The sequence below is a fragment of the Xyrauchen texanus genome, chromosome 12 (genome assembly GCF_025860055.1).
Source record: "Xyrauchen texanus isolate HMW12.3.18 chromosome 12, RBS_HiC_50CHRs, whole genome shotgun sequence".
Classification (NCBI taxonomy): Eukaryota; Metazoa; Chordata; class Actinopteri; order Cypriniformes; family Catostomidae; genus Xyrauchen; species Xyrauchen texanus.
In genome coordinates, this window is record NC_068287.1 from 11,172,857 (window position 1) to 11,244,945 (window position 72,089).

Sequence of the window (72,089 nt, forward strand, 5' to 3'; positions counted from 1 at the left end):
TACCTGGTCCCTAAAAGGGGTCGTAGGAACCTTGGGCACATAGCCTGGTCAAGGTCTTAAGGTACTCCAGGTAACTGACAGACAATGCTTGCAGGTCTCCAACCCTCTTGATGGAAGCAAGCACACTCAGGAGGGCTGTCTTCTGAGAGAGGACACTTAGCTCGACTGACTCTAGCGGCTTGAAGGGGGCTCTCTGAAGGCCCGTAAGGACTACAGGGGAACTATGAGGGGAACAGGCATGGCCTGGGAGGATTCAACCTCCGGACGCCTCTTAGAAACCTGATAATCAAGTCATGCTTCCCTAGGGACTTACCGTCCACTGCATCATGGTGGGCTGCTATAGCGGCTACATCACCTTTAAGGTGGAGTGGGACAGCTTTTCCTGCAGGAATGAGAGCACTGACTCGACTGCGCACCTCTGTGGGTCTTCAGATCGGGATAAACACCAATTTGCGAACAGTTCCACTTTGGCTTGGTTGATCGTGTCTATGACAGCCGGTGGTAGACCACATAGATCTTCCACATCCCATACAGGGGCCAGATGTGGAGGTTCCAAAGAAGGTCTTTCCTCAGGGAAATTTGCCAGGGAGGTGCTGTCACGAGGAGCATGATATCCAAGAGTCAAGTCCGAGTGGGCCAGTAGGGGTCCACTAGAGTGACTTGTCCCTCATGCTCCCTGACCTTGCACAGCACCTGTGCAAGTAGGCTCACTGGGGGAAATGCATACTTGTGTAGCCCCTGGGGCCAGCTGTGTGCCAGCACATCAGAGGAGCCACTGACTTGAGGGAGTACCAGAGCAGGCAATGGGAGTTCTATTGGGAAGCAAACAGGTCTACATGTGCTTTGCCATTACTGTCCCAAAATCAGCTGAACCACCTGGGGGTGGAGCCTCCATTCTCCACTGAGCGAAGCCTGATTCGATAGCCTGGGATATGAGTGGCGATCAGTGACCTCAGTCAGTGCTAACTCCAAAGGAGGAGATGGCGGCGAGTTGTGATATGTAACGAGTGCGCACGCCACCTTAACGATTTATGTATGCTACCGTTGCGGTGCTGTATGGACGGATCAAGATTTGCTTGCCTCGGATCAGCGGGAGAAACCTCCGCAGGGAATACAGCTAGCAACTCTAGGCAGTTGATGTACCAACGTAACCGTGGGCCTGTCCAGGAACAGGTGGCTGCGTGCCCATTTCACAAGGTGCCCCAACCCTGTTTGGAGGCATCTGTGGTGACCATGATGCATCTGGAAACCTGCTGTAGGTGGACTCCTGTCTGCAGAAAACAGAGGTATGTCCAAGGGTTGAATAACTGATGGCAGAGGGGGTGAAGATCACACGATATGTGCCGTGGCACCACGCCCATCTCAGTTTTTATTTATTTTGGATTTTGTTTAGTCGCAACATAATTCCCATAGTTCCACTTATGTTATTCCATAGTTTTGATAACTTTACTATTATTCTAAAATGTGAAAAAAAATTACAATAATGAATAAGTGCTTCAAAACTATTGACCGGTGTACAGTATGTGTGGATACTTGAGACTGAATGTGACATATCATGGAAAGACTGTTGTTAGTGAGTTCAACATTGTTCAATCAGGAACCCCTCTCATTGGGAGTGACTTATGTAAAGCACGGGACATTGAAATAAAAGGTGGTCATTTGATTGAACCTGTCACACATTGCGATTTGCTTCAACCATCCAGCACTCCATCTATAGCTATAGATAAGCCTACTTCTGTATCAACCACACCTGGATTTGGATGTGCTAAAAACTTCAAACACAAGGTAAAGATCAGCCCAGGAGTTGAACTAAACTAATACGTAAACTAATTTACATTTTCTGTACGCTGTGGTGTCATCTGAACTTAAGATGCTATAGGAAAAGGGCATAATTTAAAAGAATGATGCTTCTGAGTAGGTTTCTCCCATTGTGATCACAAAGTGAAAGAATAACACAATTTGTATGTTTGTTCACCTACGGGAGCCCAACAAGGCTATAGTGCCAGACAGCTATCCCTCACTACCGATCGAAGACACACTATGCTCAAAACCATCTGCTTTCCAGTGGATGTTGACAATTATTCTAAAAGGCCTTGATGGTGTGCAGTGCTATTTGGATGACGTAATTGTCCATGGCTCATCCATAACCAGTCACAATGCAAACTTCAAAGCTGTTCTGCACAGGACCAATGAAGCTGGTCTGAAACGGAATGCGGACAAATGAAAATTCAACATGATGACACTGAGCTTACTTGGTTACAGACTCTCAACTGATGGACTGCATCCTGATGATACTCACACTACTGCAATTATGAGTGCACCTCCCCCTACTGATGCAGGTACACAATGGTCATTTCTGGGCCTTAGCGATTGGTACAGTAAGTTTGTACCTGCCAATGCTACTCTAGTAGAAACTATGTGACCCTTACTTCAAAAAGACTGTGAATTTCACTGGACTACTACAGCCCAAGAGAGTTTTGATCAGGTAAAAAAGGCATTAGTGAATAGCCCTGCACTTTCTCTCTTCAACCTCAACTACAACACAATAGTCTCCTGTGATGCCTCAGATTACAGGGTTGGCGCTGTCTTGATGCAGCTTTATGAGTAGTAAGTATTATATACGTTGTGACAAAAAATGATTTATGGCCCTGATTTATGGTTTAATTGCTGTACATTTGACCTTTCCCTCCGCCCCCTCCCCTCCCTCCGGCAGTTGTAGGCTACATGCTGTGATATGACGTGTCTGTTCTGATACCCCCATCAGTGTATTTAAAAAGGGTTAGGTTTGTTCATTGCAAGTATTTTGTGATTTCCACTTGTGCAATGGCTGCTCCCAGCACTCCTAAAAAAACAATGTTAAATGATGTAAAAAGACTTACTAAGATATATTGGGCTCCGAGGAGATGTCATGGTCCAGGCATGACCAGGTCTCTCCATGAGCCGTTAGAAGATCTGAAATATGAATTTCATCTAAACAACACACAGTTGTGTGTGTACGACTTTGACAGAACATCTTGTACTGTTAAGTTATTCAACAAGGGTGATGCAATGGATGAAGACCATTGTTTGTATTTCACGGAAAAGGACTGGGATGTATTTTACAATCGTGTTTGGAGGGATCTGAATAATGGCGCATCTCCAGAATCATTTCAAGAGACCGTGTGTTTGGTAACCACACTATCAAGAGGGTTGCTGACCATGTCTACATACTTACCAGCGAGGACAAACAGGGTCTCAGTGACAGAGGGTGTCCTTTCCCAGAGACAGAGCACAATGAATGTTTCCAAATGAAGTTTTTGTTTCAGTGGAAAGATATTCCTATACTGAATGATGTTTTTTCAAAGATAGACAAACTGTTTAAATGGTGTGATGCAAATGACCAATACAATGTAATTAAGGTCAGCCTGTTTGACCCCGAAAAAGCGTGGGAGTGACCGTATAACACCGCCCACCTTCTACAGACCTTAAAGGTTGGCGGTGACTGACCGCATTTCAAACCAACATTCAAACCAACATGTCTCAAGACTTTACTACATATCTTCCTGGGCCCGTCGCATCACCCAATGACCCAGATACTTCAGCAAGAGATGACCCTGTTGTAGGGTCTTCTGACATCAGCCATTGGCTTGACAAGTTTTGCATGGAGCTTGGCTACAGCAATCTAACGTTCATTTCATCCCACGGATCAGGATGCCCACTTCCGGATGCAGCGGCTCTTAAGGGAGAGGACGACACGGATGGCATTATTGGTGTGAAGGGGTTCAATTTCATAAAAGCAGTCATAGTGGTCATTCTGGATCATCTCCTCGATTTAAAGTTAAAAGAGTTGTGCTACGGTTGTGAAGTGGATCACCCCAGTCAGATCCAGCACACGTGCTTGCTTGAGCCTGACAAGTATTTCTTTTACACTCATTTTGAAGAAATTTCCAGTAAACTGTTTAAACCTGTGTTAAACCAAGTCATCGGCCAGGCTTTAAAACCATTTGGATTGACACCGCATCCTCAGAGAATCCATGGAGTTGTCGAAGGCGTGTTGTGTGAACTAAGAGAGGAGCCGAACATTCTACAGAGAGTGCGTGAAATCCGTGAGAAGCTGGTGAATGATACCTGTGAACAGGCTGTCTACGACGCTGTGGACGGTTGGAAAGGCTGTTCGGCTGGGTCCAAAGTTTGATGCTAACAATGGGGAACTGCTGCAGAGCTACTGGCCTGATTACATTTATTCTGAGACATCGACTTCAATGTGAAATAACCAATATGCTGTATAAGATCATTAATGACGAACGTTCTGGACAAAACAAGCTTGTAAATGAACCCTATATTAACAAACGGCTGATTTGTCTAAAAAAACACATGGATATAGTCAGAGGTCTATCAAACAATTGGACTGAAATGATACAAGTCTATGCCTACCAGAATGATTCTCCCTGTTTGTTGCTTAAAAACATTCTAAATTCATTGTTTGAATGCGATAATGTCTATAAAATATCTGATATAATATGCTTATGTACATTTGTGACGGATACTTGTGTGATGTTATTGTCAAGAAATGATCAGAGTGATAGTCATGTCTTTGAAAATGTTGGTACTCTGGTTAATTACCTGATTGACAAAAATACTGATACATGCGTTAATTTCCTAAAATATCTAGACATTGGTTGATGTTGGTGTTTCTATTTGACTATTTAAGCATGTATTGTATGATTACCCCTGATTTTTAAATAAAAGGATACTTTTATAGATTCACTGTTTCATTATTTAGGTGGTGTCTGATCTGATAACATGACCGAACAATTGCATAAGGTGTACTACACACCATCAAACCCCGGCTCTTTAGGGGGTGTGAGTAGATTAAAACGTGGTGTATTAGAGGAAAGTGGTGATTTGCTAAGTGATAAAGAAGTTTCAGACTGGTTAACCAGTCAAGATGCTTATACACTCCACAGACCACTGCGACATCATTTTAAAAGGAATAGGGTCGTTGTTTATGGTATTGATACAGTTTCAAATGGACCTGGTAGATATGTCAATATATTCTACGGAAAATGACAATACTAAATTTCTTCTCACATGTATAGACGTGTTTAGCAAATATGCATGGGTACGTTGTATAAAGAACAAGACTGGATTGGCAGTGACCAATGCATTTAATTCAATACTACAAGAGGGTAGAATCCCTCAGAAAATTCATACTGACAAGGGGAAGGAATTTTTTAACAAGCATTTCCAACAACTAACTAAAAAACACAACATTTACCATTTCAGCACGGGGAGTGAATTGAAAGCAAGCGTTATTGAACGTTTTAATAGAACGTTAAAAGGACCGGATGTGGCGTTATTTAACAGCTATAAACTCTAAACGCTACATCAATGTTTTACAAGACATTATTCAAGGATACAACAGTAGTTATCACAGAAGTATTAAAATGAGGCCTGTAGATGTCAACAAAGAAAATGAACCGGTCGTCTATGACAATTTGTATGGTAATGTGTGTAAGAAGATGCCTGTATTTAAATTCAAAATCGGCGACGTGGTTAGAATATCAAAGATGAGGGGTCCTTTTACCAAGGGTTATGAACAAAACTACATAGATGAGTTCTTCACTATAACCGAATGTATACCACGACAACCACCAGTCTACAAACTATCTGATTATGATGGCGACGTTATCGATGGATCATTTTATGAAGAGGAGTTACAAAAAATTATTGTGGATAAGGACAAAGCTTTTAAAGTAGAAAAGATATTAGACAAGAAGAAGCATGGTAAAAGATCCATGGTGCTCGTACGATGGGTGGGGTGGCCTCCGAAGTTTGACAGCTGGGTTAATGAAAAAGCTGTTGTAGATCTACAAACCTCTTAAAGCATATAAAAATAAAACATTTGTTACCTGACTTCATTTCTGCAGTAAACGGTCATGGATGAAGCAGGGTTTTATGTTACATTGCCACGCAATGCTTCATTAGATCTTTACCCTGAAAACCGAATTTCAAATTACAGAACAAGATTAGCCAAACTTAAAAGGTCGTTGGGAGGTGGGTGTGGCTGAAATTGAATACCCTAGATCATGGTACACTATTACTGATGATGATGCGAAAGTCCAATTCAGAGAGGTTATCGACGGAATCAGCCATCTTGTGAAGATAAAGCTGAAAAGTGGTTATTATGACGAAGTTTTGTTTGTAATTAAGGAGCTAAATGCTATGCTACCTTGGCATGCACGTCTTGGCTACGATCATGTGAAAAACAAAGTGTTCATGATGGCGGCACCAGGAAGTTCCTTAACATTCCACGGTAAACTAGCCATTATTTTGGGTGTAATACCGAAGAAACCATTGGTAGCTGTAAATGATTATACTGGAAATGAAAGCATCGAACCCGGTTTTACGCCAGTGTACGCGCCACACCAAGCAGACATAAATGGAGGGTTTTACACCATGTACATGTACACAGATATTATCGAATATCAATCTGTGGGTGATGCACATGCCCCGCTTTTGAGATGTGTACATATAACTGGATCGGATCGTGAAATAGTCAGTGTTGCATATGACAGAGTACACTACGTGTCAGTGAATAAACATTCTATTGGAGAGATTTGTATTGAGCTCAAAGACGACAGAAACAGGGAAGTGCCATTTTCTTACGGCAAAGTCGTCGTTAAACTACACTTCAGGCCTGTGAAACAACCGATCCTTTAAAAATGGCGTATTATAATCTGTACCAAATGGACCCCACTCATTATGTAAACTATTATAAAACTCAAGCAGGCGGTGGAATGCCGGGGTTTTCTGGGGGAGGGGTCATGTATGGGGCGGGGCTCGGAGGCCTTTTCAGGGGTTTGTTTCGAATGGCTCTTCCGTTGTTAAAAAGAGGTTTCAGCATAGCCAAACCACACCTTACAAACGCTGCTAAAAACATAGCCAGCGACGTTGTTACCAGAGCTATGACACATTCCTTTAATAATAATGATGATAAATCTCAAGACGGTTCGGGGTTAATGGTTATGTTACGTAAACGGAGGTCTAAACCACCTGGAATGAGGAGGGGGAGGAGTGGTCAGGCGGTAAAGAAAACCAGGAAACCCCCTAAGAAAACCGCAGTTAGGCAACGAAAACGAAAGAGAGCTGTGAAGCGTTTTTCATCTGTTAAAACTATATTCTAAACCATGGCACTACTACACACCATGTCCGAAGAGTGTATTAAATCCGAACTGGATCTGTTTACAGTACCGATGACTCAGACGGCTATTGAAAAAACACATACATTGAAATCCCTCCTCTATCTGCGATATCGGACAGCGCTCCATTGGAATTTTTCATAGCGGGGAATGGTGAAGATTATATAGATTTAAATAATACACTGCTTTACATGCGTGTTAAAATCACAAATCCGGACGGTTCAAATATCAGAGATGGGACTCCTGTTGGACTGGTCAATTATCCAGGAAACACTATTTTTTCACAGGTTGACGTATCGCTTGGTGATAGGCAGAGTGCGAATTACCCCACCATAATTGGGGGGTACTGCTCCTTCACTTCTTCTATGACCATCATCGTCCACTACCATATCAATCCCCACCGTGATCGCCAAGTGCAACATGTGTTGTGCAACACACATACAAGGTCTAAACATGCGACAAACTGATAATCAGTAGGCTACAGAATATCTCATTGTTATTATATATCCAAAAGAGAACTGTTTTGATCAACTCCCAAAAGTTAGAAGTTAAGTGCACTGAAATACCATTCTAATTACTAGTAAAAGTAATACCTTTACAAGAAGCATATTGCCTATTTCATGAAATATTGATTTGGTTTATTTTTAGATTTCATAAGACCTGGAGGTAAGACTCAACCCTCTCATATACTGTGTAAACAGAAACCAATTTTCCATTATAGTCTATGGTAGTCAGTGTCAAATCAACACAATTACTTGAAGATATGTGAAACCTGAGCCATCTTTAATGTGATTAAGGAGCATACTATGAAAAACCATACTACCACAGAAGAACTACATAGCGGTAACACACAAGAATCCGATAACCTGTTAATGTCAGAACAAGATGGGTATCATCAACACTACAGTATCCTACAAATGAGTCACATATACACACATGCACAAACACAGATACACTACTTCCAGACATTGTATTTACATTATATAGCACTATATTTCTAGACCTGTCCAAATCTGACATAAGTATGTTATGTATGAGTATGTGTAAAAGGTGTATATTGTATTGTATATGTATTATGCTTGAAGTGCACTGAAAACTGAAATAGTAAATGGCTATGTAGTCCAACAAACACTGTTGTAATATATGCAGCAAATCAGGCTTGTTTTAAAGGGGTCATGACATGAGAAACCAAATTTGCCTTGATCTTTTGGTATATAAGAGGTCTTTGTATCATTAAAATGTCCTGCAAGTTTAATATTTTAAGACGTCCTCCCCATTCTAAACGAATCATTTATTTAATCAAGCTCAAAATACAGCTCGTTCTGGATTCATGGTTAGAAGTGACGTGTCGGTTAGAAGTGACGTAACAGCGTTTGCATATGACCGCCTCCAGCACAACATAACTACGCTATAAGCGCAAGACAGCTACGCTCATTTCAGTATCGCCGTGCGCCTCACAAGTGTTCAGTCGATGGACAGCGAGCTCTGACAGAGACTACTTGTGCACAGGAAAATTACGATGCCACACAGATGTGCTGTTCCTGGCTGTGGTCAAACAAAACCTCTGAATAAGCTGCCGAAAGATCCAGACGCCAGGGAAAAATGGATGCAGTTTATTTTTGCGGATCGACCCAGTCACGGCAGTGTTAACTTAAGCGTTTGTTCTGTACATTTTAAGGATGACTGTTTTGAGAACAAATCTCAATATGATGCTTTCTTTGCCAGAAAACTGTTGCTCAAAGATAAGTCCGTGCCGACTATTCTGGGAACAACGACGACGCAAACTGTAAGTAATCTATTTTAAACTTTAAACTACTTTTTAAAGCGCAATTTCATTCATTATGAATAATCACAGTGTTTTTACTTAGTTTACTTGCATATTGTTCTGGCTGGGGGCGTCAATAATTGATACATAGGCACTGACGTTAGCCAATCATAACAGTGGGCGTTAACACTGAAGTCTTAAATGGACAGACTGTTTGAATCAGAGGATGAGAAACAGGGTGGGAAAAGGTCATAAATCACTAGATTTTAAAAGTTTTTCTTAAAAAAAAATATATTAATACTATAATTGCACCTAAGGGAACATAATAATACAATAAAAAAACCATGTCATGACCCCTTTAAAATACTGACCACAGAGGTCGGGGTTTTGCCTCTTTTGCCTTCCTCCCTGGCACCCAAAATTGCGATAATCAAACACGGTTTTAATGATAATTAAATTTGAAAGGATAATACTAACCGTCAGTACATTTTATAGTGGTTTATAGTGAAACCGGTAATCGTCCCATCCCTACAGGTAAGTAGCCGGTAATTCAATGTATGAAGACGTGACATGAGCTATGAAAGAACAAAACACGTTAATAAATGAAGGTTGTAAAATCAACAAGCTAGACGTCAGCTAGCAACTTACAATTATCCATGCACGTCAGCAGCAAACCGTTCTCTATCTCCATTACTTCTAGCCACCACGGTGGTTAAAAATGGTACGGTCCACAATAGGGGTGTCTGAAATCGCTTTACATTAAAATGTTCCTACAGTGAAAATAGGAGTTGACTTGTATTGTAACCATAAATATATTTTTTCACAATATCAGAAAAATTATCTGACCCCCCCAAAACTGATATTTCTGTCTTCATTGGGGGGTATAGTACCCCCAGTACCCCCTGTAATTCGAACTATGGTGATAGGTTAATTTCGCAGAGTACAAACACTTACCCCTATCGATGTATTATAGAATGCCTTGCTATGGTAAAGATACATTGGAAAGTGTTTTCTCAGCAGGTTTATTTTACAAAGATTCTGCTGGACATATGGATGCAGGCGATCCGGCAGGGGGTAACATTGGTCTGACAAAGAGGGCTGCCTTTAGCAACGAAAGTGCAGTAGTTAAGCTTTTATCACCAATACACAGTGATATTTTCTTTCAAGAAAAACTAATTCTTAATGTGGTGGACATTAAAATCCGTCTGACAAGAGGCAAAGATGAATTTTGTCTAATGAGGAGTGATGCTATAGCATACAAACTGCGTATTTTGACAGCTTCTCTGTTTGTTAAAAAAGTATCTGTATCACCAGGAGTGAGACTGGGACACGCTCAAGCACTACTCTCAACAACTGCCAAATACCCCATTGACAGGGTCTGCCTGAAAAATTTCTCCATACCAGCTGGAGGCCGTGTATCAAACCAGGAAAACCTGTTTTTAGGTACATTACCCAAATCCATCATATTGGGTATGGTCGATAATGATGCTTTTACAGGGGCATACAATAAAAACCCTTTTGCATTTAAGCATTACGATCTGGAGTTTCTAGCTGTTTATGTGGATGGTCAGCAACACCCGCCAAACCATTACAACCTGACTTTGGAGCAGGCACCGCCGTGCGAGAATTTTACCAGCTTGCACTTTCGTCTGGAAGACATCTAAAAACCAAGCGTTGGTAATCGACAGAGAAGATTTTCTGCAGGGTTATACACTTTATGGTTTCAACCTCACTCCAGACGAAGAATGTTGTCAACACATCTCGCTTGTTAAGTCTGGGAATATCAGACTAGAAGTACGTTTCAGACAACCGCTTCCAAGAACCATTAATCTGATTGTTTATGCTGTTTTTGACAACATCATTGAAGTTTCTAACCGAAGACAGGTACTTGTTGACTACTATTAATTGAAAACATGAATACCATACAACTTACAGCGGATATAGACAGAATCACACAAAACACGCATTTTCTTGGAGTACTACCGTGTGATCATTTACCGAAGGACCCCTTAAGAACATTACCTACGTCAGCCATAATCAACACAGACCCTGCACATCTCCCCGCTGAACACTGGTTAGCAATTTACATAAATAAGGATGGTTCAGCATTTTTCTTTGACAGTTTCGGTAATGATTTTATTCGTTTTCCTGTATCAATCACTGCCTTTCTAAAAACGAATTCAACACGCATTCAATATTCAGCTAAACAAGTTCAGCATTTTATGTCTGACACATGTGGTCATCATTGTATTTTCTTTCTATATCATATGATTCGAGGTCGTGCTTATGATGATGTTATGATGCTTTATAGTGATGATTTAATTAAAAATTATGAATATGTATCGCATTTTGTGAAAAAACTAAGGATAACTCATTGTAATAGTACTACATTTAAGTGTATGCAATGTGTGCAAATGGGTGAAACGTTTATGTTAAACACATGATTTGTAAATGTTTGCTTCAAATAAATAAAAAGAGCACAATGTCAAATGTACCAATGTCATAGCTTTATTGAATACCATATGATTAATTTGTACAAAAATGAATATACAGTTATATATCAAAATGACAGCCATACGTTTTGATCAAGAGACGGTGATTTAAACGGTGATACATCTGAATAAGAAGGCGTACTTAAATACATTCTTTGACCCATAGAGGTAGAGGGCGATGTAGACGGTTTGGTTTTAAATGAACTTATTACACGTCTAACCTTATGGTTTGGCACTGTTGAATAGGGGATGTTTAAAGTAGCAATTGCCTGCAAAAACTCAGTCCATCCATGAGGTCTACGGTCATCCCTAATATTATGCGGAGCCGTAATACTCTTTACAAGATCCATCAAGTGTGATCCCTGTATAGTAATGCCTTTAAATACAAACTCCCCGAATCGTTCCAAGATGCCATTTCTTTGGCTTTAGACATTTTATCCATGATGTGTCTTGCATTTTTCACACATCTCAATGGGACATTTTTCAATACATCTGCTATAATATCTTCAACAGGGTTAACAGATTGTTCTTTGTGAGACTCATTGGGGGATGTTAATGCAAGCGTTAATGTGTTACTATCTCGATCACCCTGTTTAACTACCGTTAAAAATCTTTGTAAAGCCGTGGTGTAAAGCTTAGCCTTCTCATGAGTATCCAAATTGTCTTTATTCAAAATATTTCTTATAGCAACATCCAGATCGTCTTCCACGGTTTGTTGAATAGACTCTCGGGTATTGGACATCTTCAGTTTATCTATTTGGTTTTGAGACACTAAAAACAGCTTCTCAGCATACTCCATCTTCAACCTTGTTTAGCCGTTATCAGACTTGTAATAAAGGGGACTGCTATGCTCAAAAGCGGAAGAAGAAATCCTCCTTTCTGGTTGAGCATGCGTTTTTTGTGGACACACCAATCTTTTTATTGGCTATGTATTTAATTTCAGTCTTTCTCCTCTTCAACCGTTTGTGTTGCTGGTTCGTTAGTGGGATTGTGCCATAGAGTACATTAAATGCAATCTCACACAATGTTAAAATGAGGTCGTCAGATGCTGCTTGCATAATAAGACGCCTTTGCATGGGGGTCGCTTTAAATAGCATTTTTAACAGGGGGAGGTTTCTAGATAGTCTAGCAGACATTTTACCAAAATCACGGTTTTCTTTTTTGAATGTAAACTACTGGCTGGTTTGAAAGCAACCCCGTTCTGAGACGAAAACATTCAGTGGTTTTTGCTTTATAGTCTATCATGAGGTATCCAAAAGGCTGGTTGGTAGCATCTTGATAGCATTCCATAAAATATTTTGTATTTCCGGGGTACATTTGTTTTCCCAACACATTTATCTGATTGTTATCACGAGGATTCTTAAACAATATTAAAAAATTTGTATTCAAACTGATGGTTCTGCTGGATTTACCTTGGAAAAATAAATTCTGCACAATATAAATGGCGCTGAGGTTTCTATGGTGAACGTATTGAGTGAATAACTTTTCCACTTCAGAGTTTCCACTTGCCTCCTTCATCATGTCGTCAATTATTAACAGATTTGTTTTATTGACAGGTAATAAAACATCATCATTCAGAGATTGCGGTATTCCTTCCACAAATTTAATGTTATACAATTTATACAGTTCATCATACATAGGTTGCCAGCAATCATAAATGTACACAATGTTTTCAATCTTTTTAGAAATCATATTTACAGCATTTTCCAACAACATTTTTACAAAATAAGACTTTCCAGAATTTGAAGGTCCACTTATTACACATGAAAAAGGATGTTGAAGTCTAAAATCAAAACCATCAACCTCCCGCACACTGCGGTGGTTTAAAGAATTATCAGTAGCCATATGGTAGAGTTGTATAATCAGGGAATAGTTGCCTCTTATTATACACCACTTGAAACTTTTTAACAACTGACTTGTTTTGCAAAGTGAAGTTCTTTTTATTCCTCACGATGTTGTCTGTGTAGGCTAGGATGTGTTTGGTGTCATGCGATTTTACATAACTGTCAACAAGACCGATCAAAGTGTCTAATCTAATCACCATAGAATTTTCAGCATTCAAAGTTATACCCTTTTGCTTTCATACACACTTTACCTTTTGCAGTGCGATATCCGTATGTTTTAGGCCCTCCTGAACAAAATTCTGTGATGTGATCATCATTGCCGATTTCGTCAGTCAGATCCCCCAAATACGAACCCAGAGGAGGTTCCCAATCACCGTCTCTAGAGATAAAGATAACGCTGTCTGTGTCGCTATACAACAATCTGTCACCCAATTTATCCATAAGGCTATACAATTCTAACCGTGCATGTGCTGTTGTAAAGGCCCCCAGAAATATATTCACATCCCGTGTGTTGTACATGGCTCCATCGTCATGTTTGTACTGCACCAGAGCAATTTCAGCAGACACGAATGACCCCCATGTAGGTTTAAGTCAGAATAATATTGAAACATTGGTTAGAAACGGAGGTGTTGTAAATGATTTCACAATTGTACCAAGACCGCGTTTCAATGGCATAGAGATACACAGGGCTCTAAATTTAAGGGATTTAATATCTACAGACCTTGCTGAATACAGTACATCTGTGCACAATGCATTGTCAGAGATGGTGTAATTTTCCAGACAGATGGGCGGTGAATCCAGTTTTATTAATATTTCACTGAGAGGCCCCAGTCTGAAATCTGATGTAAACTGTGTATTATCACCTAGCAATGGCTATAACGAACGCATTTTTGTTGAACAATTTGAAAAAATTATGCAGAGCAATGCGAAAGTGATGGCCGATCGACAGTTTGCAGTTACACGCATCCATAGCCAGAAGTAGGAACGGTGGTGCTCGTAGGAGGCTAGTTGATATAGCACATGATGACGTGATTAGAAGAAAAAGAATGCATTTATTCTGTCCTGTCAATACGCCAAACAACCTGTGTTTTTCATTATGTCTAGCATATTTTCTCGACCCTCAGATTTCCCATGACAACTTAGAAAGACGGGGTGAATCCATTCAGAGTGCTGGCGGTTTCACACCTCGGGATAAAATAGGTCTAGGAGACATTGCAAAATTTGAACGTGCATTAGACATAAAAATTGTTGTCTTTTACAGGTCAACTGATGGAAAGTTGGAAAAATATAAAACTTCAGATGAGCCACACACCAAAACAGCATATCTTTACATTCATGATTCTCATTATTACATGATAAAGAATCTGAAAGCCTTTATAGGGTCTGCATATGTGTGTGATTTCTGTTACACAGGTTATACTGAGCAGACAGAATCATGATTGTAAATATGTGTGCTCTGTTTGCAACGATAGTGAGTGCTACAAACAGCCTAAAAGCATAATACACTGTCAAGACTGTTTATGCTTATTGCAGATCTAGATACTGTTTTAATGCTCATAAAATAGTACCCCCTACGGACGATGATTGTGGTAGATCTCCTTGCGATACTACAAAATATTGTCGTAAATGCAGTAAACGCTACCATACAGCCAAAAACCCCAAACCTCATAACTGTCCAAATGATAAATGTTTACATTGCGGGGATGATGTAAGCCACGAAGGCCTACACCAGTGCTTCATACAGCCTACCATACCCAAGGAATATACAGATCGTTACATTTTCTATGATTTTGAAACACGATGTGATAATGGTAAACATATAGCAAATTATGTGTGTGCCATGACTTTTGATGGTGAGACATTTGAATTTGGAGGTGAGGGGTGTGTGAGACAACTCGCTTGGAGGTTTAGACAGCCGAGATACAAAAATTACACTTGGATTGCACACAATGCAAGCGGGTTTGACAACTTTTTAATTCTGGAGTATTTTTGCAATGCAGGACTCCAACTTAACATAGTAATGCAGGGATGTAGAACCATTTTCATGTATGATGAGACTTTTAGGCAACGCTTTTATCGATTCTTACTCATTCCTCCACATGGCTCTGTCTAAGATGCCATCTGCGTTAAATTTGGAAAATAAAGAAAAGGCTTCTTTCCTCACTATTTCAACAGACAGGAAAATCAGACTTATATAGGTCCATACCCTGCTAAAAACTACTACGGGTACAACACCATGACAGATAGTGCCAGGACAAAATTTGATCAGTGGTACGAAACAGTCGATGGTGAAGTCTTTGATTTCAAAAAGAGATTGGCATCTACTGCATGAATGACGTCGTTTTATTACGTGAAGCATGCATTAAATTTAGAGATGAATTCCTACGATGCACGCAGGTAGATCCTTTCAGCTACGTGACTCTTGCTAGTTGCTGTATGGGTACTTTCAAGACGCAATTTCTCTCTAGAAATACACTGGCTCTGACACATAATAATGCATACGTCAATCAGTATAAGACATTCTCTAACATCTCTATTGAATGGCTTGAGTATGTGAAAAAACACGTGACGTAGACATTCACCACGCGCTAAATCACGGTGAAGTGAAATTTGGAGAGTACTTTGTTGATGGATATTACGAAAAAGATGGTGTACTGAAAAGCTCTAGAATTTGCCGGGTGTTTTCACCACGTTCACGAAAGTGTCGTTACAGACCTGACTATGTAAACCCCCTGTCAAAAGTGCCTTTTGGAGTGCTCAGGATGCAGTTTAATGACAAGATTGATGTTTTGCAGAACGCATACTGTTTAGACGTTGAGGTGATGCATGAGTGTGTATGGAAGAATCTTAAGCAAACTGACCCTCATGTAATTGCGTTTATGACCACTTATTCGGCACCTGAGAGACTGAAACCGCGTGATGCACTCTTTGGGGGGCGTACAAATGCTTACAAGTTGTACCACAAAACATCAGAAAATGAAAAGATCAGATATGTTGATTTCACGAGTCTTTATCCTTACTGTCAGGCTCGAAAAAGCTACCCTGTTGGACATCCTGAAATAATTTTCAAGGATTTTGAACCCCTTGAAAATTATTATGGACTTATTAAGGCCACAATGCTACCCCCTGAAAATTGCTTCATCCTGTGCTTCCTTACAGGTGTGCAGGGAAACTTATGTTTCCTCTGTGCAGAACATGCGTTGAGAAACAAATCAATGTTACATCTTGTACGCATACAGATGAGGAGAGGTCTATCTCAGGCTGCTGGGTGAGCATTGAATTGTTGAAGGCGATTGAGAAGGGGTATCTTGTAATGGAGGTCTCAGAGGTGTGGCACTTTGCAGAGAAATCGGAAACACTGTTTTCCGATTATGTAAAGACCTTTCTGAAATTTAAACAGGAGGCCTCAGACTATCCCTCTCACGTAGTCACCGATTCAGACAAAAAAGCCTATATCGATGATTACTTTAAAAAAGAAGGGGTTAAACTCGATCCTGCAAAGATCTGTCACAACCCTGCTCAGAGATCTATCAACAAATTGTTGCTGAATAGTCTGTGGGGGCGTTTTTCAATGAGAGAAAATCTACCCACTTCTAAACTTTTGAAAGACCCAGAAGAATTTGCTCACATCATATTTGGCTGTCAGTATGACGTTAAATATTTCACATTCGTGTCTGATGAAATTGCTCTGGTGCAGTACAAACATGACGATGGAGCCATGTACAACACACGGGATGTGAATATATTTCTGGGGGCCTTTACAACAGCACATGCACGGTTAGAATTGTATAGCCTTATGGATAAATTGGGTGACAGATTGTTGTATAGCGACACAGACAGCGTTATCTTTATCTCTAGAGACGGTGATTGGGACCCTCCTCTGGGTTCGTATTTGGGGGATCTGACTGACGAAATCGGCAATGATGATCACATCACAGAATTTTGTTCAGGAGGGCCTAAAACATACGGATATCGCACTGCAAAAGGTAAAGTGTGTATGAAAGCAAAGGGTATAACTTTGAATGCTGAAAATTCTATGGTGATTAGATTAGACACTTTGATCGGTCTTGTTGACAGTTATGTAAAATCGCATGACACCAAACACATCCTAGCCTACACAGACAACATCGTGAGGAATAAAAAGAACTTCACTTTGCAAAACAAGTCAGTTGTTAAAAAGTTTCAAGTGGTGTATAATAAGAGGCAACTATTCCCTGATTATACAACTCTACCATATGGCTACTGATAATTTTTTAAACCACACGCAGTGTGCGGGAGGTTGATGGTTTTGATTTTAGACTTCAACATCCTTTTTCATGTGTAATAAGTGGACCTTCAAATTCTGGAAAGTCTTATTTTGTAAAAATGTTGTTGGAAAATGCTGTAAATATGATTTCTAAAAAGATTGAAAACATTGTGTACATTTATGATTGCTGGCAACCTATGTATGATGAACTGTATAAATTGTATAACATTAAATTTGTGGAAGGAATACCGCAATCTCTGAATGATGATGTTTTATTACCTGTCAATAAAAACAAATCTGTTAATAATTGACTGACATGATGAAGGAGGCAAGTGGAAACTCTGAAGTGGAAAAGTTATTCACTCAATACGTTCACCATAGAAACCTCAGCGCTATTTATATTGTGCAGAATTTATTTTTCCAAGGTAAATCCAGCAGAACCATCAGTTTGAATACAAATTATTTAATATTGTTTAAGAATCCTCGTGATAACAATCAGATAAATGTGTTGGGAAAACAAATGTACCCCGGAAATACAAAATATTTTATGGAATGCTATCAAGATGCTACCAACCAGCCTTTTGGATACCTCATGATAGACTATAAAGCAAAAACCCCTGAATGTTTTCGTCTCAGAACGGGGTTGCTTTCAAACCAGCCAGTAGTTTACATTCAAAAAAGAAAACCGTGATTTTGGTAAAATGTCTGCTAGACTATCTAGAAACCTCCCCCTGTTAAAAATGCTATTTAAAGCGACCCCCATGCAAAGGCGTCTTATTATGCAAGCAGCATCTGACGACCTCATTTTAACATTGTGTGAGATTGCATTTAATGTACTCTATGGCACAATCCCACTAACGAACCAGCAACACAAACGGTTGAAGAGGAGAAAGACTGAAATTAAATACATAGCCAATAAAAAGATTGGTGTGTCCACAAAAAACGCATGCTCAACCAGAAAGGAGGATTTCTTCTTCCGCTTTTGAGCATAGCAGTCCCCTTTATTACAAGTCTGATAACGGCTAAACAAGGTTGAAGATGGAGTATGCTGAGAAGCTGTTTTTAGTGTCTCAAAACCAAATAGATAAACTGAAGATGTCCAATACCCGAGAGTCTATTCAACAAACCGTGGAAGACGATCTGGATGTTGCTATAAGAAATATTTTGAATAAAGACAATTTGGATACTCATGAGAAGGCTAAGCTTTACACCACGGCTTTACAAAGATTTTTAACGGTAGTTAAACAGGGTGATCGAGATAGTAACACATTAACGCTTGCATTAACATCCCCCAATGAGTCTCACAAAGAACAATCTGTTAACCCTGTTGAAGATATTATAGCAGATGTATTGAAAAATGTCCCATTGAGATGTGTGAAAAATGCAAGACACATCATGGATAAAATGTCTAAAGCCAAAGAAATGGCATCTTGGAACGATTCGGGGAGTTTGTATTTAAAGGCATTACTATACAGGGATCACACTTGATGGATCTTGTAAAGAGTATTACGGCTCCGCATAATATTAGGGATGACCGTAGACCTCATGGATGGACTGAGTTTTTGCAGGCAATTGCTACTTTAAACATCCCCTATTCAACAGTGCCAAACCATAAGGTTAGACGTGTAATAAGTTCATTTAAAACCAAACCGTCTACATCGCCCTCTACCTCTATGGGTCAAAGAATGTATTTAAGTACGCCTTCTTATTCAGATGTATCACCGTTTAAATCACCGTCTCTTGATCAAAACGTATGGCTGTCATTTTGATATATAACTGTATATTCATTTTTGTACAAATTAATCATATGGTATTCAATAAAGCTATGACATTGGTACATTTGACATTGTGCTCTTTTTATTTATTTGAAGCAAACATTTACAAATCATGTGTTTAACATAAACGTTTCACCCATTTACATTCACGCAATTCCATCAACAAATCATGGGAAAAGTTCTGTTGATTTGATGGTAGATTTTCATCCGCTTCGATAACTGTCTCTTCCACACACTCCTGATTATTCGCATCGTCCTCCGTACAATCCGATACAGCATCAATAAACGAAATCACATCCCCCGCATCGTTTAGCAGCACCTCCTCCTCTGACACCACAGCCCCGCCGTGTGATGAGACAGCAATATCGGTGTTGTCTGGAAGTATGGGTTGGTTAAGAGCGTCCCACTCCCTCACGAACGCATCATTATCGAAGATTGCTGTGGGGTCTTCGTCAATTTGCAAACTGGTAGCCTACAAATCTATAGGCCTATAAAGAATGAGAATATGTGTATTAGCAAGGGGTTACCATTTTTAATGATGTTAGTGTGAATCGTACTCACCAACTGATTTGTTTAACACAGAAGGTATTTGACGTGACGTTGTTTGATCGCTTCTCCTTTCTCCTGATGAAGACCGATGTTTTTTTTCTCCAAAATAGTGTCTTGCACCGTTTCCAGCTGGGGGTACAACATGTAATCGAGGGCTTCGTGAAATCCTCGGAATTGGACTAACGGGTTTGTTGCATCTCCGTGAACTGAGTGACAGTGATGTCTTCGGTTTGGGTGTAGCAAACCCCGGTTGTGAGACAAGCGTTGACAAGTCAACGTTTGAAATATCTACAAACACCGAAAATACATTTTTGTTTTATCAATATTGCATAATCAAAATAGAACACAAATAATGTATACATACCTTGCAGTACACATCTGTTGACAGATTTGCTCTGACCCGTTGTTTCATTAATTAACGGTTCAGTCACTGAAAAAGAAATAGAAAATATTCACATCAGTACTAAGCAATTCTAATATATAAATATAAAAAATGATCTTTATGTAAACTTACGCAGTTGATCGATGCGATCCAGGTTTTCATAATCGCTGATAGGGGCTGAATTACGTACAAATAAAAATGATTTAAACGCCTGTTAAAAATCAAGGTACCAAAATGTAAAACATCAATATTTAAAAAATCACATACTTCTGAAAATAAACGCCATTTTAAAGTGAAATCACACGTGTTCTACAGATGCGTCCGTCTGGTTCAGCTGTAAATGATGACCACACACACTTAAAGTCTGTTTAAATAGGCTGAGTTCTCCCCCATAAGAAGACCTTCACTCACTCACTGCCAGAGGGAGGGGTTGGGGAGGGGAGGGGAGTGGAGGGTAATGGGGGACAGGAATTAAAAGTTCAAAGGTACTGCAATTAAGTCATAAAGCATAGGCCATATATAATTTTTTGTCACAAAGTTTCACAATCACACCACAGCTATCTGGCGCCATCTTCTGTTTAAATCTGGGTTCATGAAGCATCGCAACAAACTCAAAATGACGTATATAAAAGTTTAAAACACATTTTATTCATGTCTCTTTTATATAATTCTCAACAGAAAAATACACTTCCCTTAGACAACAACTGATCTCATTTTGTTTTCATACATTTAAACGACCGCACATCTTGATTTAACTCAGCGGCTGTTTTTATTATAATATTATTGAATGTAGGCCTATTAGCTTGTTTTTAGTAGGCGGTTGCGCGTGAAGAAAGGACCCATTAATTTACTACAATATTAATATGTTTAGTTAAAATCTCTTTTAGAACTGAATAATGCAACATTGGGACGTTTGATAGTTTAATCTGTGGCTGAATCATTTAAAAGGACTGCCGATAGACTATACCAAAACCCCAGTTGTGAAATAGCCTATCCAGAGATCAAAGCTTTAAATTGACACTTCGAAATCTTGGCCCCCATGAACACAGATCCAATTAACAACCCTAAGGTCTGGTCAAAATACAAATTTAATTAACCCCCAGTCATTTCGTCGCCTTTATGTCTGAATCATAAAATGAATTACCCCGCCGCATGAAAGCGAGACCCCCGCTGCTCAGCGCCTTAAAGGCTGGATCAAAAAACGCGTTATCACTTTGGATAATCTCGTGAAATAATTTTTATTGGAAAAATGCAATACAACACGTGTTCAAGTTACAATTTATAATGCATACTATTTCAACGCCAATATTGTGTTTGCCAATCTGAACATTTGGTTTAAAATACGTTTTAGTCTCTGGTAAAAATAAATAACCCTTAATCGTTTATTCATTATTTTAAAGTGTCCGTCTAAATGAGTTTGCTCTGCCAGTATCGTCTGTTTGCGTAAAATAAACTAATATCATTCAATATCCACTGTTTTAGAATCTCATGGTTAAAAAAAAAAAAAAAAATGTAACAAACTTTTGTATTAAAGATATTTCGTCAGAATTCTATATAAAATAAACCTGTTTACCAAAATACTGTATTTTCTAGTGAATGTTGTTAAAGTTTTTATAATTTTAGAGTGCTTTTGTTGTATTTGCCAACTTGATACGTTTTTGTTTTAAAACAAAATGTCAAAGTTTTCGTTAAATACATTTAAACCTTTAAATAATACTTTAAAACACACAAACACTTCCTAAGATTTGGAGGAGTTAAGCCCCACCCCCGCGGAGGGGGCTTGTCAACTGATCTTACCCATTGTCATTTTGGACGAGATCGTGAAAGGACTTTAAACGGAGTCGTGTAAGATTTCTGTCTTATATAGTTAAAATTATATATTATGTTTTTAGAATATGTATCCTGTTTGCTAGGTTAATGTTAAACATCGTCTTACTTACATCACTTATCGCTGAATGAGTTCATGAAAAGGATTTAAACGGTAGATTTTGTGCTGCATTTTACAATTTATGCTATTTAAAATGCTCTTTGTTTAAATACAATTTTTAAATACATTTTATGTTTTTGTTCAGCATCTTTAAAGTGACAATGCTAGAGATGTGTTAGACAACGTAATGTTTAAAAACACATTTTCTTCTCTTTGTCAAAAGTTTAAAAAACAAAACAGTTTTTTCACCAAGCATTAAACCCCAATAAAGACATCATTTAAACACATTTTAAACGTAATACTACTTTTTTTGTCATCTCAGTTTTCCATTAAAGATTAATAATCTTTCTACTCTTTTAAATACACATATGGGGGTATCAGAACAGACACGTCATATCACAGCATGTACAACTGCCGGAGGGAGGGGAGGGGGCGGAGGGAAAGGTCAAATGTACAGCAATTAAACCATAAATCAGGGCCATAAATCATTTTTTGTCACAACGTATATAATACTTACTACTTATGCAGATAATTATGTAATTAGTATACAGTTAACTTCGAAATAACATTATAGCAAATGTTCTGTACTACTTTTCTATTAATAAAGATCAAATATTTTAATTATTGTACTCTACATTGTATTACTATTTAATTAGATGTTTTCAAGTTAAAAATAATATTATTATTATTCATGTAGTATGACAAAAAAAAATTACAAAAGTTTATTTGTAACTTATTATGTTCTATGTAATATAAAAGTATTCAAAGTTTAATTGTCACAATATTCCCTCACCAGATTCAGTGCAGCAACCTTGAAAGGTGGTACCACTCTGTCTGTGTCAACATTCCAAAAAGAGACATTCGAAAATTTAAGAAAACGCTGTGGTTGTGTGTATTCTGTAGGTAAAAACTACACAATCGTTTGAAATTGTAACTGTAAAAAGATCATTTTTACTCTTTTATGTTTTTTATGTTTTATGTTGTGTGATCAGTTTTGTTCAATCTCCTCCTATGTCTTTGCATAAACACGATTTCTGTCAAAATGGCTTTTGTTCTGACAATTTTTGGGGTGAAATCTCTCAACTTTTTAACAACATAAGGTACATTTTTAATATGCAATTCCATATCAAGTCAAGTCTCCTTTATTTATACAGCACTTTTTACAATTCAGATTGTTTCAAAGCAGATTTATAATATTAACAGGAAAATTCTGCATTGTTTGTCAATTTTTCTCGTTGATATAAATCAATGATCATATAGTAAAATAAATAAGTTACAATTTGTACAAAAACACCAGTAGGGGTAAAAGGAGCTGTTGTGAAAGTTGTCCCCTGTCCTCCTCTACTGAATGACACTGGTTTGATGTCTCTGTCTCCCTGATGGACAAGGCTATTACAAAAAAAGAATGTTAACATTGACTTGCAATACCGATTTCGGCCAGTATGTGTAAAATGAGAGGTTGTGAAAGTTGTCCCCTGTCCTCCTCTACTGAATGACACTGGTTTGATGTCTCTGTCTCCCTGATGGACAAAGCTATTATAAAATTAATACCCTTTTCCATAAGAAATGGCAAAAAAAGGATGTGAAAGATGCTCACTGAAGCCTTCTATAGAACTGCACTGGTCTCATGTCAACGGGCCCTTTAAAATAAAAAAGCTATTACAAAAACACACCCTCTGCGTTATAGTTAGAAACGAAGAAAAAGTGCACTTTCCACACGGTCCCTTAACTCGCATCTCTGTCAAGAGCGAGCTTTCCCGGAGTAATTCACATTGCGGCGGCTTTTGTAGGGCAGTGCTTATTATATAGAACGAAAATACTGAAGATTAAACTTGTGCAACATTGTTAGCACATTGCTTTGCCTTTTTAGCAGCAATTTATTTTTTTTTGGGGGGGGGGGGGGATTAATTTTGGAGGTATTGGCATTTTCCGGTGAATGTGTGGGGAATATCGAAAACAAAACTAACTTTACTCCGCTTCTCAGATGTCAAATTGCGCATTGCGCCACGTCATTTACTTCAATAGCCTACACCCGCAGGATGCACGCCAACGCCTAGAGTAGCTGACTTGTGCATTAACAAATAAAATTAATTAAAAAAAAGTATTTCCTCAAAACGTTTCCTGCAATATAGGAGTATAAATATCACTCCAGAAGACCACTGAAATTCACACTTCAACTGAAGACAATAACAGAAGACTTCACCTCTTAAAAGACGCGACTCCAGGTGAGACGACTTAAAATGATCTTTTGACAAATCAGATGCAAAGGTCAGTTCACCACAGGGGACGGAGAGACATTTTTTAATTAAAAATGAGAAATATCAGTCAATTCTGTAAAGGAAATATTTTCATATTTCAATGTCTTAATACTGGATTTTTACTTTCGTTAGATAACCACAACCAAACTTATTTGTGAAACAACAACTACATTGAAGTAACTAATAAAATAAAAAATAAAAAAGTTGAACTCTTTCAAATTGAGAGATCCTTGAATAGTGAATAAATAGAAGTTCAATATTTGATTGTATGTATACCTATTCGTTTTGAATTTACTTTGGAAAACTTGAATTGTAATTTATAACAAAACTTTTAGCATAATGAAGTTGCTGAAAATGATCCACTTTGTCATTGTTATTTACCAGAGACATGGAATCTGAGACAATCGAGGTGGCAGCGCTAGGAAGACCTCTGTTTCCTGGAATGCTTTACGACTGCCGCAAGGATTCCTTCATTCCAGGTGATGTGCCTACTTTTTTTTTATATATATATATACTGTATATTGAAAAAATTATAAATATGATATAAATATAATTAATAATAATCATAAAAATAAATATATAAAAACAAATAATATGAAATGACCGCTTTTCATACCACGGGTCTTCATGAGTTTTGGAATTTGTTAATCTTAAATCTTAAAAACAAAAACTAAATATTTTTTAAGATTCAAGATTTTTTGTTAAGATATGTTTTTAAACCTTTAAACTCCCTATCACCTTAACATGAAGATGCCACTAGGCGAAAGCACATTATCAAAGACAGAGCAGGAGGGAATCACAACAGTACACAATGGGGAGGAGCAAAGCAGGTAGAAAACAAGGGTGATCAGAAGTCCAGGGGCAGATCTAGATATATTTTTATGGGGTGACAAGGGGGTGTCATACAGACTATGAGGGGTGGCAACACCAAAGCAAGCCCCCATGCATAGTTCTTATGGATTAATGTATCAAGCTTCATTGCAACAAGTAGTTCATTAATTGGTGTCACAATCAAATTTCAAATGTCCATCAACTGTCTATACAACTGCATTTCCACAGGAACCACATAGTAACCATTTTGCTACTGATTTGCCAACATGAAATATCCCATGTTATTCTGCTATTAAAATCCTGAAGGCCTATTACCTTTGTAACAGCAGGAATAATCCATCTGAAAGTGAAGATTAACACAAAGTTAGGTCTAAATAATAATAAACTGACAGAAAATTTTGCTGTGAGGGGCAGTGCTGCAAAACTCATGAATATTTATTATGTTAAGCACAGTATATGATTCTTTTAAATGACCTGTTTTGATCAACAGTCATTCTTAATGACCGATTCAAGCACCCAAATAAATATTTCACATAATATTGTAATTGTATTTCTACATCTGACTCTATCAATCTTGGGATTTTGTTAGTTATTAGATGAACACAGTTCTCTGATTAATAACATGACTGATTGATCTAGTGGAAACTTTTTACTTTTGGAGGTTTTAAATTCTAATTCACCCAAATATAAATTTTATCTTAATAAAACAAGATTGCATCTGTACATCAGTGGATGGGTGTTTAAAAATATATAGCAATAAAAGATGTGAGAATGGTGATGAGAGAAGCGGAAACACAGACACGTCCTTCTCGGTTTTGTGTCATGTTTAGATTTCAAGGAAGGGAAGATATTTTATTGCATTGCAAGATGATTTGACAATATTTTCAATGCGCTCAGAATATGGTTACCATGACAACGACTCACTCGCTTGGCGCTCTCTGTCATCATCCAGCTCTATGGAAGAGATGAACCAAAGGCTGGAAAAACAAAATAACGGTGGAGAAAAATTTATAAAAAAAAAATATGTCTCCGTTTCTTCCTGAGCCTGTCTTACATTTTTATTTATCTTTAAAAAAAAAAAGGAATGCGGTACCAACCTTGGCCACCAGGTGCCACTACAGGTAGGCCTAAACATGTAATCTTATGCTTTTAATGCTTTCTCTTAATTATTTCAGCTTAAACATTTCATTTTGATAAACTGGGCGGAAAATGTGTTAATGTGATTTATATTTAAAAATGTAGTTTCTTAAAAGTCTCTTTCAATCTCTGAAAGTATCTCCCGTTAAAACTCCATTGCAGTCGTCCGGTTGAATGTGCGTTTAGTCTACTGACTCATGCATTAACATTACCATGAACCCCTAACACCCGAGAATTAATCAAGTTACTAAACTACTAATAATTAAAACCATTAAATGTAAACTTAGACAATAATTTAATAAAATATATATTTTAATAAAAGTCTTCCCCCCGGCAGAACCTGGGGAGCGATACTATAAGTGATTCCTCACCCCTCACCAATTTGTTTGGGATTAGCATTTTACATCGGCGTAACTGTCTAGCTCATTTTTAGACTGACCAACAATATTTGGATATTTATTTGACATTCTTCACCTGGAACTCTTCACTTCTGCAGTAGACAGTGTGTTTCAAAAGCATAGACAACTTGTTATATTAAAATATATTAGGCCTATTATAATGAAATTTCACCATGAAAGTCTGCACATGACATATAGCAACAGAGAAAGCATTAAAAGCATAATATTACATGTTTACTTATAGTGGCACTTGGTAGCCAAGGTTGGTACCACGTTCCTTTTTTTTTGAAGAGAGAAAAGAAAATGTTTTGAAGAGAGAATTTTTATTTTGCATTTTTCCCCATTTCATATGTATCACTTGATACAAAAAAAAAAAAAAAAAAAAACTACATTTAATGGAAACCTAAAATTGAACTATAAAATATTTTAAAACTAAAACTAACAAACAAAACCTAAACTTAATTGGAGCAAAACATTTTAAATGAAATAAAAAATAAATAGAGTTTCCTCGATTACAAAACTTCAGGTGCATCACATGTCAGTATAGCTCCTTAAACCATAGGAGTTTATAAGTCGTCCTGAGGACAAACAATCCGAAGCATGACTGTTGTCGTGACTCCACATTAAAATATAATAATAATATTATAATGTTGACGGTGACTGCTTAAAAAGGTATCGCCTGAATCACAATTGAGTCGATGTATTTTATTAATATAATATTTTAAATATTATAATGTCGCCTGAATCGCGAGGATGTTTTCATTGCAGTTACCTCTCCCACAAACATAAACAACCCAATTACACTGGAGATAAAGTAATTTCAGCATCCAAGTCCTGTTTGATAGTCCATTCCCTCACTAACGATTTAAACAAACAGCACATTCATAAGAAGTTGGTAAATGGTCTGTATGCAATGAATAAAAAAAAAAAAAAATAGAAAATTGGACTTACGTACTTTTGTGCATTAAATGTGTCCTTGATGAATTCTATGACAGTGACTTACTTCTTTTAAGCGCATAAAACATTTATTCTCATCAGAATTTGGACGTATGCTCCTTTAAATTATAGAGAATGTAAGTTTTATGAATAATTTTCATCTGCTGACACACAAATCATGGCTAGTATTAAAAGTGTTTGTGTCGGCACGCATTTCACATCTACTTGATTTTGAAAAAATGTATTCATTTAATGAAACATGTAAAAAAAAAATATAAAGGCCTATATATTTATATTTCTGAATTCAAATTACACTTCAAACAAAACCAAAATATAATCAAAATATCGAAGTCGTCAAAAAAATCATACCAAATCCAAACATTTTACTATCCAAACATTTTACTGTCCAACTTCTTTCACCGCCCCCTTTTGCAGTGACTTAAAAATCTATATTAATTAGATCATAAATACAATTGTAAATATAATAATAGAAAAACAAGCCATGACCTTTAGATTGTCTTAAACTATCTCATAATAATTTCATATTTTTTTCTCTTTCTCAAAACGACTACGCCAGTGATTGTCATGGACATAATTTAATATTCCACTATATTTTAAGAGTTTGGACATTAACTTTATTACCACCTGCTTGTGGAATCTCCTAAATGCAAATGCAGGAACTGAATTTGGACTTTGCAGTGAGATAAGACGTGGTATTGAAACGTCTTAGAGCAACAACCAAATTCTTAGGAAAATAGCAAATTGATGCAAGCCTACACCCACAGTAGCGCAAACACTCCCACCCATGCCCACTTTGGCTTTGCGCTGGCATGAAAATAGAGCCCTATATATGCCCTCTTCAGACCGCACATCATCTGACCATTCATCGCATGTTTTTTCCTGTGGATGCGTGCTCCCTGCAGAGAAAAAAGGGGCATTCATGGCCATCGCAGCGCTACTTGGTATAGTTGATATATAGACAGGATGCAAGCTTGTTTCATTGCACCAACACAGGATGAAGTGTTGCTCAACCAAAAAACTAATCAATCAATCAATCAATCAATCAATCAATCAATCAATCAATCAGCCTGTCTCTCTGTCTCTCTGTATTATTGTGTATTATTATTTTAAATGTATTATTTAAAATTAAATAATACATTTCTCTGGAGTGCCAAACGCTCTACGTTCTGTAGATATTTTTATTTCTGGATTGTGCATTTAAATTCACAGAGAAGAACCACCCGACGTGAAGTGGATTATACCTTACTTATACTTTTTGCAAATAAAATAGCTACTGCTGCTCTAGTGCTTGTTCTGTGGCTTAAGATAAATTGTCCTCCCCACCACACGTCCCATTCAATTTCATTTTCATTATTTGCATGAGTCTCTAGAAGTAACACAATATTAATAAGGTTTATATTTAAAAGCTATGATGCCACTGCTAATTAGCTTTTTTCTCTACCTCCAATCATATTTATAGAGCCGATTCTCAAGCTTTCCAAGAAAAGATTGAAATATAGAATAGATAAAGAACGATCAAGAAGACAGCATAATGTAGGTGTCACCCCTCAATAAATCATATTGCTTTTGATGAGCAACTGGTGTTTTGCTCTTCTGTAACTTCAGAACGAATTTCTTTAGCTGGAACTTTTCCACTGAAAACTCGCTGTGCACTGTAATACCTTAACCGAAACAATTAACTTTCCCACATGTGGGAAAAAAACTCACTCACTTACACCAAAGGTTGTGTCCAAAAAGCATTTATCACATGCTACTTATATAAGTCCTCCATAACCATAATTTCTGAAATATCGGAAAACTTGTTGTCATCTCTTATTTCTTCATTACTTTCCTCAGAACATTTTGACGATCACATCAATTCCACATGAACTCCCTCTTAACTAGTGTTTCATTTAGTCCACCTCTTCACTATATTTATTCGTTTCTGTTTCAAGATTTTCATCAGTCTGCATTTGTGCTTTCATTTATTAATAATAAATGAAGCACTCTCTCTGCTCGTAGCTGTTGTGCTTGCTGGTCACTCTTCCCTCTCTGACGATCCTTTTCAGGTCTCCCTCTGCCATCACTATAATGAGAAACAAGTGACGAGCCTCACCGCTCTCTCTCTCTCCTGCAGAGTGACACATGACCACACCCCCCATGCCACAAAGATCCAAATGCATCCTTTTCATCTTCCACTTGAGGATGCATCTCTTTTGTGTTTGACTCAATGATAACTTCAATATTAGCAATCAAATTTTGCCCAACATTACCTAAACTGTTTCTATGTGTGGGCATACTTGATGTTTATGACCAATATCCCTACATTCAAAGCACCCATACTTTTATACTAGCATAGATCATATATGTTTTTCCTTAATGTAAAACACAAAAAGACACATCCATTTCGGATTCTTTAAAACAAATAAGTACCTGTCTCCTAAAAGACCTCACATGTTTTAAAGAGTATTCTTGTTGAATTGTTAAAAGCACACATGAAAACTTTCCAAAACTCAAGAGTGCTCACTCAGTTAATGGTTAGGAATGAACGGTGGCACATTTGAAATAGTAACTTTGGTAGGTGGATTAACAAGTGGTGAGATAGCAAGATAAACTCCACTTTCACACACAAATTCTGCTGCTAATTAAACCATTACACAGACTTTCATCATTAAAAAAAAAAACAAAAAAAAACACCACAACAGCTGTTCCTCAACAGTCACACACCTGGCACCATGACGGAGCAAGAGAGTTGATACCCCTCTCTCCGGGAGGAATGGCATTTCATCTCATCCGCAAATGACCAAGAACTCACTATATAAACTTTTACCAACCTTGCAATACTTACACTTCCCAGTTTCACAGATTAAAATGAAGAATAAAAAAATGAAAGAACAATAAGTGACCCAAATCAATTACATTCTCCCCATGAGCACCCTCACATGCACCAAAACACTCCCAGCATACACAGAGAGAGAGAGAGAGAGAGAGCGAGAGAGAGAGAGAGATTTAATTTGAAAAAGCTCTTTATTAAAATTACTACACCATTTCATTTCAAAGGTAAACAGATCTTTCATAGATTTGTAAAAATGAAAATCAAGCAGCACTCTTGTTTTTACCATGGTTTAGAATAACACAGTGGCATTCTGACCAAGTTTCTGTTCAGTCTTGTTTTCCTGCTTGTATAAATATACAGTTTTGCTTGGCCCAAGACACAATTCAACAGCTGGCACTCATAATGCCTTTTCTGAACATATCTGAAACTCTATAGAAGTATAAAATCTCCATAGAAACATTTTCATCAAAACAACTGAACAGACACTTTAAAATCATAAACATGGGTTCAAATCTAAAACGATGCATGAAAGCATTAAGATTCTCTTAAATCTCCATTGAATAATCGGGGTTTTAGAAAACCTCTCAGCTGATTAAGCCTGCGGGGCAACATTCTCCGATGCTGCTGTTTTGTTTCTAGATGTTTGATTTGGTTGCTTTGATTTGTTTTGTTCGTAGATGTTGGTCTTTATATTTGTTTGGTTGCATTATGTTTAGCCTTGTGCTATTTTGAGTATTTTTGTTTTATTTAACCTCTACTTTGGCTCTGGTTGATCGAGTACTACGTGAATCACCGCCATTCAAGTGCTATATTTATGGGCCTGTGAGGTTAATCTATTGTGTTGATCTACTCATAGAGAATTGGTTAACATATCAACTGATGTTTATGCCACCATTTTCCCTGTCTAACAACTGCTACCATTCTTGTGCTGTTGAAGTGCATTTTTCATGATTTCATTTATTATTATTTTTATTATTATTATTATTATTATTTGTGGTTAACTTTTGTTTCAGTTTACAGGTACCGTGACCCAGGGCAGGCAGCTAGCTATCCTCGTGTGGTGGGGGGACTTCTGTCACTGAGTGACGTGTGTTCACACTTGACTTCATTGGTATGCTGATGTGTGCGTGGTGAGATTCGTGCACTGGGTGGTAAGATTTAATGATAGGAGCCTTGTGCTCGTCAGCTAGCCTACCTGCCACTGGTAAGCCTTGGTTTCTTGTTTTGTAGTGTTGTGTTTATGTGTGCAATTTCTGCCCGGGTCATACAGTTTTAATTATTATATGTTTTAAAGTTATTGCTTGATAATTGTAGCAAATAAAGATTTTGTATTTTTGGTATCCACGTCTTGGGTCCTTTTGTGAAACAAACTGTGTGCCCTTTATGGGTTATCTAATTAAATATTCATATTTCCCTGTTTAACAGGGTGGCGTAATCAGCTATACTACTTTTGCCCTGCTTCCCCTAACGCCACGTCACACTTACACATACAAGTAATTTGTCTTGGTGACAGGAGCTTCCAGTGCATGGCAATACAATACAGCAACAAGTCAGAGATAATAGTAAAATATATATATATATATATTAGGGCTGTCAATCGATTCAATTTTTTAATCGAATTAATTACATGATGTCCCGATTAATTAATCGCGATAGCATTTAATCGCATATACAAATATTTGCTTAGAAAGCCCCTCATATAACAATAATTCAACATATAATGATGAAATAATTAAACATAGTTATCTTTAAATATAAAAAATTATATATATATATATATTCAGATAATTATAATGCATTACATTCTTGTGGCAGAAGAGTTCATCATTGATAAGACAATAAAATCAACAGCTTTAGAATACAATGTATTGTTTACTACCATATTATTGAACATAAGTCAATCATTGGCATACAGTTCACAGCAATCCATTTCACAAGTGAAATTGTCAATCAGTTCAAGATTTATTATGAGGGCTTGTTTAAGGACCCATCAATTCCAACAAGCATCAGACATGCTTGTGTGGCATGTCTCAGGTGCGCAGCTTGTTCCTAGGCCATTCCTCCACCATTTAACGGACAACAGCCACGCCTCTATGGGCGGATCGGAGGCAGACCTCCAGCCCCTGGCGGACGGAACGCCCCGCCGCGTTCTCAGGGAACGGAAGGGGACTCCTCCGCCCCTGGCAGCTGCCCTGGCCATTCCAGGTGGTCAGCTAGGAGCCCCTTCTCCCCTTGCGGTCGCCGGCCGTTCCTCCGCTTCCAGGCGGCTGGGCTCCTCGTCCCCCGGCAGATGGCCGCGGCTGCTCCGTTTGGGTGGACGGTAGTGGCGAGAACTCTACTACGGCGTATCCCTCCTCCTTCTCGGGTTTTGACACCAGTGTAAAGGTATTTAGGGAAAGGAGGAGGCGAGAACCGGCTTGACAATATAAATAATAGTTTAATGATAAACTAAAACTAAAACAAAAGACACAAAACACACACGACGGACATGTCCGTAAACGATCTCTCTCTCTCCTGCATGATCCTCTGCAGTCGGCCCTTATCCCTCTCGGAGGCTTGATTAGCCTAATACAGGACCGGGTGTGTAAGATCACGACCCGGCCCCGCCTTCTGCCCTGCGACATATATGTAACCCAGTAGAATACAGTTCTTCAGGTAATGGGTTATCTCTATGTACTTGTTTTTTTTGTTTGGAGCTAATCCAGAGCTAAAATGTGTATAAATATTCCGCTCAATATAGTGATGTATAAAGATGTGTGTGTTCCTTTAAGAACGTCGTTCCTATGTCAAGTTTGATTGCTATGTACATGTGAAAAACGTGGCATTAACAAACAAGTTAGGTGTTTCATTAATTTTTTGGATTATGGGAATTAAGTCCCGCCCTCACGGGTGTTTTTGTGTAACGTGAGTGGTTGTCCTAGAAGAGACGAGAGAAGATTTTGACAAGTGCAGCCGATCGGAAATACACAGATATTGCGGTAACGAATAATCTATTTAACAAGTTTTTCCATCTGATTAAAACACTAATTTGTGCATAGTAATGTGTGTAAGACACACTTTTTGTAATGAGGGTTATTTTGTAGCGTTCTCTGTGTATGTTCGATCGACATCGCAGTTTTTTTTTCTCCCTTCACTTTTGTGGTACAGATCGCAAATACCGACAGTGTTTCAAGTTATTCTAAAGATAACTTGTGACAGACTCAAAGACTGAAGTTACTCACTTTAGTTGTTGTTTGTTGATCAGGGTATCTGCACATTTTTTAAGTGCAAATTTAAAGACTTTTAAGACCTTTTCAAAACATCTAAATGGAAAAATTAAGACTATACCACGGCAAAAAAGATAAATACGACAACTTAAAACTGTTTTATGTAATAGTTTTTTTTTTACTAACTTTAGCACACACATTGTGAACAACAGGTTAGAAATGCAAACTGCTTAGATAAGCCAAGTCTTGTGTTTTGGAAGTGCAGTTCCCACTGTAGCAGCAAGGAGAAGACTGAGTTACTGGAGCAACCACCTTGAAACATTTCAAAAACGAAGCAATAAACAGCAAATAGTACCAGCTGAACAACAGCAGCTGACACTATCTGAGAAATTAAAACTGTATAAGACGAGCCCTAATGTAGAGGGTGATCCTTAGCCGCCCCCCTGCACCTCAAAATGTACACCTCAAAGTACATAACATAAAATATACACTGCAAATGGTAACAAAATCAGTATAAAAAATTATAAAGAAAAAAATTTATAAAGTGCCATTTAAAAAATAACAAATAAGATTGAAGTGTTACAATTGTTTGAGCTCAGAGAGTTTGTCCTCAATTTGTCCATTTACTCCCTTCAACTCCTCCTGCTTCTCTTTGGCCCGTCTTCTCATTGTGTTAGACTTTGTAATCAGCGTGGCCATTTTGGAGCCTGCAGAATTTTCTGCCTGTTCTGCCATTCGGTCTGCGTCACTTTCAAGTGACTTACACACCTCCTCAATGGACCTCATCTTTTTCTTCAGCCCTTCCAGATCATCTTCAATGTTTTTCCTCTTCTTGGACTGTTCCTCTTTTTCCTTTTTACGTCTTTCCTCCTCTAAGTGCTCCCTGTAGCGACTGCATGCGGTAGCGCTTGTGTTTCTCACTTTTCGCATGGGAATCTAGGGCTGTTTGACCCATTGTCCCCAACTGTATATTTTTTTTGCAGAGATCACATCGGGCCTCCCTCATGCCAGTTTTCTTCAACCAACCCTTATATTTATCATCCTCCAACCACTTGTCGTTAAACTGACATTTGTCATAATGTCACTAAGCGTTTCGCTAACTGGCTTACCAACTCTTTCTCCCGCTTTCTCCTGCTCGCACCCGCGCCCGCTCCCTCTCACTCTGCAACCACTACACTTCCTCCAGTAGCCTTCTAGTTCTACGGAATCCAGATGACACCCGCAAAGAACAAATGCTGCCCCTAAAGGTGCGCTGGTCACTTATAAAATTGCGGTTAAAAAAATACATGAAACCAGATGGAGACATTTCACTCGCTCGGTGAATTGGGAAATTTAATACCTCCCTTTCGAAAATTCAAGACATTACAGACAATTTAAGACTTTTTTAGGCCTTAAAACAAAGTTGTATTTAAGACTTTTTAAGGATCCGCGGGGACCCTGTTGATGTCTGTGAGGAACAGATAGTGCTCAGTTTTAACGCGAGAATCGGGAGTTTGCCGGCCGCAACAGAGGAGTCTGTGGCTCGTCATCAGAGAGAGCACAGCCGCGCACCGGAGGACGATATCCTGAAGGCCTATTATCGTGCAGCGGAGTCGGTGGCTCGTATTCAGAGGTCGCGCAGCAACGACAGGAGGAACATTTCCTTGGGTTTCTTCAGTGCAGCTGAGTCACTTATTGTTCAAAACTGAATTCAGGTACCTTTTGTGTGTTTGTTTTCCCGCTCAGGAGAGTGAAGCGGCCAGTTTGTTGTTTTAAAGGCCACCACGTACTCCAGCAACGTCTCAGGCCTGCAACGGTGTGTGTGTGGGGACTAACTGTTGTGTGTGTGTGGGCCCACAGTGTTTTAGTTATCATTCATAAGTGGTTATCCAGTGCACTTAAAAACTGTGATTTCTGATCTTTTCATTTATAGTGAAAGTGTGATAGACACATTAATTTAAGTTTGACTCATAATATATTGCATATTTGGTGTGATATTGTGTCCATTGGTGACACCAGAGGGGCCTAACTTCAACATCTGTAGGCATATAGCTAATGAATCTGGAGCGCTGTCCTGCTTGATTACTAGAGACAGGTAGGGGGTGTTAAAATATATATACACATATATATTTATTTATATATATGAGTATATATATATATATATATATATATATATATATATATATATATATATATATATATGAATAAATCTAAAAAGACAAAACTGTAAATTGTACATATTTTTGCTCAAAGGGGCAATTTTACCTGTTCATGAGATGGATAGCCTGAGGGAAAAACCGTTCCTGTACCTGACGGTTCTGGCGCTCAGAGCTCTGAAGCGTCAGTAAAAAGGCAACAGTTCAAAAAGGCAATGGGCTGGGTGAGTGGGATCCAGAGTGAGAGCCTTTTTCCTCACTCTGGAATTTCCTCACTCTGGGGGTATGCAACCAATAATCCTCTCAGCAGTCCGAACTGTCCTTTGCAGTCTTCTAATATCCTATTTTGAAGTTGAACCAAACCAGACAGTATTTGTGAAGAGGACAGACTCAATGACTGCTGAGTAGAACTGTATCAGCAGTGCCTGTGGCAGGTTGAACTTCCTCAACTGGCGAAAGAAGTACAACCTCTGCTGGGCCTTTTTCACAATGGAGTCGATGTGTATCTCCCACTTCAGGTCCTCTGAGATGGTGGTGCCCAGGAACCTGAATGACTCCACTGCTGCCACAATGCTGTTTAGAATGGTGAGAGTGTTCCTTCTTAATTCCACAATCGTCTCCACTGTTTTAAGAGTGTTAAGCTCCAGGTTGTTTTGATTGCACCAGTGAGCCAGCCGTTCAACCTCCCTTCTGTATGCAGACTCATCATCCTTTGCAAACTTCCAGAGCTTGACAGAGGGGTCCTTGGCAATGCAATCATTTGTGTAGAGGGAGAAGAGTAGTGGAGAGAGCACACATCTCTGGGGGGCACCAGTGCTGATTGTACAGGTGTTGGAAGTGAATTTCCCCTGTCTCACAAGCTGCTGCCTGTCCATCTGAAATCTGGTAATCCACTGACAGACAGAGCTGGGAACAGAGAGTTGGTGTAATTTAGTCTGGAGAATAGCTGGGATGATGGTGTTGAAAGCTGAACTTAAGTCCACAAAAAAGATCCCTGCATATGTTCCTGGTCTGTCCAGATGCTGCAGGATATGATACAATCCCATGTTGACTGCATCCTCCGCAGACCAGTTTGCTTGATAAGCAATTTGAAGGGGATCTAGAAAGGGTCCAGTGATGTCCTTCAGGTGGGCCAACACCAGTCTCTCAAATTATTTCATGACCACAGACATCAGGGTGATGGGTCTGTAGTCATGAAGTCCTGTGATTTTGTTTTTCTTTGGGACAGTAGATCCCATAAGAAGTTTCTGTTCAAACTGTAGACGAAAATCCACTATTCTGCTTTGCAAGTGCATCAGTCTATGTCCACCTTCCTCTCCCACCGCCCCCCTCTGTGGTACCCAATATTATTTGGGGTCCTTATTCAGTTCTCCCATGCTCAGAGTTCTGCACTGGTCTCCTCTGACTAATGGGGGTCTTCAAAAAAAGGCACTGTCATTACTGTTCCCTGAACCAGGGACTAAAAACAAAACGTTTTTCATTTTGGTTTGTTTTGAGCAAAAACTTTTCAGTATTCAGTAATTAAGAGTAAAGTACATTTTTAATTATAGGTCTGCTTCTCAGTCAAAACCTGACAGTATCAAATCTGTATTAATGCATCATATCTAACAATAATTCAGTGAATACATGTACAGTAAATCTAGTAATTATACATAATTGTTAAAAAATCCACAATGGGTGATTAGGCATAGAAATGTGTTGCAGCATTTTCCTACAGGATTAAAGAACATGTTTCATTTTTTCAGGCAACATGAAGTGGTGTAGTTCCAAATATGTTTGAAAAAACCTTTGGCCTTCAGTTTCATGAAAAAATATTTGGAAAGAAATTAACTGGTTGTAACCAGTTACCAGCATTTTAAAATAAAGTTTTTACTCTGGAACAATTGAAAATCACTTTGTTCCTGTTTTTGGTTACGTTCTGCAAAAAAAAAAAACAACCATTAATTTCCATTTTTGGTTTTCGTTGCTTGAACCATTTTTATTCCCTGCCCTGAACTCAACTCACTACTTAACAATTTCTTTTAAAAACCAACTGCCCTAATTTGAATGTCAGTGGGTCTAACATTAGTTCTCCATCTTAAGAAAGTAAGGCTTGAATAAACTTTCTCTGACCAGACTTTTTCTCCAGATTAAAAAAAATTTGGTTTGGGCATTCATTTGAACTACACACTGATTGATGTCTGTAACAGTTCCCTTCATTTTAACCCCTTCTAATTCATTTATTTAATTGATAGAGCTTCCAAATAGCCATGATCTCCATTTGACTAAACTAGCTGTAGAAGTTTTACTATATCTGTCTCCAAGGTGTTCATAGATCGTTTATCTCTACAAGGCACAATGTGATTTCTGTCCATGTTTTGCTCTGTGCAATTTAAATCCCCTCCCAGGAACAAGAATTCTTTGCTCCAAAGGGTATCTAAGGGTATTTATACACCTGAGGTTTAAATGTACACACAAATAAAAACTAAAATATGATTTCCAAAAAGTGCTCTTACTTTTAAATGTCTACCTTTTAAAATTTCCTCGAAATCATAAGAACATGGACTGAATCTCCTACTAAATAAAATAGCTACTCCTCTATGTAAGCTGTTATTAAAACTTAAATAACTGTTTCCAGTTCAAAAGTAGCCTATTTATTTTTTATTCAACTTTGCCCTTTTTTTCGTATGTCTATTGCACCATTTAAATTCAGATTTGCAACATGAACTTCACTGACAATCAAAAATAAATACAGTCCCCAAAGAAAACACAACCCATTAGTGTCCAATGAATTAAGCTTTTTCACAGCCATCATTATTCAATTGAATATTACATTTTCACACTATATTGTTTGTAAAGCACCCCACAGGTTCTTAGTATTTTCAACCGATTGTTCAACCCTCTCTTATTTTTGGTCACTCTGAGAAACAGTTTAATAACAGGTTTTTTGCCATCCACATCATAACTCTTTTATGATGTGGCTCAGTTGGTAGAGTGGGTTGGCCACTATTCGCATTATTGGTGGTTCGAATCCCGGCCTATACAACTCCACGTGCCGAAGTGTCCTTGGGCAAGACACTGAACCCCAAGTTGCTCCCGATGGCAGGCTAGCGCATGGCAGCTCTGCCGCCATTGGTGTATGAATGTGTGTGTGAATGGGTGAATGAGTCAACAGTGTAAAGCGCTGAATACCGATAAGGTTAAAAAGGTGCTATATAAGTGCAGACCATTTACCATCATAACTCTCATTCTGGCTGAAACTGAAACTGGAGTCAGATCACTGGCGCCCTCTATTTGAAATACTGCAGTGAGTTCAAAAGCATTCGTCAGTGTGGACCACAGTCCATATCCATTACAGAGTGGATATTATCCATCAGCATTTAGGTGGAACATATTTATAATATTTAATAAATTGATGCAAATAATGCAATTGATACAGGGGTATGTCAGATCACGGACACTATGGCTTAAACACATTAGACACTGATGAGCTGTTTTTAGCACTGAAAACAGTTGGAAAAAATATCTACATATCCTATGACCCAAAGGTGTGGAAATAAATGAGTTGTTGTGCTCAACTACCCTAATCGCAGGGTTGATGGTTCGATTCCCGGCCCACACGATTCCACATGCCGAAGTGTCCTTGGGCAAGACGCTGAACCCCAAGTTGCTCCCAATGGCAGGCTAGCCTTGCATAGCAGCTTGGCCATCATTGTTGTATGAGTGTTTGTATGAGAGTGTGTGTGAATGTGTGTTTGAATGGATGAATGAGTCACAGTGTAAAGAGCTTTGGTAACCTCTAAGGTTAAAAAAGGCACTATATAAGTGCAGACCATTTACACTATCATTATTTAAAGGCACTTCTCATTTCAGGTGTTACTCTGTGGGATAAAAAATCGTTGTATGAAGATTTGGACACTCATACGCAGCTCCAAACTGATTTGAAGTTTAGTAGCTCTGACTCTCTCTCTGATAAGTCCAGTCTGCTGGATGTAAGTGCCTCTCTGAAGGCCAGCTTCTTGGGGGGGCTAGTGGAGGTGGGAGGATCTGCCAAGTACCTGCGTGATACCAAATCCTCAAACCTGCAGTCAAGAGTAATAATGCATTACAGTGAAACCTCAAGATTCGAACAGCTCACTATGACCCAGCTGGGCAAGATCACCTACCCTCAGGTGTTTGAGCAGAAAACTGCAACTCATGTGGTCACAGCTGTACTGTACGGAGCTCAGGCTGTTATGGTGTTTGATCGCACATTTTCAGAAGATGAGAACAAACAAGAGATTGAGGGAAATCTGAATGTCATGGTCAAGAAGATACCATCATTTTCCATTGAGGGACAAGGAGCTGTAAAATTGGGAGATGGTGAGAAAAATATGGCTGAGAATATCAGCTGCACATTTTATGGTGACTTCCACCTTCAGCAGAACCCCACCTCATACATGGAGGCATTGCAGGTGTACAAGCAGCTCCCCACTCTGCTAAAGGACAATCCACAGAATGTGGTTCCAGTAAAAGTCTGGCTTTATCCTCTTCATCTACTTGATACAAAAGCAGCTCAGTTGGTCAGAGAAATTAACACAAGTCTGATTTCCAACACTGAAGAAATAATAGAGGAGCTAGTAGAGGTAGAGAGAAGATGCAACGACCTGTTCAGAAATACATTGGTAAATGTTTTCAGTGACATCAAAGAGAGACTGCACTCATATCAGATTTCATTAAGCAAATACAAGTTGGTCCTCCAGAGAGCACTGCGCAGGGTCCTGCCTGCTATTCGAGGAGGTGAGATGGAGCAGCAGTCATTGGAAGACATTCTGAATATCCACAACAGCTCCCCTTTTAATGCTAGAATGCTAAACCAGTGGTTAGATGATGCAAAGTCTGAACTTCACCACTTGACTTCTTGTACCAAATCGCTGAATGGGATCAAAACTGAAGACACAGATGGTCTCACCACTATCCTCCTTGATCCTGATATTGATGTAGTGGTGTGCTTGACCTTCACATCTCTGAAGTACAAAGAGCCATATCTTTCATCTCTGAATGATATCTTGAAATCTGAAGATTTTAAAGACTTAGAGAAAAAAATATCTCTGTCTTCTTATGCAGCTGAAGGAAAGTGGTTCAACGATCCTGAGATCATCACAAAGATGAGAGAGAACTACTCTCACTTCAAAGGTTTTTCAGAGGCCAATAAAGGTGACAAGAGAATCTGCTTCATTGTTTCTGCAATCTCCGATTCCTCACTTCCAGGCACCACCATCTACCTGTATGAAAATGGGAAACTGATAGACAAACAGTTCCAGCCTGTGTCCAAGCCACCCCCACCAATAGTAGTGAACAACTTGGACAAAGTGACCCTCAAACTTCAGAAGTCCCCAACTGCAGACACAATGAATTACAAAGTTGAGTACAAAGCTGATGGTGAGGACATATGGCATATCGAAGACACACATGATGAAATCTGTATTTTAAAGGGGCTGAAACTTGGAAAGACGCATTTGGTTCGCTACAGGGAAGTGAGTAAAGTGGGAATAAGTGAAGCCAGTGACAGTGTGCGTATTATGAACAGTGAGTATGATTTGCAAATTTTTTTTATATATCTTTAGCTTTTCCCAAAATGTCTTCATTGTTTTCCCTCCTAATTTCTTCAACAGCAGGACCTGTGATTGTGGGCGGGCAAGGAGGTGATGCTTTCTCCGTCTTAACCTCTCCCATTGGCATGACCTTAAGGAAGATCAGGGTTTCTCTCAGATCATACACAGTATGTGAAGATTTTTTTATTCCCTTCTCTTTTCTCAAACATTATCATCGCCAACTGCTTCATTACATTTTATTTCAGTTACATCATTAGCTTTATTAATTATTGATCTGTCACAGTTTGTCTATCTGTTGAAGGAATAGTTCACCCCAAAATGAAAATTCTTTCAGTAGGTACTCATCCTAATGTTGTTTCAAACCCATATGAATTTCGTTCCTTGGTAGAAAAAAGCAATAATTTAATTAATGTTCCATTAGCTGATTCAACACAATGGCAGAAGATCTGTACCGCTTAATAAAGCTTAATGATAACCACTAAAAATAATCACTTTCTATGATAAACAGACCGTTATTTACCCTTAAATTAAATCAATAATAAAGTTTACAAACAGTGTAAAAATCTAATATGATGGCTACACGATTACAACAAACCTCTCTTGCATGAACTGTCAAAGTGAGGGAAAGCATTTGGATCGTCCATAAATGTTTTTAGAATTTGCTAAAAGACAGATCATTTTCAGCCTCTGATGTAATGTGCATGTAGTGTTTTCTATTTTGCATGGGTAAATGTGATTGGATCTCACATTTGACTGCAGCGTGTAAGGGCCCTTACATAGTCAACGCATCGGTACGCGTACGCGTCTGAAAGGCTATGCGTCGCTACGCTTCGGCCGCCATTATGCGTCGATGCGTAGCCAAATGTGTCGTCCTAGTTTTTGATACGCGACGCACCGATGCACGCAATACTATGCGTTGTCGGTGGGGGCGACATTGCAAGTATTGTACATTAATTCAAGTATATTATGTTTACAGAAGAAGATTTGAATACAATGGCGGCTTAAGAGGAAAAATTATGCGAGCTTATACGCATACATCCGCGATTTATATTTAAATGTCTTCCTCGTCCATGCTTCGCATGGGAAGCACCAGAGACACAAACTCACCATCCTGATCTCTTTTTTGGTTTAAAGGGCGAACATACCACCGTCTATCTCTGCGCTGCCTTTGATGCCGCCTATGTAAAATCAGCAATATGCACTCTTCAGTTGCCATTTTGATCTGAATATGACGTGACCCGACTCTACTAATATCACCAGACTCTACTACCCCCTGTTGCGGGAGTGGTGTATTGCATTTCACGCATCGCCCATCCACTGTTTAGACTATGAAAGGGAGCGCGTCGCTCGCGTTGACTATGTAACGGCCCTAAAAGCAATCCAGCTAAAGAATATCCAGATACTCTAATTGTCATTGCCACCATAACCTTGGGGTATGTGCAAAGTTTTAATGCGCAAGCCAGCACCATCTATTTATTAAAGGTTATAAGCAAATATGTCTTTTAACCAACTGTCTTAAAGAAACATTGACTGACAAGTAGTGTCATTACGGCAAATCTATGAAGCTCAACCAGATATATTCCACAAATTTATGCATGGCCCATTTCAGTCTATGGCAGCCCATAGAACCATATCCTAAAAAGTTTTTGCACATTGTCTGGGGAGGATCTGAACAAGATTTTGAAAAACCTACTTTTTCAGACTCCTAGACCGTGCTATGGATTATCATCACATTTGGTTATTAAAATCTTTTTGATACATCAAACTGTTTGCATGTAACTGTTTGAATGTAATAATCAAATCTCACCTCAAGCAAACCAAACAGGACATGAGACTATATCTTAACTTATTGAAACAGAACCTGGTGCCATTTGGGGACATCTCCACTGGCCATGAAATGAGCTCAGTGATGGCCAGTGTTCTTGAGCCAGCCATATTGACTGTCAGCTTTTAGAATTTGTTTTTAAAATGTTTTTACAAATGCTTTGGAGACAAAACTTAGTAAATGTCATCAGCACCATGTCCAGTTGGTACTTTGGAAGTTTGGGAACAGACAGGATAACACCAATTACTCTTATTGGAATTTTGGTGTTCATCACCATTCTCCCGAAAAGTAATCTTAGCTCCCTACATCAGGATCAGTCGTGAACCTGAATTGGTACTGGCAAGGATGTTGATCCACTGAATATTGGGATGCTTGTTACTCCATCAGCTGTAACATGATTACAAGGTTGCACGGTTAAACACAGCTGGTATTAATCAACAACATTGCTGTATAAATTACACTGTTGTGCATTTTTTTTGTAGATATTAAAACATACAGAGTAATTATGAAAGATAAATGAAATAAATGAAGAAAAGTAAATACAAAGGAATGTATTTTATACATTTTATAAAAGCTATAATATTTAAATGATTGTTTCCCATTCATGCCCATTGTGGCGAACTACATTACAAACAACATCTCCTTTAAAGAGAAAAAAATGTCTTTGACTTCAGAATTTACACGTGTGCTTGTCTTCAAACAAAAAGACTTCAGAAGACATGACAACGTTTCCGGTAAGGAAACATAGTGAGCAACGTTGCTCCCTGGTTTTTACAGTGCATTCTGGGACTTTTTAGGGTGTGAACGTTTCAGTGCACTGGAACAATTTTTCAAATGGGATAGCCACTGATCAGTGACATCTACTGGTCATTATATCTGACAAAGTTGCTATTTAAAAAAGAAACCTGTTTAATATTTTTATAAAATTAGATTAATTTGGCCTAATTTCATGACTCTTTACATCCTGTTGGTCCTATGGAATGCAGTTATACCCATCTGCTGCTGTGCTTGGCCCCATAATTGCTGCTTGCGATTGCTAATTTTGTCTTGAAATGTAAGCTTTACTAAGGAGGACATAAATAAAGCAACATAATGTTTTCCACTAACAAATATAGTTGCAATAAATTGTTAGAGGCTGATACATTTAATATTCCTGAAATAAACTGAAACCAAATAAAGATTATTCTTCTTCCCCAGATTGGCTCAATTACAGTGACTCTCTCAGATGGCCAGGAAAAGACATTTGGCAAACAAAAAAACAGAGAATGTTAAAGAATTTCTATTTGATGAGAATGATAAAATCCTTGATGCAGTACTGTGGCCAAATAGCCATAACAACCGACTTGGGGGTTTTGAACTGATTGTTGTGAAGATGAACGGAACCACAACATTCTCTGCCAAGTGTGATTCCCTGGGTAATCCTCAGAGGATTGATGTGAATTCAGGGAAATGTTACGGCATGGTCGGGAGAAGTGGAGATGACATTGATTCTCTGGGATTCTACTTCGTTTAGATGTCTCCAGCAAACAGAAGAGCCAAATAAAAAAATAAGCCATTACTTCTACAGACGTCTCCTATACTATCCAATCATATATCCTATACTCTAAACATGCATGTTCTGAAGTGAATATATAAATGAAGTATGAGTAAATGTATCTGATACTTTAATCTGTTTTCTCATATCAGACTTTCCTAATGTTTTTGATATTAAGGTAAATTAAACAAAAATAAATAAATAATAAATAAATAAATGACAAGTTAAAATGATCAATAATGATTTTTGGACAGTCAAAAAATGTATCATTTTTATATTGTTTTATTCATAAAGTATGTCCATCTTTATATTTCATTTTTATCTTCTGGTCTATTTTAATTAACTGCAAAAATCTTTGTGGAAGTACAACAATCTTGATGTAGTTGTATAATGATAATAAAGAGCTTATCTTATAAAGATCCAATACACGCCTCTCTTACTGTTTATTTTTTACTATGTATAATTGTGTATTTCAAATTATCTTCTATTTTAGCTGCAAGATGTTGCTCACAAATGTTCTTTTTATTTACATTTTCAATACCTACATAATCATATAACATTCTGAGTTAATGAAAAACTAAAGTAAGTAATAAGTAATTCATACTTAACAAGTTCACTTAAATTAAAAATCTGTTTATAGGAAAAATAAATTTTGAAACCATCAGTTGAGAGATGCAGCTTTACATGTATAGGAAATGGTATTTAATTGAATTAAATAATTTCAGTATTGTGAACTGGACTATGTACACTGTAAAAAAAAAAAAAACGGTAAATCTCTGGCAGCAAAGTTTCCAGACGGATTCCGTCAAATTACAGTAAAAAACTGTTTCACAAAATTACATGCAATAAACCGTACAAATACAGAGAATATTTTACAGTAATAATTCATTAAATTACAGTACATTTCTGTTGATAATTGTTATTAAACTGTAGAAAAACAGATAAATTACATGAAAATACATTAAAAAAAAACTACTTTTCAGGTTAATCTCTTTAAATGTATGGCTTTTATTTGTTACTTTCTGAAGTTACTCTGTCTTTATACAGTAATTTACTTATACATTTAGACAATCAAAAAAAAATAATCTTAATGCCTTAAAAAAACGAGGATAACTCCAACCTTTAAGGACACCGATGTTCTTTGTAAATGAATAATGTATCGTAAATATTTCAGTTAAATATTCCAGTTATTTCATGGATCCAGGATACTATGCATCCTGATAAAGTTCTCTTGGCCTTTGGAATTAAAATATCCCTACATCATCACACACCCTTCACCACAGAGATTGGCATGGGGTACTTTCCATAAGATCATCTCTCAATGCTAATCAAACCAGCTATTAGGCTAACTGAAATAAAACCAGGCCAATCTCTAGGTATGGAAAAGGGTATGTGATGATGTGGTTATATTTTAATTCCAAAGGCCAAGAGAACTTTATCAGGATGCATAGTGTCCTGGATCCATGAAATAACTGGCCTTTAAAAATATAAATCTGCCTGCCTCTATGGGAATTTAACATAGGGGTGTCCTGACTTATGCACCCTGTATTTAAGGAAGAACATTTATTTATTTACGATACATTATTCATTCACAAAGAAAATTGGTGTCCAATTGGAGTTTTCCCTCATTTTTTTTTAATTAAGCCATTAAGATCAATTTCCAAAAGATGATTTTTTTTATTCCTCTTTTTTTAGTCAACTTTAGCATGGGTGTGTTCACTTATGCTAAACACTGTGTGTATATGTAATATAGGCCTATTAGATAGATAGATAGACAGACAGATAGAGAGACAGATAGAGAGTTAGATATTGTGTTCTTATTTGATTCTATTTTGATGGGAAAGTTTTTTTTTTTTTGTTTGTTTTGTTTTTAAACACTACCATGTCAGCTGGTGTTAGCTCCACAAGAGCCAGAAGAATAAATGAATAAATATCTGATACATTTATTTATTTATTTTTTAAAAAGATAACATACTGACACTGGTATGATTAAACTGCAAGCATCATTTTGCAAAGCTACATTTATCATGGTTTTCAAAGATGTGCATACCTATACAGTACAGTAGGAGAGGGTTTCCTGGCATTAGCAGACAGATGGTGAACTTCTGTTTTTTTAAAGCAATTACTGAAACATACATATTTTATTGGTCCAGTTCAAAATACTTTTTAAAGGGTTAGCTAAAAAAAGTGCTTTTAAAATGGTTGTATCTCTGCCAAATATTGTCATATTCTAACAAATATTTTTCTTTATTAGCTTCTTGATTCAGCTTTCAGATGATGTATAAATCTAATTTTCAAAAAACTGACTCATACGACTGGTTTTGTTTCATTTGTGTTCAGAAGATGAACGAAGGTCTTACAGGTTTTGGACCGACATGAGGGAGAGTAATTAATGGCAGAAGTTTCGTTTTTGGGTGAATAAGTGGCTACATTCAAAGAAACGTTTTCAAGGAATAGTTTACCCAAAAATGAAAATTCTCATATGGATTACTCACCCTCGTGTCATCCAAGATATAGGTTTTTGTTTCTTCAGCAGATCACTTTATTTGATTTTGAGAAAAAAAAAATCCATATCTGCTGATAATTAACTTGCCCTCGGAACACAAGGGTGTCTCCTCAAGAAATTAATACGAGAGAGTAGTCCATCCTTTTTGGATGGTCCAAAATACATATATAGGATACATCAAAATAATCCACACGACTCCAGTCGACAAATAAAAGTCTTCTGAACTGAAACCATTACAATTTTAGTTGTTCAACAAAACAATACTTGTGACGCATGGCTGAGTGTGCATCACAGAGCGAGGGCAGAAGTAAGCATTTGCAGGTTAAAAGTACATAACTAATGTCTTGTTTGTAAAAATGTTCAATTGTTTCAGTTCAGAAGACTTATCAACTGGAGTCGTGTGGATTATTTTGATGCATCTAAGTATTTAACCATTCAAAATGATGGATTATTATTTCTTGCATTAATTTCAAAAGAATGTATGTTTTAAATTCTATTCTGATGAAGACAGAAACCCGATTACATCTTGGATGACCTGAGGGTGAGTAAATTATCAATTATTATTTTTGGGTGAACTATTCTTTTAATATTTGGACTTATGTTATGGCCACTTAACCCCACAACCCAAACTTCAAAAAAGTAGCATGTAACAGTAATTTACTGTTTCAATACCACTTCAGGGGGAGATGCCCAGTCCTGATGTTATTAAACCAAATGTATGAGGCTGTACCCAGCAGTGAGTGCAGAGTCACATAAGAAGCCTTAAGACAAAGTAATGAATGTCATCAGACTGTGCTATAGCAATCTTTGCATTCAGACGAGATAAAACTTTAGTCAGGAAAGTAGCAGGGGCTTTGACTGTTTAAAGGAATAGTTCACCCAAAACTTACTGCGGACCTTTATCTATACAACTGCAGTAAATTGATTCCAGCTTCACTTTCAAAAAGGACAACAAATGTCTATAAAATTACTCCATACAGCTCATGTAGTATAATACAAGTCTTCTGACACCTAGTGATCACTCTAGAAGCAGAAAAAATAAAACAAATGTAATTCTTGTAAATAGATTTAATTTTCATCGTATTTACTTAACCAAACTTTGCAAGATGGGAGTCTCACTGTTGCAATACCAAACCTTGCTCAGCCACAGTGGCGCCACAAGGATAAACATACAATTATGAATATGAATACAGTATAGATCAAAATTAATATGTTTTGCTTTAAGAACAATAATATGGTGTCAGAAGAATTGTCCATCTTTGATTATACAGATTTCAGATTAAAAACAGTCCCCTATTTCCACACCTGGGTTGCCATGGTCATCTGCTGTAGATCTCCACAAGCACAGGTTTTTCTATAACCTGAAATAACAAAAGAAAGAAAAATTTACATAGGATTAGGGCTACCCCTAAACATGAATAACCCTTGCATAGTGCACCTTTAAAAGTGTAATTGATTAGTTTAAGCATTCTTTACATTTTCCTAACTCTTTATAGAGGAAACACTTAATAATGATTATGAAACAGGTATAGGTATGAAACCTAATCAGGAAAGGCTACTTTTTGGCTGCCATGTTATTTTAGGTAAATTTATAGGAAGCAACATTATTTACTTGATTTAGGTGCATCGAGCATTTAGCTGGGGTGTGTTAACGATCCATCGATCTAGATCTATGCAAATAATGCTACTTTTTGTACTTACTTTGCTACTTACCTTCGTTCGAAACGCGCCAGAAAACATTTTTTCCTTTTTCCAAAATGCCAATGCAGATCCATGATATCGGATGATGGCTCACCTAAAAGGAATGAATTTAAAACACTCAAAAACCCCCTCTAACCCGTTGAGGAGACGACTCTTTCAACCGTTTGTCATTTTTCAAACTTCTCAAACATGATGTGACCAATCATTTGCTCTTTCAGTTGTTACGACACATTCGACGTTGGCGATCGTTGTGGGCGGGACTAGAGGACCATAGACTGTAGAGGACATGGAATTGGCGGCAAATTTGAATCCGCTTCGCGCACACACACACACACACACACACAAACACAGCAATATGTATCTGAATAAAGTGTGCTGTTGAATAAAAGTTTGAATGTTAAATAGTTTTATGGAGTTGAAATTACAATTTTCATTATTCTGTGGAAATATTTTGATCTTTGTCAAAATGCACAAATCATTCTTTGAATAGGCAACAAAAGTTACACACATATATATTATTATTATATATTATTATTATTATTATGTATTACACACACACACACACATACATACATATACATATATATATACACACAAACACACACATATACATATATATGAATGACATATTGCTATTAGTGGTTAAAACACATACAGTTAAAAAAAAATATGTATGTTCATCTGTATATTTATGTTTGCATGCCTAATTTTGCTCTCATGCATTTGTTAGTGTTTTTCTGTGCACGTGTAAAACGAATCTGCAAAATCCCACAAAGAAATATTATGTTGGTGCTTCTCCCAACAGGTATTACTATGTTGACCCAATAATGCACTACCATATCCACCCTATTTTTCAGCACGGAAGAAGCTATTTCATATGAGATATTTTCATGTTTGAGAGTTCAGTTTCAACTTGAAAACTAACAAGAGTGTAGCAAACAGTAAATAATACTTGTGCTATATGATTATAATGTGTTTATGATTATGATAATATTAAAATAATATGGTAACAAATATTTAAATAATTAAAGGGGTCATGACATGAGAAACCAAATTTGCCTTGATCTTTTGGTATATAAGAGGTCTTTGTATCATTAAAACGTCCTGCAAGTTTAATATTTTAAGACGTCCTCCCCATTCTAAACGAATCATTTATTTAATCAAGCTCAAAATACAGCTCGTTCTGGATTCATGGTTAGAAGTGACGTGTCGGTTAGAAGTGACGTAACAGCGTTTGCATATGACCGCCTCCAGCACAAGATAACTCACGCTTTAAGCGCAAGACAACCACGCCATTTCAGATCGCCGTGCCTCACAAGTGTTCAGTCGATGGACAGCGAGCTCTGACAGAGACTACTTGTGCACAGGAAAATTACGATGCCACACAGATGTGCTGTTCCTGGCTGTGGTCAAACAAAACCTCTGAATAAGCTGCCGAAAGATCCAGACGTCAGGGAAAAATGGATGCAGTTTATTTTTTGTGGACGCCCCAGTCACGGCAGTGTTAACTTAAGCATTTGTTCTGTACATTTTAAAGATGACTGTTTTGAGAACAAATCTCAATATGATGCTGGCTTTGCCAGAAAACTGTTGCTCAAAGATAAGTCCGCGTCGACTATTCTGGGAACAACGACGACGCAAACTGTAAGTAATCTATTTTAAACTTTAAACTACTTTTTAAAGCGCAGTTTCATTCATTATGAATAATCACAGTGTTTTTACTTAGTTTACTTGCATATTGTTCTGGCTGGGGCGTCAATAATTGATACATAGGCACTGACGCTAGCCAATCATAACAGTGGGCGCTAACACTGAAGTCTTAAATGGAAAACGCCCCCAAAACAGACTGTTTGAATCAGAGGATGAGAAACAGGGTGGGAAAAGGTCATAAATCACTAGATTTTAAAAGTTTTTCTTAAAAAAAAATATATTAATACTATAATTGCACCTAAGGGAACATAATAATACAATAAAAAAACCCATGTCATGACCCCTTTAACTGTTTTTCTTCAGATGTATCGATGACACCCAGAAGTCTCACACGTTCAAGTTCAAAAAGGGCTGTGCCCATTCATATGTCAAAAATAAGGTGGATAACACAATGGCCTGGATGACAGTAATATTTGTATGTTTAAGTGGTTGTTACAAGGTTATTGCTAAACATTTACTAGGGGTTTAGATGTTACTTGGTGGTTGCTCTGTGATTTCATGTGGTTGCCAATAACAAGGATGGTGAATGTGATTTCAGAACTTGTTCCTGGATCAACTTCCTTGAAGGTCCTGGAACAACATTCGAATGAACCAAACAGATTTTAGGGATACATTTAAAATTAATATCAAGTGTACGCTTATGGTCTGTGTTAGGGGCTTATACACCATTCTTATTAACCTATAATTTCCCTCTGATTTAAGGGGTAAAGGGGTTAGGGTTAGGATAGAGTTAAGACTATGTTTTTATGACAGGAATGTTGTTCCATGATCAACAAAAGACTTTGCAAAATCACCTCAACCTTCACAGAGGATATACCATTACTATATATATATATATATATATATATATATATATATATATATATATATATATATATATATATAATTTTTGATATAAAAATCATATATATTTTTTTAAACCACAATGTCCCTGTGATAAACACTATCACACAGTCACACTATCACAGCTGTCACAATGTCACTGTATTAAATAATTGAACTATATATGAAAATAAATGTATTGTTAAAAAAAAAGTGCTTTTACAGGTGACACTATAGTTGCAGCTCCAAAAACTAAATAAATTCATAAATTCAAGTTGACAAGCTGCAAGTTGATTTGATGAAGTTGAGCAGTATTGCTGAACCATGCTCAACAGTTAGGGATTGAGGTGGAATCTGAGTTTAACAGTATGTGGTCTTATTTTGCGACAGGAGCAAAACCCTAAATTATGTTTAAATGCAGGCGCAATATATTTTTTACTCCAATTTTTTATTTGGTGATCTTGCAGTAAGTACTAGAAAACAAGAGAAAAGGAGATAAGACGTGTGTTGAGAAACCAGCTTAATTACGCTTGGTTGTAATGCGTCATCTATTCGGTAACGGAACATCAACGAACAAAGCAACGCGGGCTGGCTCAGTCACACTTGGCCAACAGGTGAGCATGAGCAAACATCTTTTTCTTGACCTTAATCATTTCATGTGCAATTGTATGTTTGGTTATATGTACACCACATTCAAGTAATTTTACTGTCTCTCCCGTCCCGTGTGCGCAGAAATTTGATTTGATTTGATAAATTTAGCAAACTGGCTAACTAGCTACGTTTTGCATAAAAATACATGCTTCGGGCCCAAACGACACGTGCGGATACTGCGCATTCCAAATCTACATTTAACACTGGAAATTGACACTTGTTAAGAAAACGGGAATTTAAACGGGAAGTTCTCTACAATATACTCTTCTGTGTTCAAATTTATAATAAATCTCTCAAATGTTTTTAGCTCACCGTTTAGTTTTAATGTGAAATGGCTAATGTATTTACATGCCGCTTCTGTGGCCTTTCGCTAAAATCTGTAAAAGGTTATGTAGATCATCAAGTACTACATAGACATGAGGCTAATGGCCAATATCCATGTTGTGTGACTGACTGCAAATGTGTTTTTGTTAAGTACAGTGCTCTTAAAACACATTTTCATCGACACCACCAAAACCCATCTGTGACAACTGTACATTATACAAGTAGACAAACACCATATACATGTGAGAACGCAAGTTGTCAGAAGCAGTGCACAGATTTCAAAGATTTGCTTGCACATCTCAGGTCACATCTTTCCAAAAGTGAGTTGGTAAATTGTCCATTTGCTAGCTGTGGCAAAATATTTAAGAAACGGTCATCATTTACTTCCCATATATCCAGGATCCATAAACATTCGACTGCAGGGCAATTATCCGCTACATGTTCTGCAGACTTGTTGCATACTGAGCCAGCTTTTGATGCAATTGAATGTGATGCAGGTGAAAATGCATGTGAGGATATGCCAAGTGATACTGATATGAGAGCCATCTACACAAAAAATCTCTCTATGTTTTACATGAAACTGCAGGCAAAGCGCCTCATTCCTTCATCCACCATACAGATGATTGTTGAAGAGATAAATGGCTTACATGATATTTGCAGTCAGCACACAACAAAACAATTCAAAGAAATACTTAAAGAGAGTACACATATTTCTGATTCTGATGTAGAAGCAGCTTTGAATGGTGTGACAGATTTGCATTCTTCATGCAGCCTTCCTCTCTCTGCAGAATATACCTGGAAGCAGTTTTTTCAAAAGAACTTCTCCTATGTGCACCCACAACCTATTTATCTAGGGACAGATGATAAAAGAAGAGACAGGTATGCACAGTACATCCCTCTCAAAGACACTTTGAATGCAATATTAAAAGATCCTGTGGTTTGGCAGGAATGTGTGAAGACTCAAAATGTCCCTCCTACAGGGGTATTAACTGATGTGTGTGATGGATCAGTGTTTCATACCAATGCTTTGTGTATGCAGCCAGGTATAAATTTATAGCTTATTTTGTACCAGGATGCGTTTGAGGTAGTCAACCCTCTCGGCTCGTCAAAAAAAAAGCGCAAGATAGTGGGGGTGTACTTTACACTTGCCAAATTTGAGCCGTTCTATCGGTCAAGTGTTGATCACCTGCAGCTTTTGCTTTTGTGCACGGAGCAAGATTTTAAATACTTTGGGCAGGAGAAATTGTTTTCATGAATGCTGTCAGACATTAAAGAGCTAGAAGACAATGGTCTAGTCACGTCTTCAGGTCATATTGTACGGGCAGCGGTCTTGTGCATCGTTGGTGACAATTTGGGATCCCGCTGTATTGGTGGTTATACTAAAAATTTCAGTACTTCCTCTCACTGTTGTAGGTTCTGTTTGGTACCCAGAAAGGAAATTGGTAATTTGACAGTCAGGTTTCCAGTGAGGACAGTTGAAAATTACAAAGAGGCAGTGCAGCTACTACAAGACAGTGAGGAAACAATTGTAAATGGAGTGAAGTTTGACTCATTTTTCAATAGCCTTCAGTATTTTCATGTATGTCAGCCTGGCCTTCCATCCTGCCTAGGTCATGACTTATTATCATGACCCCTCTGGTGCCCTCTTTGAGACAACAATTATAACATTCATCCATACACTTCATGTGGGTACATTGATATTGATAAGATTGGTGTGTTATTGTGAGTTGATGTTTTGTTGATATGTAACAGGTTTGACTGTTACAAACTGTAACAGTTTGTTTTTTTATTCCACTCATTTACTAACAGGTGCATATTTAAGATCAATCCTGATAAGGGCTCCAAAGTTGAGCGTCTGGAAAAAAAGAAGAGCAATGCAGTGAACCCGAAAGTCCTGACACTTATCACTCGCATTTCGGAGTTTGAGTGGAGTTCTTAATGAGTAAGTTGCTTATTGTCACTTTGCATGTATTAATGCTCTAAAGCCCAAAGTACATACTTTGTTGAAAAGAAAACATAGTGTACAATGTACAGCACGAGTGACGCAAATTTCATCATCAACAGGTTACGCAGACGAAATAACGAGTAGAATGAACATGCGTCTAGAATGACGAAAAACATCCATCCATCTTCAACCGCTTATCCGAAGTCGGGTCGCAGGGGCAGCTGCTCCAGCAGGGGGCCCCAAACTTCCCTATCTCGAGCCACATTAGCCAGCTCTGACTGGGGGACCCCGAGGCGTTCCCAGGCCAGTTTGGAGATATCATCTCTCCACCTAGTCCTGGGTCTTCCCCGAGGCCTCCTCCCAGCTGGACGTGCCTGAAACACCTCCCTAGGGAGGCGGCCAGGGGGCATCCTTACCAGATGCCCAAACCACCTCAACTGACTCCTTTCGACGCAAAGGAGCAGCGGCTCTACTCCGAGCTCCTCACGGATGACTGAGCTCCTCACCCTATCTCTAGGGGAGAAGCCCACCACCCTTCTGAGGAAGCCCATTTCGGCCGCTTGTACTCGCGACCTAGTTCTTTCGGTCATGACCCAGCCTTCATGACCATAGGTGAGGGTAGGAACAAAAACTGACCGGTAGATCGAGAGCTTTGCCTTTCGGCTCAGCTCTCTTTTCGTGACAACGGTGCGATAGAGCGAGTGCAATACCGCCCCCGATTCTCCGGCCAACCTCCCGCTCCATTGTCCCCTCACTCGTGAACAAGACCCCGAGGTACTTGAACTCCTTCACTTGGGGCAATACCTCCTTCCCTACCTGGAGTATGACGAAAACAAACATACAAAAAAAAAAACAATGGAGTATGAAGTAATCGTTGGTTATTTGCTGCATCGTCACTGAAAAATTACATTGTTGTGGAGAATGCTGCTTCTTGGCTGAACGGAAAGCCACTTACATACTATGCATGTAAACATGAACACTTTGGGCCCTATCTTGCACCCGGCGCAAATGACGCATGTATCATTCCTATTTTGCACCGGCGCAAAGCGGGCTTTTCCCTCCACAGACGCACGTCGGTAAACTAGGAAATTAACTTGCGCTCCCCGGGCGGGTCGGCGCAAAAAGGAGGCGTGTTTCGGCGCAAACATTCCCTAGTGCTATTTTGCAGTTCCAGAAAACACTTCCGCCACTGACCAGAAAAAACCTAGTCTAAAGTCAGTGGCGCGTTGCGCGTTGTTCATAATGCTATTTTAAGCGCGCATGCTTGGCCATAATGTAGCGGGTGCACAACGTGCATACACTTTAATTCTCTCATCAACACATATGCAGCAGTTTTTATTTTTGCAAATCATACATTATAACAAGGAAAAATATTAACACATGAGGGAAATCATTGTGGTGTCCATGAAGATGTAAAAAAATGTAGGCCTAAATCTAGCTTACACACTGACCCAAAATTTTCAGGCTAAATGCCTGCCCCGTTACAGTGAGAGTTACAGCGGCATTGCATTTCTATGCATCTGGGTCGTTCCAGCACCCCCTTAGCTCCATTGGAGGCATTTCACAATCTGCCATAAGTTCGGCTATACATGCAGTTACATCAGGTCTAGTCTAGTCCGACATGCTGAGGAATACATCCAATTCCCTGTCACACCTGACAGCCAGGAAAGAGCGAAGCATGCGTTTTCTGCAAAGTATGGGTTCCCTGGTGTCCTTGGTGTTATAGACTGCACCCATGTGCAGCTACGTGCCCCATCAGAAAACGCACTTATACGTCAACCGCAAGGGAACCTATTCAATCAACATACAAGTCATTTGCGATGCTAATAGTAAAATCACCCATGTCTTTGCGAATTATCCAGGCTCGAGCCACGACCCATTTATACTAGCAAACTCTGCCATTCCTGCCATCTTCGAAGGGAATCCCCTGTTGGATGGGTGGCTATTAGGGGACAACGGGTATCCGTTAAAGACATGGCTGATGACACCATTTTTGATGCCAGCAACAATCAAAACACGCTGTGTAATTGAACGAACTTTCGGCATACTGAAAATGCACTTCAGGTGTTTGGATAGGTCAGGAGGCTCTTTACAGTACAGTCCTCAAAAAGTTGCAGCATTCTTTGTGGCATGTTATGTTTTACACAACATTTCCATAAATCAAGGTTGTGTTGTTGACATAGATGAGGAAACATTAGAGGACTTAAGGAGACGTGATGGTGAACTGCATGTGCCGATGCCACTTAACCCAAATGCCCGCAGCAGCAGCAGCACGGGACAGGAGAGCTTCTTTGGCAGAAGAGCTGCTGCGTCATCTATAGTGAGGTAAAGCAAATTAATCTCGGTCTAATGTTCGACTACATTTCAAAAATATAACCATGCATATATTCGTGATTCATAGAGAACGAGTCCAAAACATCCAAAAGTATTTATTTGTGACATTTCTTTATTTACATTTGTCAAAATGAAAAATCAATATCAAACAGTAATTGATAAAAAAAAAAATACAAACGGAAAATTAGGTTGAGAATTAGGCTGTGAACCGCTCTTGGCGCGCGCCTGGTAAATCCGCCATAATAATAACAATCCGCCATGCAACATGCGCACCTGCTCTTAAAGGGTATGTTGGATGACGCTCTGATTGGTTTATTTCATGTTACGCCCAAACCACACCTATGAATAATGAAGCTATTTCAGACCAACCCCTTTTAAACTTGCGTCCGGCGCAAGAGTAATTTATCCCGCCGGTAAAATAGCAACAGCGCCCAAGACCCGCCCACAAAGTTACTTGCGCTTCGCGCTTGATACTTGCGTTTCAGATCGTTAAAATAGGGCCCTTTGTGTCTTAAAGGGGTAGTTCACCCAAAAACTAAACTTCTGTCATTACTCTCCCTCGTGTCGTTCATGTTTGTTCATCTTCAGAACACGAATGAAGATATTTTTAACTCTTTCCCTGCCAGCGTTTAAAAAAAAAGTTGCCAGGATTTTTGACGATATTTTGGTTTACGAATATATGAACATAATATATATCAAAATAAAGATCTGAGCCTCTGCTTTAAAAAAAAAAAACGCACAAAAAAAACCATTTTATTTTATCTTAATTTGTTCTTATTTGATCACCACTTTGAACATAGGTAGGTTTTGTCAAAAATACAACATTCTGTACAAAAAGCTTAGAAAAATGCATTTTGAACTACATTCTCCAAACTCCTTCCCGTTTGTGCTTATCACGTCTACGTTCGCAGATTCTTATTTCTCTGATCTGGAAGTCTCGTACTCAGAACACGTGCAAGGGCTTTCCCTACCGAATGCCACCTGAAACACGGAAAATTCTGTGTTTGGCGGGGAAAGAGTTAATGAAATCTAAGAGCTTTCTGTCACTCCTTTGACATCCTAAGTAACTGAAACTTTCAAGACCCAGAAATGTAGTAAATACATCATTAAAGTAGATCATGTGACTCCAGTAGTTCAATCTTCATTTTATGAAGCCACGGGAAAAAACTTAATTCAATAATTTCTTTACTTCGGCGTGTATCTTCATATATCTTCATTTGTGTTCTGAAGATGAACAAAGGTCTTACGGATTTGGAACGACATGAGGGAGAGTAATTAATGGCAGAAGTTGGGAGAACTATGCTTTTAATAAATATATTTGTTTGACAGGGAAGCTGTGCACAAACAGGAATATATATATTAATTTATTTATAAAAAAAAATAAATAAACACCCCAGAAAAAAGGGCACTTTCTCTCGAGGAAGAAAAAGGGCAGGTGCTCAAGCCCCCTTTGATGACAATGTGTGCACGTGCCTGAGGGTGAGTAAATGATGAGAGAAATATCTTTTTGGGGTAAACTCATTTTATTTGAAAGACTATCTAGGCACATAATAACACTGCATTGCTGTGACTGTTTATAACTATTTCAAAATGTACAAGCTCACACTTTAAATGGTCAGTGCTTTGATTTTTAAATCATTAAAATAGCAACAGATCAGAGAAAAAAATGGAGATTGAGTGATTATTTTTACATTTTACATGCCATTCAAAAACGTGGCATTTTACAGCATAAGAGAGAAATAAAAAAACGTAAAATAATACCATTTGTACTTTTCAATGACTTGGGTTGTCCATGTTCAGGGCGAAGGCTAAATTGTTACTGTCTCTTTAAGAGGGTTTTATCGCATGATACGATATTCAAGGCACAATCCAGTTTAATCTTTTGAGAACTGAGAAGTATCATTATTTTCGTTTTGTGCCGTGCTTGTTGCATCTGTATTAATTGTGAGATGATAAAATACAGACTGCGTGAATGGCTGATTTTGTTCACTTGAATTTTGTGACGTGTTTCAGAAAGATTATCGCGAAGACAGAGACTGCGCAGCCGGTTTATTTTCTTTATTTTACAAAAGCACAAGGTTTTGTTGTTATTTTAAGTGTACACAAATAAAAGTACGACTTTCATAGTTTGTGATGATGTATTAAATGTATCTGTATGGGCACAAATAACGCAGTATTTTGTATAAGTTGTTTCCGCTGTTTCGAGAAAAAAATATAGCAGGACGTCTCCTGGAATAATGCCAGAATTTAATATAATTATACCAGATTTCTTTCTCAACTGTTTGTTCACTTGAGACATAACAGACTCCTCAATATATCATGTATTTTTACACTGTGTTGTATGAAATTGTCCGTTCAGACGCAAACAGCAGCGAAAGCGAAATCTCACCGGCGTTCGAGCGAGCGTTACACACCACGCGGCTCGCTGTGTCACACAATCTGCTCGCAAACATGTATTTGAGTTGTTTTCACATTTGTTGAGTTGAATAGTGTAAAATCGCTTGAATGTTCAAACAGGCAAACATTGTATACAACCGACAAACCTTCGTGAAGATGCGAGCAAAAATAATCTCACCTCGCGGATCGCCTGTTGTCAGACATAGAGCTGTCACGATAACTACTTTTTGTTGTGCGATATATTGCACCAAAATTAATTGCGATAAACGATATTATTGTAATTTTCAGACCATTTTATGCCACTGATTACATAATGACAATATAATAGCATAATAATGCAAGTACACTGTTTCAAAGAACAAAGAACATTTTATTCTTATTCTATTCAATATTTAGACATTGTGAAATGTGAAAAAATATATCCCAAATAAATAAAACAAGTAAATAAATACACTTTCGTTAACAAAAAAGTGCAAGGTATCAAGAACTAGATCAAAACAAAGTAATATGTCAATTTAAAATTTTAAAGTGTCTCACACAAAGGCACAGATGCATCAACAGGACATTTCTGCTGCCAGATTAGTTTTTTAATTGTTAGGCAGATTCTGAGAAAGGAACACCAACATGTTTACCTTGTGGGGCTTAAGGCAGGATCTTACTGGGGTAACAATGTTACCAGCTGTGCTAAACAGTCTTTCTTATAGCGAGTTACGCTATCCGTGAGTGTGCGCCATTTCGCGCTGTCACGCTTATATTTGCACTGTCGGGAAAAGGCATCTGCAACAGATAAACTGTCTGGAAGAAGGCCCCCCTCCAACTCCAGCTGCAGTTGTTCCCAGGTTGAAAAACTGGGTGGGATGGTTATGTTTTAGGTGCGATTTTAAGTTTGCTGTGTTGCCTCTTTTCGTTGCTACTGTTTTAAAACACAGTCGACATACCGGCTCGTTCACGTTAATTAGCTCTCCTCTCTCGCTCGCTTAAAGCCAAAATGTTCCCACAATCGGAGCTGAAGATTGTGGCTTTGAAATCAATTCCATGTTGGACTCGTTCTTCCTAACTGGCTCGCTGAAGATGTCACTGAAACAGAACACTTTAAAATGCAGTTGGTTCACGCCTTCTCTTCACCTGACGGTGTCCGCTCTCTCTCTCTGTGTGTGTGTGTGTGTGTGTGTGTGTGTGTGTGTGTGGACACGCTGCCTGAGCCCCGCCTCCGACACAGAGTGCAGACAAGATGACAGAGGCAGCGCGATCAACTAAAATGTTGGTGACATTCATTTTAATGTAAAATGAATCTGATTATTATTTTTAATAATAAAACAAATTATCAGTTGCAATATATCGCGGCACCAAAAATGATCGCGCTCATTTCCATATATCGTGCGATATGTCGATATATTGACTATCGCGACAGCTCTAGTCAGACAACCCTAAAACAACATCATACTCGTAAGTTTTGATACGTTAGTATCGATCAGCCCATCCCTACTTTCTTTAGACATATGTTTCATGTGTTGGTTTTAATAAAGACTCGGAGTAGGCCTACTCATAAAACTCACAGAACGAAATATGCGTCACATTTTACTGCGTTCTCAACAACATGTAAGTCTTCTTCATACGTTAAAACAACGAGAATACAGAAAATAGGCTTAGAACTCCACCTAGTGGTTATATTATAGAATTAAAGGAGAAATTACATATGAGACAGCTTTATAACTGAAATGGCTTTAACTGAAATAGACAAGTTTAATATAACTATTCTGATAAGTGTATATTTCCACGATCATGTTTGTGTTATCCGTTTCTGTAAGGTTTTGTGACGTGTTTCAGAAAGATAATGGCTTAGACAGAGCGATAGTTTATTTTCATCTTAACCGGACAACACAGTTGATCACTGCAATAATTCATAATTCAATATATTGATACCCGATTTCTTTATCAACTGTTTGTTCACTTGACATAAGTCTCACAAACTTATAAAAAGTCCACTGGCACTATTCTACATCCTCTTCTTGTTGTTTAAAACACATCTATTCTTTTCTTATCTATTCCACACTAACAGGTTGTAATGTAAAAATTCCAAGGTCTCCATCACTTTTGATGCTGACGTAATACAATGTTTTATGTAATAATGAATAAAATGTGTTATAAATATGGAGTTGTCTAATTTCTGATTTCTGTTGATATTGTAGGCATTCAAATCATTTTAGGAACCATAGACCACAAAAAGTTAAGCTCTGAATTTTGATCCAGGAAAACTTTTAATTTGTAATGACAATTTATAAAAAAATTTAAATATAGCTGCAAGCAGCGCAAAAGCATTTTAATTTTGCTATAATGTAATCACTGGCCGAATATAAACACAGACATGGAGAAAGTAATTCCCGGGAGGGAGCATTCTGAAAAACACTTTAAATTTACTGATTTATGTAATTTTACATTAATTTCTGTCATGAAAAGGAAAATAATCTATAGAACATTAACAGTTATTTTATGTAAAACTACATGTATAATCTGTAAAAATATTATGAATTGCCTTTAAAAAACATAATTTTGATGTAATTGCTAATTACAATGAATTACTGTAATTTTAATGGTAAAACTTTAAATTACAGCAAATATCTGTAAAACAACAGCATTTTACTGTTTATTGAAAAAAGGAAATTCTGTAAAAAAAATACAGAACATTACCTGTAAAATAATTTTTTTTTTTTTACAGTGTAATCATTACTATTTTTTATCAGAATCTCTTTATTGTCATTATTGCTGAAGCAGATTAGCAAAATAAGTACTACTATTATCACTGAGAGCACAATGCTAGAAGTCCACAGATAACTGCTTCATTTCATTAAGTTTATCAACTTATTTAAAAGGGTGGCACTGTGGTTCAGTTGGAAGCTCTGTCATCTCACTGCAAGATGGTCCTGGGTTCGAGTACTGGCTCAACTGGGCCCTTCTGTGTGGAGTTTGAATGTTCTCCCAATGTTTGCGTGGGTTTCCTCTGGGTCCAAAGAATGCAGGTTTGATTAATTGGAGACTCCAAATTGCCCGTAGGTGTGAGTGTGAATGTGTTTGTCTGTTGTGTGATGTTGGTGTCTGTGTGTGGTGTCCTGTAATCAGGGTTGGGGAGAAAACGGAATACATGTAACGGGATTACGTATTTAAAATACAAAAAGTATTGTATTTCACTCAAAGTATTTTGATTACTGAAGAAAATATTTTGCATTTTATTTTCATTTGTTTCATTTAATATTTAGTCCTTTCAGATGAAAAACATTTGTACATATACAGTGGGTACGGAAAGTATTCAGACCCCCTTAAATTTTTCACTCTTTGTTATATTGCAGCCATTTGCTAAAATCATTTAAGTTCATTTTTTTTCCTCATTATTGTACACACAGCACCCCATATTGACAGAAAAACACAGAATTGTTGACATTTTTGCACATTTATTAAAAAAGAAAAACTGAAATATCACATGGTCCTAAGTATTCAGACCCTTTGTTCAGTATTTAGTAGAAGCACCCTTTTGATCTAATACAGCCATGAGTCTTTTTGGGAAAGATGCAACAAGTTTTTCACATCTGGATTTGGGTATCCTCTGCCATTCCTCCTTGCAGATCCTCTCCAGTTCTGTCAGGTTGGATGGTAAACGTTGGTGGACAGCCATTTTCAGGTCTCTCCAGAGATGCTCAATTGGGTTTAAGTCAGGGCTCTGGCTGGGCCATTCAAGAACAGTCACGGAGTTGTTGTGAAGCCACTCCTTCGTTATTTTAGCGGTGTGCTTAGGGTCATTGTCTTGTTGGAAGGTGAACCTTCGGCCCAGTCTGAGGTCCAGAGCACTCTGGAGAAGGTTTTCGTTCAGGATATCCCTGTACTTGGCCTCATTCATCTTTCCCTCGATTGCAACCAGTCGTCCTGTCCCTGCAGCTGAAAAACACCCCGACAGCATGATGCTGCCACCACCATGCTTCACTGTTGAGACTGTATTGGACAGGTGATGAGCAGTGCCTGGTTTTCTCCTCACATACCGCTTAGAATTAAGGCCAAAAAGTTCTATCTTGGTCTCATCAGACCAGAGAATCTTATTTATCACCATCTTGGAGTCCTTCAGGTGTTTTTTAGCAAACTCCATGCGGGCTTTCATGTGTCTTGCACTGAGGAGAGGCTTCCGTCGGGCCACTCTGCCATAAAGCCCCGACAGGTGGATGGCTGCAGTGATGGTTGACTTACTACAACTTTCTCCCATCTCCCGACTGCATCTCTGGAGCTCAGGCACAGTGATCTTTGGGTTCTTCTTTACCTCTCTCACCAAGGCTCTTCTCCCCCGATAGCTCAGTTTGGCCGGACGGCCAGCTCTAGGAAGGGTTCTGGTCGTCCCAAATGTCTTCCATTTAAGGATTCTGGAGGCCACTGTGCTCTTATGAACCTTAAGGGCAGCAGACATTTTTTTTGTAACCTTGGCCAGATCTGTGCCTTGCCACAATTCTGTCTCTGAGCTCTTCAAGCAGTTCCTTTGACCTCATGATTCTCATTTGCTCTGACATGCTCTGTGAGCTGTAAGGTCTTATATAGACAGGTGTGTGGCTTTCCTAATCAAGTCCAATCAATATAATCAAACACAGCTGGACTCAATTGAAGGTGTAGAACCATCTCAAGGATGATCAGAAGAAATGGACAGCACCTGAGTTAAATATATGAGTGTCACAGCAAAGGGTCTGAATACTTAGGACCATGTGATATTTCAGTTTTTCTTTTTTAATAAATGTGCAAAAATGTCAACAATTCTGTGTTTTTCTGTCAATATGGGGTGCTGTGTGTACAATAATGAGGAAAAAAAATGAACTTAAATGATTTTAGCAAATGGCTGCAATATAACAAAGAGTGAAAAATTTAAGGGGGTCTGAATACTTTCCGTACACACTGTAAATGATGTGATCCAAAGTGCATTTGAACAGCGGTGAAACACTTTCTTATGATGTGTTACATTCATACGAGCAGACAGAGAAGTAAGTTTGAAGTAAGTTTGGCACAGCAGTTTTTGCAAAATGACAACTGGACATCTTGTGGCATTTTTCAAAGATACAGTGATGCTCTATCAGCCATGCCTACTGTGATGCAAACACTAAAACTTGGTTTAACGTTTAGAGCATCAACTGCAACATGTGAGAGTTCATTTTCAACACAGAAGAATGTGTTCAGTGACCACAGAAGGAGTATGCTTCACAAAAGAAAATCAAATCTGATTCAACTTGTGGTTGAGAGAAACCTCACATGCTGTCAGTCTCCCTTGTGTTTCCTCGGACTCTTATTTTGAAGTGTTTTCTCTGGACTACGTTTCCCAACAGTTTCCATTCCCTTGTTAGCCCTTGTGAGTGTGTGTGTGTGTGTGTGTGTGTATATATATATATATATCAGTGGGGATTTCTTTAAGACTGCAAGGGAAGCTCAGCTTCCCCTATAATGTCAAAAAAATAATGGTCAAATATGTACTATTGTGTAAACAATTTATTGACTAAAAATGCGTTAGAACACGCTCATCTCGAAGACGAAGTTCGTTCAGAATCAGCTACATTACATATAGCAGGTCGGCTGACTCGATTTAGTTCTCATACATTCCCAGAAGCGCCAGTGCATTTCCTGTTGAAGCCGAAGCGTCCATTGACTTCAATGGGGCTGCTCTGAACAGTTTTTTCAGTGCTCGAAAATAGACGGTCATTGGATAAATGCTGCGATTATGTCCCGCCCACGGACGCCAGCGCCTCTGGGGGTGAATGAGGAGTGTGCTGGCCCGACTCCGGCTTCCGCGTGATGATTGGAGGATCTGTCGAAAGACTGCATCTCCTTTTGATTGACAGCAAATCTGTACTATAAGAAGTCACTGAAGCTATTTCGCAGCTCAGTCCCATCGCGGATTTCTCAAGTGTAGTCGAAAGACAAACTGCTGCAACCTATTTCTTTATATTTGTTTGGCTGAAATTGCTAGTCAATTTGCATAATACATTTCACACAATTATACACCACATTCCTTGTTTCAGTTTTACCAAGTTTAATATATTTTGTTTTAGAGCTGCGCTCGTCGTTCGCTCATTCATTCATTCATACAGTAGGCTAGGCTAGCGTCATGACGGGTGAAACTGCGCATCGATGGCAGACGGTGCTAATATTGTCTGACCTGATTTTGGCGAAGCCATTTGAAAGTCTTCCTTATGAGGAAAAAATTAGAATTAAACAGCAGGGCAGATCAACACCTAAGATTGATTTAGTGCAAAAAATAGGGAAAAATAACAGGTCTTTTTCAGCTCTCCTGGTATGACAAAGTTAGCTGGCTGACTGGAAGTGCTGTGACAAATAAAATGTACTGCTGGCCATGCCTCTTGATGAAACCATCTCACTGGATGTGTTGTTTGGTCAAAAGTGGGGTTTGGAGATCTGTCTAACTTTGACAGGGCATATAAAAGACATGAAAAGAGCAATGAACATGTGAGTGCATGTGCAAGATTAAGTTGCATGGGCAGGATCAGGGTTGAGCATGCAATCAATGAAGGTGCTCGCATTCAAGTGACTAAACATAATGAAACAGTCAAACAAAACAGGGCCTTCCTAAACCGCCTTATTGATGTAACATCCTTGCTTGGCCGACAGGAGCTGTCACTTAGGGGACATGATGAGAGTAGTGAATCATCCAACAAGGGAAATTACAGGAGTTCACAGAAACATTATCTAAATATGACTCTGTACTGTCCACACAATTAGAGTCCTCAACTGTGTTTTCTGGTATGTCCCATACTATTCAAAATGACTTGATCTCTGCTCTTGCAGCCACCATTTCTGATCAGATCAGAGATGAAATTCAGGATGCTCCCTTTTTGGATGGCAGGTGGATGAAACAACTGATATATCCTGCCGTGCCCAACTCTCTGTCATTGTTCGCTATGTGGATAGTGCAGGTAAAATTCAGGAGCGCTTTATTGGATTTTTGATGTTTCTGGAGGGCTGAGATGCTCAGTCCGCTTTTTGATGTTTTAAATGAGAACATGCAGGCCTACAATTTTAAGGATAAGCTTGTGGCACAGACCTATGATGGGGCTGCTGTCATGGCTTCAGCACTCAATGGTCTGCAGGCCAAAGTGAAAGCAATAGCCCCAAGTGCAATGTTTGTGCATTGCTATGCACACAGACTGAATCTGGTGCTGTCACAGGGGGCTAAATGCTTGCCTGTGTGCAGAATTTTTTTTGCATCACTCTCTGGGTTTGGCACATTTTTTTCAAAATCCACAAAGAGGACGTCTTTTCTGGAGTCTGCAGGCTGTTCAAGGTTGCCCAGAAACGCTCCTACTCAATGGAATTTCACATCACGGATAGTGAGCACTGTGGCAAACAATTATGATGGCCTCCTGCAGACATTTGAAAACATCATTGCAGACACGACAATTGATGATGATACACTGGATTGTGCCAAAGGCTTTCTGAGGAAACTGGAGGATTTTGAGTTTGTGTTCATGTTGTACACATATGAACAAATCTTCACTGAGACTGATGTGGTCTTTGATGTTGTCCAGCAGAGGGCTGATGGATGTTTTTACTGCAAGAAAATAAATGAATCTCTTCTTGCATTTGTCAAAGAGAAAAGGTCAGAGGGGCTTTCCAAGCTGTTTATGCCAAAACAGCAGATCTCACATCAGACCCACGAGATGAGCCCATGAGAAAGCCTGCCTGACCCAATTGCAGGATCCCCAAGAGCACTACAGAAATCTCTACATGGCCATCCTTGATAACATCTTGGAGCAGATTCCTCAACGTTTTTCAAATTTGGAAAGTATGCTCTTCTTAGAATTAGTCAATCCAGGGAAATTTGATGACATGAGACAAGAATTTCCAGAGGAGGCCTTCCAAAGTGTCCTGAAAAGTTATGGCCATCACTTTGATTCAGGGAGACTGAGGTCTGAACTTCAAGTCCTGTATTCAGATCAGGACTTGCAGGGTAACAGGGGAAAGCTGTGTGATTACTTGGTGTTCCTCAAAGACATGGAGTTGGACAGTGCAATGCCTCAGCTTTACAAACTGTTCTCATTAGTGGCAACAATTGGAGCTACATCTGCAGGTGTAGAAAGGAGCTTCTCCTGTTTAAAGCGCCTCAAGTCCTACACCCGTAACACAATGGGCCAAGGTCGTTTAAGCAGCCTAGCTCTGCTGGCCATTGAGAAGACGCTGGTCAAGTCACTGGAAAAGACGCCTAGTTGGTACGACAGAGTCACAGTGCATTTTCTCAAAAGGAACGTAGGGCAGAATTTACTTTTAAATAAGTTTATAATGTAGGCCTAAAATGAGCTTCCCTCTTTGAAAGATCAGCAGTCGCCACTGATATATATATATATATATATATATATATATATATATATATATATATATATATATATATATATATATATATATATATATATATCCTCTAGTTTTGCATTTCTTTTTCAGTTCTTGTTTGTTGCTTTATGAGTTCATGTTTGTTTGTTACACTATCATCTTCATGCCTGCATTTAGATCTAGCATATCCTGTCTCACCTCAGCAGCTATTCGTGACAGAAGAACTGACCAACATGGATCTAGCGGCTGTCAGAATTCTGTTTCTTAAGCAAGAGGACAGTCCAGTTGAAAATCACATCTGTGAGTTTTTGGAGCGAGCGAATTTTGTGCACTATCCAGACAACTCTCTGGTGGTTTTCATCCGGACCGGTCTGAATAGTGCACTGAAGGAACTGATGCCTCCAGCTGATCCTCACTGGACATTCTGCGAATAAGTGGAAAAGGCTCTGGAACTCTGCGGTTCTCCACAGTGGATTATGGTGGGGACCCCGGGCCTAAACCTGCATATTCTGCTCGGCTCCTCGCCCCAAGCCTTCCACGGCTCCTTCGTCCAATGTCTGTGGCCTCACCACTCCTGTGACTAGGCTCCCAGCTGTCCAGAAAAGGAGAAGGAAAAGGACACCTTCTCCCCAGTCTCTGCCCATTTTCACAATCACGGAGGTCATTCCCCAGTCTCCTAACCCGGTCCCTGCTCTGTGGCCGCCTCCCAGGCCTCCTAACCCGGTCCCTGCTCTGTGGCTGCCCCCCAGGCCTCCTGACTCTATCCCAGCTCCTGTCCCAGACCTGTGGGCAGGGACCAGTTCATGAGGCCTGGGGGGTGACCACAAAGCGGGGACAGGGTCAAGAGGACTGTGGCTGTCTCTCAGGCCTCCTGAACCGGTCCCAGCTCTGTGGCCGCTCCCAGGCCTCCTGACCCTGTCTCCACTCTGTGGCCGCCCTGACTCTATCCCCCCACCCCACCCCCCAGACCTCCGGACTCAATCCTTAGCCTGGTATCTCCTCCCTGGCCACCTGGTCATCTTCCTGCCCTCCTCAGCCATCTTTGGGGCTCCAGGATTTGCCCCTTAAAAGGGATTGGGGGGGGTGTTTCCCACAGACTACGTTTCCCATCATGCACTGCCCTCATCACTGCCATCTGTTCCGCATTGTTCTCACCTGTTTTCCATTCCCTTAAAGCGTGTGTCTCTCTGTGTGTGTGTGTGTACCCTCTAGTTTTGCATTTCTTTGTCAGTTCACTAATATCATCTTCATTAAAATCCTGCATTTAGATACAGCGTCTCACCTCAGCAACTATTCGTGACAAATGTAAGCTCACTGGAGAATGGAAGGAGAAACTACTGAGAAGATTTAGCACTTCATCTAGGATGCTGCAGCTGAATGTGGGTAAGAAAAAGCTTTTGGTTGTTGACTTATATGACAAATGTTCATTATTCTATGGTTCTGAAGTCTATGCTATCAATATGTTAATTAATAATATGTAATACCAGTTTATTAAAAGTCCTAAAAATTATAAGAATCCTATCTGATTTTCTACTACCACTAGATAAAAGAGGCACTTTTACTAACATTTATTTCTCTCCAATTTGAGTGCTGTGTCCCCTGGTCCATGGTCCATAGTCCACACATTTTGATGTCTCCTCCTTTCAAGTTTCCTGCTATAAACAGCAAGCTAACATTTTAACACATGTTAGTTGTAACAGCCAACACCAAAAGACAAATGTAAAAAATCTGTCTTCATTCAGTAATTCTACTGTTCATTTTCATAGTTTTATGCTCTGTTATACCAAATCAGTGGCAAGTTTGCGCTCTGTGTGATATTTTTGAAAAGCTGTTGCAAATTGTTTGGAAATTTATTATTTAGCTGAATCTCAGGTGCTTCTGGTAATATACAGTAAAAAAATAAATAAAATAAAAATCCCAATGGATAATACCATGTTTGGTTTGTTTGGTGGTTCTATTTTCATATGGGTTATGATTGGGAGCCATTGCCTACATATTTATTTACATATTAGTGAGCAACCTCATTAATTTCAGGAGCACCATCAGTGATTTTGTTCTAGGACTGGGCCTGCATCTGGTTAACATTTGAGCTGTTTTATATTCTTGACCTAATTCATAAACATGGAACATGGCATTTGTAAGTCGATAGATCTTGGTCCATTGTAACCAAGGATGGAGTGGGATTTATATACAGCTCGGGATGTCGTGTGCAAGTCAGCCCATACCCAAAAGGGGGTTGGTGGTGAAGATGATAACAATAAAACAAGATCACAACAAAATATGCAATTATTGAAAATGATTTAAGCTCTCCATGTCATTATATCACATACAACATTCAAGATTTTCACTCTCTGACATAAGACTTCATTGTATGTGTTGTAAAGGTAAGTGAATGATAAAGGGATAGTTGACCCATCATTTCCTCACCCTCACGCCATCCCAGATGTGTATGACTTTCTTCTGCAGCACATGAGCTAAGACATTTAGACGAATATCTCAGCTCTGTTGGTCCATTCAGTGCAAGAAATTAGAAATTTTGGGGTAAACTATGTTTATTTTAAAGACAATCTAGGCAAATAATTATCATTATTACAGCAGAACTGTAACTGTTTATAAATATTTCAAGATGTACAGGCTCACACTTTAAATTGTCAGTGCTTTGTATTTCAGATAATTAAAATAGCAACAGATCCAGTGAAACAATTAAGGTTGAGTGTTTTTTATATTTTACATGCCATTTTACAACAGCAAGAGTTAAAGGACTAAAAATAGCACATTTATATTTCTTTTTTACTTGGAATGTATACGTTGAGGACAAAGGCAAAATGGTTTCTGTCTCTTTAAGAGGGTTTTATTGCATGATACAAGTTTTGTTGAGTTTAATCTTTTGAGACCTGTAAAGTCCCATTATTTTTGTACCGTGTCGTGCTGTTGCATCAGTATTCATTTAATTTAAGTCTTCTGTTAATTTGTGACAAATAATTTTGTTATTATCATTCTGCACTGCTTGGAAAGAGGACTTCAGAGGTTAACTGATTGAGATTGTGAGAGTATTAAACTTGTGGTGATCTTGTACATGAAGAATGTTCATCCTTTCAGCTATTAGTAGCCTATCTGTTCTCGATGTATCTTCTGTGATCCTTCCCTTGCTGTCAAGTGAAGTGGGGAACATCAGCTTCAGCAACATCAGTTCCGTTCACCAACATCCAACATCCAAGAGACACATCTATATGCTAAAATCGAATGTGTTCACTGATTGGTGTCTCTCAAATGGCAAAGACCCAGTAAACTGCCCCATACATGACATTTTTATATTTCTTCAAGAGCATTAGATGCAGGACTCACTCCATCAACAATTAAAGTGTATGTGGCAACAATATCTGCATATCACATACCTGAAGCCAGCGCCACTATAGGCAAACATGATTTAATCATTAAGTTCCTAAGAGGAGCAAGACAATTAAATCCACCTCTGTGGGCTACAGTCTGAACTTGGGAACTAAATTTGGTCCTAAAAGTGCTCGCAGAGCCCCCATTTGAGTCTTTGGACTCTGTTGATTTGAACATGCTCTCCATTAAGACCACACTACTGCTGGCCCTTGCCTCAGTAAAACAGGTCAGTAACTTACATGCACTATCAAATGAAAATTCATGTCTGGAGTTTGGCTTTAAAAACCATGGTCAACCTAGAAAAGTCTATGTGCATAAGGTTGTAACCACACCTTTTACAGTGCAGGTGGTTCACCTTCAAGCCTTCTTCCCTCCTCCATTTAATTCAGATGAGGAACAATCCTTGAATTTGTTATGACCTGTGCGGGCGCTACACACATACATTAAGTGCACCCGACAAGTTCAGACTGTCTGATCAGCTTTTTGTGTGCTATGGAGGACACACAAAAGGAATGTCCATCTCCAAGCAATAACTTTCTCACTGGATCATTGATGCAATTTGCCCAATTGGTGTTAAAGCACGCTCAACTAGAGGCATGGCCTCTTCGGTTTGTCTTTTAAAAGACATGTTTTGCAGCATGATGGTCTTCTCAAAACACATTTGCAAGGTTTTACAACCTAGACATAACGTCTCTCACTTCACAAGTCCTTTCTGTTTAGAGTGCTTGCTATTTCGTTTGCCAAAAATATACTTATGCCCCTGTGAGGGACCAAGCAGGCAGACATGAGAACACAAGCTTTTCAACAAAAAAACGGATCTTTATTTTAACCCACAATCTTTCAAACAAATAATCAAAAAATATACAAAATTAGTAAACTCAATCAAATAACATAATTAAACTAGACTGAAATACTGATGTCATCTGAACAGAACAAAACTCAAACTATTGCTCAACTGAAGAGAACTGAACAGAGTAAAACTGACCTTCTTACTGAGACAACAACCAAGCTTATAAGGAACATGACAGGCCCACTTAGACACAATAGGGGATAAACATTAACATGACATTTAACATATAACATTTATACTAATATATGATTGCTGAATCGTAGGAGTATCG

At 38.4% G+C, this 72,089-nt stretch overlaps 1 protein-coding gene across 1 annotated transcript; it reads left to right on the plus strand.

Moving 5' to 3' along the window:
- The first annotated feature begins 24,807 nt into the window (after positions 1 to 24,807).
- LOC127652999 (neoverrucotoxin subunit alpha-like) lies at positions 24,808 to 44,809 on the plus strand. Its single transcript, XM_052139469.1, has 5 exons — positions 24,808 to 24,898; positions 39,751 to 41,445; positions 41,532 to 41,638; positions 44,494 to 44,508; positions 44,561 to 44,809. Exons 1-5 carry the CDS (start codon positions 24,808 to 24,810, stop codon positions 44,807 to 44,809), a joined length of 2,157 nt encoding a protein of 718 aa, XP_051995429.1.
- The last annotated feature ends 27,280 nt before the right edge of the window (positions 44,810 to 72,089 follow it).

What these genes read in the sequence shown, in the direction of transcription:
- LOC127652999 (XM_052139469.1), top strand. Translation starts at nt 24,808, where the DNA reads ATGGAATCTGAGACAATCGAGGTGGCAGCGCTAGGAAGACCTCTGTTT. An exon ending in CAAGGATTCCTTCATTCCAG is followed by an intron (nt 24,899 to 39,750) that starts GTGATGTGCCTA and finishes TTCTCATTTCAG; the next exon opens with GTGTTACTCTGTGGGATAAA. An exon ending in CAGTGTGCGTATTATGAACA is followed by an intron (nt 41,446 to 41,531) that starts GTGAGTATGATT and finishes TTTCTTCAACAG; the next exon opens with CAGGACCTGTGATTGTGGGC.